At 41.1% G+C, this 72,089-nt stretch overlaps 1 protein-coding gene across 6 annotated transcripts; it reads right to left on the reverse strand.

Annotated features, from left to right (window-relative positions):
* Nucleotides 1-8,672: 8,672 nt before the first annotated feature.
* On the reverse strand, nucleotides 8,673-44,863 carry MEP1B (meprin A subunit beta). 6 transcript variants are annotated; one of them, XM_019986973.2, is made up of 15 exons: nucleotides 44,652-44,862; nucleotides 42,155-42,173; nucleotides 41,281-41,325; nucleotides 41,151-41,194; nucleotides 37,508-37,586; nucleotides 26,817-26,934; nucleotides 25,135-25,313; nucleotides 22,693-22,911; nucleotides 21,611-21,763; nucleotides 18,861-19,076; nucleotides 15,598-16,041; nucleotides 13,529-13,708; nucleotides 12,205-12,328; nucleotides 10,778-10,982; nucleotides 8,673-8,926 (listed from the first exon to the last, which is right to left on the reverse strand). In XM_019986973.2, exons 1-15 carry the CDS (start codon nucleotides 44,712-44,714, stop codon nucleotides 8,912-8,914), a joined length of 2,103 nt encoding a protein of 700 aa, XP_019842532.2. In that variant the 5' UTR covers nucleotides 44,715-44,862; the 3' UTR covers nucleotides 8,673-8,911. The 6 variants fall into 6 exon arrangements, with proteins under 6 accessions (XP_019842532.2, XP_070634869.1, XP_070634870.1 ...); XM_070778768.1 differs by lacking the exon at nucleotides 41,281-41,325 and having other exon boundaries at nucleotides 44,652-44,863; XM_070778769.1 differs by lacking the exon at nucleotides 42,155-42,173 and having other exon boundaries at nucleotides 44,652-44,829.
* Nucleotides 44,864-72,089: the final 27,226 nt, after the last annotated feature.

Genomic DNA, 72,089 nt, shown 5'->3' on the forward strand with positions numbered 1-72,089 from the left:
TTCTTGCCTGGAGAATCCCAGGGACGGGGGAGCCTGGTGGGCTGCCATCTATGGGGTCACACAGAGTCGGAGACAACTGAAGTGACTTAGCAGTAGCAGCAGTAATCCTTGGAAGGAAAGTTATGACCAACTTAGATAGCATATTCAAAAGCAGAGACATTACTTTGCCAACAAAGGTCCGTCTAGTCAAGGCTATGGTTTTTCCTGTGGTCATGTATGGATGTGAAAGTTGGACTGTGAAGAAGGCTGAGCACCAAAGAATTGATGCCTTTGAACTGTGGTGTTGGAGAAGACTGTTGAGAGTCCCTTGGACTGCAAGGAGATTCAACCAGTCCATTCTGAAGGAGATCAGCCCTGGGATTTCTTTGGAAGAAATGATGCTAAAGCTGAAACTCCAGTACTTTGGCCACCTCATGTGAAGAGTTGACTCATTGGAAAAGACTCTGATGCTGGGATGGATTGGGGGCAGGAGGAGAAGGGGCCGACAGAGGATGAGATGGCTGGATGGCATCACTGACTCGATGGACGTGAGTCTGGGTGAACTCCGGGAGTTGGTGATGGATAGGGAGGCCTGGCATGCTGCGATTCATGGGGTCGCAAAGAGTTGGACACGACTGAGCGGCTGAACTGAACTGAACTGAACTGATGTATGCTACAATATAAATGAACCTTGAAAATCTTATGCTAAATGAAAGAAGCCCAACATAAAAGGTCATATATTATGTGATTCTAGTTACACAAAATGTCCAGAATAGGCAAATCCATAAACATAGAAAGCAAATTAGTGGTTGCCAAGGACTGCAGTGGGTGTGTGGGTGCTAGAGCAAGGAGGAAGAGAAAGAGTGTTTAATGGATATGCAATGTTCTTTGGGGTGATGAAAATGGTCTACCAGTGCATAATGATGGTCATGATATAACATTAAGTGAGGTCGCTCAGTCGTGTCTCTTTGTGACCCCATGGACTGTAGCCTACCACACTCCTCCGTCCATGGGATTTTCCAGGCAAGAGTACTGGAGTGGGTTGCCATTGCCTTCTCCAGAGCATCTTCCCAATCCAGGGATCGAACCCGGGTCTCCCACGTTGTAGGCAGACACTACTGTCTGAGCCACCAGGGAAATCCTACTGATAGAACATTGGGATGTTCTAAATGTCCCTTTAAAATGGTTAAAATGGTGGATTTTGTTGTTTTAAAATTCTTATCACAATAAAAAAGTCAGAAAAAAAAAAAAAAAAGAAAGAAAGAAAGCAATGATGGATAGAATTGCTGGTGTCTTAGCACAAATCAAGGCAATGTACCAAACAGTACTAATAGTCATTGCAATCTTCACTGTGACACATTGTGTTAAATAAATCAATAAATGAGTAATTTTAAAGCCAATCTTACTCAAAAATACCCTTAATGAAGTAATAAATATGATTAACTTTACAAAATCTCAACCCTTGAGCATACGTATTTTTTCTATTCTGTCTGATAAAATGGAATGTATTAATAAAGGCACTTTTGCTTCATAATGAAGTATGGCTAAGTTAAGGAAAAGAACCTGTAAGATTTTTGAGTTGTGAGATGAATTAGCCACTTATCTCATAGAACATTGCTTTTACTTTAAAAAAAAAAAAAAAAAAACACTTGAAGGACAAACAATGGTTATTTAAACTTAGTTATTGTACAGATTTTTTTCAAAATTGAAAGAAGGCTATGATTTTATATACATATATAATGTAATATAAATGAAGTTTAATACATTATATACGACTTTTAGTGTCTATGGCTTTTATAGTGGTTGCTTTAGGTATTACATTAGGTATATAATTATAAATCTAATAATTCAAAACATTCAAGTTGGATTTAGAAAAAGCAGAGGAACCAGAGATCAAATTGCCAACATCCAGGGGATCACAGAAAAAGCAAGAGATTTCCAGAAAAATATCTACTTCTGCTTCATTGACTACACTAAAGCCTTTGACTGTGTGGAAAACAAACTGTGGAAAATCCTTAAAGAGATGGGATTACCAGACGACCTTACCTGCCTACTGAGAAATCTGTATGCAGGTCAAGAAGCAACAGTTAGGGTACTCTCTCTGTCCCCTTATGATGCCTATGTCAGAAGCTTTCTCTATCTCCTTTATACTTTCAGTTCAGTTCAGTTCAGTCACTCAGTCGTGTCCAACTCTTCGCGACCCCATGAATCGCAGCACGCCAGGCCTCCCTGTCCATCACCAACTCCCGGAGCTCACTCAAACTCACGTCCATCAAGGCGATGATGCCATCCAGCCATCTCATCCTCTGTCGGCCCCTTCTCCTCCTGCCCCCAATCCCTCCCAGCATCAGAGTCTTTTCCAATGAGTCAACTCTTCTCATGAGGTGGCCAAAGTACCGGAGTTTCAGCTTTAGCATCATTCCTTCCAAAGAAATCTCAGGGCTGATCTCCTTCAGAATGGACTGGTTGGATCTCCTTGCAGTCCAAGGGACTCTCAACAGTCTTCTCCAACACCACAGTTCAAAAGCATCAATTCTTCGGCACTCAGCTTTCTTCACAGTCCAACTTTCGCATCCATACATGACCACTGAAAAAACCATAGCCTTGACTAGACGGACCTTTGTTGGCAAAGTAATGTCTCTGCTTTTTAATATGCTATCTAGGTTGGTCATAACTTTCCTTCCAAGGAGTAAGTGTCTTTTAATTTCATGGCTGATATCACCATCTGCAGTGATTTTGGAGCCCTAAAAAATAAAGTCTGACACTGTTTCCACTGTTTCCCGATCTATTTCCCATGAAGTGATGGGACCAGATGCCATGATCTTCGTTTTCTAAATGTTGAACTTTAAGCCAACTTTTTCACTCTCCTCTTTCACTTTCATCAAGAGGCTTTTTAATTCCTCTTCACTTTCTGCCATAAGGGTGGTGTCATCTGCATATCTGAGGTTATTGATATTTCTCCTGGAAATCTTGATTCCAGCTTGTGCTTCTTCCAGCCCAGCATTTCTCATGATGTACTCTGCATAGAAGTTAAATAAGCTGGGTGAAAATATACAGCCTTGACGTATTCCTTTTCCTATTTCGAACCAGTCTGTTGTTCCATGTCCAGTTCTAACTGTTGCTTCCTGACCTGCATATAGGTTTCTCAAGAGGCAGGTCAGGTGGTCTGGTATTCCCATCTCTTTCAGAATTTTCCACAGTTTATTGTGATCCACACAGTCCAAGGCTTTGGCATAGTCAATAAAGCAGAAATAGATGTTTTTCTGGAACTCTCTCGCTTTTTCGATGATCCAGCGGATATTGGCAATTTGATCTCTGGTTCCTCTGCCTTTTCTAAAACCAGCTTGAACATCTGGAAGTTCACAGTTCACGTATTACTGAAGCCTGGCGTGGAGAATTTTGAGCATTACTTTACTAGCATGTGAGATGAGTGCAATTGTGCAGTAGACTGAGCATTCTTTGTCATTGCCTTTCTTTGGGTTTGAAATGAAAACTGACCTTTTCCAGTCCTGTGGCCACTGCTGAGTTTTCCAAATTTGCTGGCATATTGAGTGCAGCACTTTCACAGCATCATCTTCTAGGACTTGAAATAGCTCCACTGGAATTCCATCACCTCCACTAGCTTTGTTCATAGTGATGCTTTCTAAGACCCACTTGACTTCACATTCCAGGATGTCTGGCTCTAGGTCAGTGATCACACCATCGTGATTATCTTGGTTGTGAAGATCTTTTTTGTACAGTTCTTCTGTGTATTCCTGCCACCTCTTAATATCTACTGCTTCTGTTAGGTCCATACCATTTCTGTCCTTTATCGAGCCCATCTTTGCATGAAATGTTCCCTTGGTATCTCTAATTTTCTTGAAGAGATCTCTAGTCTTTCCCATTCTGTTGTTTTCCTCTATTTCTTTGCATTGATTACTGAGGAAGGCTTTCTTATCTCTTCTTGCTATTCTTTGGAACTCTGCATTCAGATGCTTATATCTTTTCTTTTCTCCTTTGCTTTTCGCTTCTCTTCTTTTCACAGCTATTTGTAAGACCTCCTCAGACAGCCATTTTGCTTTTTTGCATTTCTTTTCCTTGGGGATGGTCTTGATCCCTGTCTCCTGTACAATGTCACAAACCTCTGTCCATAGTTCATCAGGCACTCTATCTATCAGATCTAGTCCCTTAAATCTATTTCTCACTTCCACTGTATAATCATAAGGGATTTGATTTAGGTCATACCTGAATGGTCTAGTGGTTTTCCCTACTTTCTTCAATTTAAGTCTGAATTTGGCAATAAGTTGCTCATGATTTGAGCCACAGTCAGCTCCCGGTCTTGTTTTTGCTGACTGTATAGAGCTTCTCCATTTTTGGCTGCAAAGAATATAATCAATCTGATTTTGGTGTTGACCATCTGGTGATGTCCATTTATAGAGTCTTCTCTTGTGTTGTTGGAAGAGGGTGTTTGCTATGACCAGTGCTTTCTCTTGGCAAAACTCTATTAGCCTTTGCCCTGCTTCATTCCATATTCCAAGGCCAAATTTGCCTGTTACTCCAGGTATTTCTTGACTTCCTTCTTTTGCATTCCAGTCCCCTATAATGAAAAGGACATCTTTTTTGGATGTTAGTTCTAAAAGGTCTTGTAGGTCTTCATAGAACTGTTCAACTTCAGCTTCTTCAGCGTTACTGGTTGGGGCATAGGCTTGGATTACTGTGATATTGAATGGTTTGCCTTGGAAACGAACAGAGATCATTCTGTCATTTTTGAGATTGCATCCAAGTACTGCATTTTGGACTCTTCTGTTGACCATGATGGCTACTCCATTTCTTCTAAGGGATTCCTGCCCACAGTAGTAGATATAATGGTCATCTGAGTTAAATTCACCCATTCCAGTCCATTTTAGTTTGCTGATTCCTAGAATGTTGACATTCACTCTTGCCATCTCCTCTTTGACTACTTCAATTTGCCTTGATTCATGGACCTGACATTCCAGGTTCCTATGTAATATTGCTCTTTACAGCATTGGACCTTGCTTCTATCACCAGTCACATCCACAGCTGGGTATTGTTTTTGCTTTGGCTCCATCCCTTCATTCTTTCTGGAGTTATTTCTCCACTGATCTCCAGTAGCATATTGGGCACCTACTGACCTGGGGAGTTCCTCTTTCAGTATCCTATCATTTTGCTTTTCATACTGTTCATGGGGTTCTCAAGGCAAGAATACTGAAGTGGTTTGCCATTCCCTTCTCCAGTGGACCACATTCTGTCAGATCTCTCTACCATGACCCGCCCGTCTTGGGTTGCCCCACGGGCATGGCTTAGTTTCATTGAGTTAGACAAGGCTGTGGTCCTAGTGTGATTAGATTGACTAGTTTTCTGTGAGTATGGTTTCAGTGTGTCTGCCCCCTGATGCCCTCTTGCAACACCTACCGTCTTACTTGAGTTTCTCTTACCTTGGACATGGGGTATCTCTTCATGGCTGCTCCAGCAAAGCGCAGCTGCTGCTCCTTACCTTGGACGAGGGATATCTCCTCACCACCGCCCCTCCTGACCTTGAACATGGAATAGCTCCTCTAGGCCCTCCTGCGCCCGTGTAAAACTTTATTACACAAAAGCTCTGAGCTATCAAGCCTCGTCTCTGGCCCTGGATTGAATTCTTCTCCTCCGGAGGCCAAGAATCCTGGCATCTTTGGGTGGTTCAACAACAGCCTTTCATCTTGGGGGCTCATCAGGGATTCTTCAGGACAAGATGGGCCTGATAATCTATGTGAGCCTACTTCTGCTGACTCCAAAAATACTGAGTCTGCCATTTGATCCTCAAGACAATGCCATCCTGTCCTAGGCTCACTCCTATGCAGCATTTCACAATCAGTCTAACTGCTGGGTCTGTGGAGCATTCCCCTCTTCATCAGTGGAAGACTTCCTGTGGTGGACATCTCCACTTCAAGGAAAAGACTTTCTCCAAGTCTGCAAATACCTTCAACAATAATTGCATGTGATGCCTCTTCTTAAACTGATGACATCTAACAACCTTAAGATGGACTGATGTAACTATGGACATAATATGACTTTTAATTTTGATTTTAACTTGTTTTAATGACTATTTTCCCTTGCATCTGGAACTGTGTAGATTTGTTTCTAGTCGCATGAAGGCTTTTGAGTTACAAATGGTTGTCCAAGCTCCTATGAGTGCCACAGCCTCCTCCAACTATTACTTGTGGCCCCTGGATGAGAGACCCTCAATATGAGGGTTAGGAGAATATGTTGCCTCAATAATTTAGGGACCATGCCCCTAAACAGCAGGAAGTAGTTATGGAACGAAAACAATGCCCCTTCCCTTGGCAACATAATTCTCCTCAAAGTAAACGGGGGAATGAAAGAGTCATTTCCTAGGCAGGTTGATAAGAAGTCTAGGGGTCCCCAAGGAGAGAGGGGTCTGGAATTCTCAAGGAGGAAGAAAGGACAAACTTTTTTTTCCCTCTACATTCCTTAGGATTATATAACAATAATGTATCCTGCCTGAGGACAGTCTCTGGATTAAGCCTTCTGGCTAATCCTGTTATCTTAAAATGTAAATTATGGGAGTAGGTCTATTGAGGTCTTTACAACCTCCAGACATTATTTTGATTCATTGGAGAGTATATAACTCCACTGCTAACACTAGCAAGAAGGTACTCTTTCTGTCCCCTTCTGATGCCTATGTCAGAAGCTTTCTCTATCTCCTTTATACTTTAATAAAACTTTATTACGCACACAAAAAAAGAAGCTACAGTTAGAACCGGACATGGAACAACAGACTGTTTCCAAATCGGGAAAGGAGTACGTCAAGGATATATATTGTCACCCTGCTTATTTATTTAATTTATATGGAGAGTACATCAAGTGAAATGCTGGGCTGGAAGAAGCACAAGCTGGAATCAAGATTTCCAGGAGAAATATCAATAACTTCAGATACCACCTTTATGACAGAAAACGAAGAGGAACTAAAGAGCCTCTTGATAAAAGTGAAAGAGGAGAGTGAAAAAGCCAGCTTAAAACTCAACATTCAAAACACAAAGATCATAGCAAATAGATGGGGAAACAATGAAAACAGTGACAGACTTTCTTTTCTTGGGCTCCAAAATCACTGCAGATGGTGACTGCAGCCATGAAATTAAAAGACACTTGCTCCTTGGAAGAAAAGCTATGACCAACCTAGACAGTATATTAAAAAGTAGACATGATTTTGCCGACAAAGGTCTGTATAGTCAAAGCTATGGTTTTTCCATTAGTCATGCATGGATGTAAAGTTGGACCATAAAGAAAGCTGAGTGCAGAAGAATTGATGGTTTTGAACAGTGGTGTTGGAGAAGACTCTTGTGAGTCATTTGGACTGCAAGGAAATCCAACCAGTCAATCCTAAAGGAATCAGTCCTGAATATTCATTGGAAGGACTGATGCTGAAGCTGAAGCGCCAATACTCTGGCCACCTGATGAGAAGAGCTGACTCATTAGAAAAGATTCTGATGCTGGCAAAGATTGAAGGCAGGAGGAGAAGGGGACGACAGAGGATGAGATAGTTGGATGGCATCACCGACTCAACGGATGTGAGTTTGAGTAAGTTCTGGGAGTTGGTGATGGACAGGGAAGCCCAGTGTGCTGCGATTCATGGGGTTGCAAAGTCAGACACAACTGAGCAACTGAACTGAACTGAATTATAAATCAATAAGATGTAACATTATGTGTAAATTATTTATGAATATATATATATAACATGTAATACAATTCAACAGAGAAAATAATGCCAAAAAATTAACTCCAACCTAAACCTTACACCTTGTACAAAAATTAACTCAAAATGCATTACTGAGTTAAATATAAAACAAAAAATATACAAAACATTTATTAAATAGGAGAAAATATTCAGGATCTAGGAGTAGACAAAGATTTCTTAGATTTGACACCAAAACCACAATCCACTAAAAAAAAAAGATCAACTGAACTTTATCAAAATTAAAAACTTCTGCTCAAAATATTATTTTAAGTAAATAAGGCAAGTGGCAGAGTGGGAAAATATGTTTCCAAACCACATGTTTGACAATGAAATAGATAGATAAAAATATATTTAAAGTTCTCAAAACACTGTAAGAGCAAAAATCTCATTCAGAGCGTGAGTGAAAGATGTAAAGAGATAGTCCACTGAAGACGCTATAGTGACAGCAAATAAGCGCATGAAAAGAGGTTCAGTATCATGAGCCACTTGGGACCTGCAGACTAAAACCACAATGAGATATCACTTAACAGGAATGGCTAAAATAAAAAATAGTGACAAGGGGATTCCCTGGCAGTCTAGTGGTTAGGACTCCGCTCTCTCACTGCTGAGGGCCTGGGTTTGATTCCTGGCTGGGGAATTAAAATTCTACAAGCCTTAAGCGTGACTAAATAATAATAATAATAATAAAGAAAACAAGGAAGTAGCCAGTTTCAGACAGAGGGGCAGATGTCCCCAGGGAGAACGGAGCTGCCCTCTGCCCCTCGGTCCATCGGGACAGGACAACGTGGCAATGGGGAGATTCTACATGGAAGATCATTCCCATTGGGCAATTTCTAGGGAATTGCCTGTGAGGCCATGGCACTTGGCCCCCGAAGAGAAGGATCAGTCACTTGGAAAGCTATTCCCAGTTCTTGCTCTCTGACTTATAAACAGTGTTTTTCTTCCACAACAGCCTGAATTGCTTCTCCACTTTATCTATTTTTATTTTTCATTTTTTTTTACTCCCTTCCTTTAAAAACAAAAACACAGCAACATCTCACCAATTAGACTTTTACCAAAATAATGATTTATAGTGTACCCAGCTATTTACAGAGAAGATCCATTTACAGAAGGAGGAAGTGGTTGTAATATATTGTGGGTGAATCCATGATGAAGAATCTTTCATTTCATTTGCTGGCTGTACTGCAGAGTTAATCTTCAAAGTGCATATTGCTAAAGGGGGGAAGAACAATTGATGACTTAATTTCTAAATTTAAAAACTGTCATTGAAATGCATCACAATGAAACAGTCTAATGTTTCAGTGAAGTGCCCTCTGCAGTCTTCTGGCTTCCCTCCCAGCTGGCATCCTTTCCAGGCTTGGGCTACAGGAAAATGCACAGGCATCTCCTACTTTATTCAGATGTTCAAACATCAGGGTGAGCACACACTTCAGACTCAGAAAAAAAGGTCATTTCAATTTAAGAGTTAAAGAGGCAGAGGTTCTGCTATCAGTGAATAAACTGTAGAAATGCCTTGTGACCCCATGGACCATAACCTTCCAAGCTCCTCCATCCATGGAATTCTCCACGCAAGACTACTGGAGCGGGTTGCTATTTCCTTCTCCAGGGGATCTTTCCCACATAGGGATCCAATATCTCCTGCATTGCAGGCAGATTCTTTATGGTTTGAGCCATCAGGGAAGCCCCAGAAATGCCTAGACTAAGTTGATTCCTTACTCTTGGGCATGTGTTTAAATGACCAAGAGGCAAAACAGTTGTGTTGTTATATTATGGTGGTTGTGTGTGTGTATGTGTGTGTTTCCATTTAATGGCTCTAATTGCCTAATGGCCTTTATTGGATTAACTTCCTTCATTTTCTGCTCTTTGTTTTATTTTACTTCCAACTTTAGCTTGATAAAGCAACTTTTATAATAGTGCTTAGATCTTTCAGTTTCCAGAGGAATATCTTGGTAGTCTCACCCTTTAGCTAACCAGTCCTCTCCTCTCTAATCACTTCCCCCACCATAGTTACTCCAACCCCCAAGTACTTCCCTAATGGCCCCGGGTTTCCACCAGGCTGACCTACTGGATCACTGGTTGATCTGTCCCTTTTAAGTCATAAGATAAGCTGGAAATATCTGTTTTGTTTTTTTTTAAACAAACCTATTAATATATACATTTTAAGTACTTTTCTAATGAGCTTGTGAAGGAAGAGGTCCACTGCCTTATGACTAGCTTTAAACATCTTCCTGAGCTTCAGGAAACATGACAGCTGTATATGAGAATAAAACTTTTTGCTTTCTGTTCATTATCATTGTCCATCTTTTGAATAACTTCACAAAAAAAATTAGTGAAGTTAGTTTGTCTTTAGACAAAAATTTAGTTTGTCTTTAACAAACAATGGTCTTCAAACAAATAAGTCTGTCCACTTAAAAAAAATCGTAACTTTAAAATAGAGCTGCCTGGTCCAGCTTCCCTCACTCCATCACTGGTGTCCCCGGTAAACATCGTTTATGCCAACACCCATCTCAGACTCTCTGCTTCCCCAGGGTAATTTCAAGAGTCTGTTGCCATTCTGGAGACCATTTGAGGCAGGCTTTAAAATTTCTACTTGAAAACCTTGCCTTAGAGTTATCACACCTGAAGCCAGAATTAGTTGGAATCTTCTTTAATGCAAATGCCCCAAATGTGCCTAGCATCCTCTTCCTACAAGTGAGCTCAGCCTTTAGAACAAAGACACTTACATGGTTCATCTTTCCACTTAACCAGGTAGACTGAAATGTGTAGGCAAAAATCAATCGTGCCTTTCAGGAGGGTCACAGACTCCCACCCCAGAAAACTGCAGAACCATACACAATTCTGGGTACAGTTTCAGGAGGATAATAAGCCTCCCCTCCAAAAGTTTTCAAGGATTCCAATTTAAGAATCATTGATAGTGAAGATAACAAGAACTCATAGTCTCCAAGCCTTTTTCCCCAGCACAGAGAATAGAAAAAAAATTTTAAGATATTTAAAAAGTCCTAATTTTTCTTTATATAATTCCATCAGTGGGTTTTGAATAACCAAATACCAGAGTCAACTTACATTTTCCATAATAGTGTTGACTGTCCTTGAACTTGGCTCTTTCCGATACTTCTTCCTGGTACAGTAGACGCTGACGAGAGTGATGATCAGCATCAGGGCAAACACAGCGGCAGTGGAAGATGTGGCGATGACAATGGTGTCTCGTGTTGACCCTCTCTTTTCACACCTTTCTCCCATGTACCACCAGTCATCCCCCGACCGACACCTACACGTTTGAAACGTGACTGAGTCATGAGCTGACATTTAAGTCTGAAGATCTTCACCACTGAAGGTGTGGGTCAACACTCAGGTCATTGACGGATGGAACCATTGGTCACCCACTCGGACTGAAAGGATGGGTTAAACTAGCCCAGGAAGCCAGGCAGGGCCAACAGCAAGGAGCAATGAAATTATTCCTAATCTGGGATTTAAAACAGCAGCTCCCAGCTGGGGAAGAAAGGCAAGACAGGTAGTGGAGAAAATTTAGTTCTCAGTGTCCCAGTCTGGAACATCCCAGCTGTGACTACGGCCAGGTTCTTCCCAGAATCTAGGTGTCTCCATCTGCGGAATGCGGACAGTCACGCTGACCACACCAGACTGCTGTGAGGATTTATAACTCATGAGGACTGTTTCAGGCAATTAGGAAAGAATGTGCGGGCTTCCCTGGTGGCTCAGTGGCAAAGAATCAATGTGCCAAAGCAGGAAATGTGGGTTCCATCCCTGATCAGGGAGGATCCCACCTGCTTCAGAGCAACTAAAGCTGTGAGCCTGTGCTCTAGAGCCCAGGAGCCACAACTACTGAAGCCCATGCACCCCAGAGCCCGTGCGCCCTAACAAGAGAAGCCACCACAGTGAGAAGCCCAAGCACCACAACCAGAGAGAAGTGTCCACTCTCTGCAGTTACAGAAAAACCCACAGAGCAAGGAGAAGGCAATGGCAACACACTCCAGTACTCTTGCCTGGAAAATCCCATGGACAGAGGAGCCTGATCAGCTACAGTCCATGGAGTTGCAAAGAGCTGGACATTGAGTGACTTCATTTCACTCAGTTCATACTTTATCACTGGAGAAGGAAATAGCAACCCACTCCAGTATTCTTGCCTGGAGAATCCCATGGACAGAGGAGTCTGGTGGGCCATGGTCCATGGGGTCGCAGAGAGTCGGACACAGCTGAAGTGACTAAGCACGCACCCATGCCACATAGCAACAAAGACCCAGCAGAGCCATAAATAAACAAAATTTAAAAATATATAAGGTACTCACTTTACATTAATAATTTCACTGTTCTACTGGCAACCCAAACTCCCAAATGGAGAGCAAACAATAAATACCCTATGAACAGTTTTGAGATGAGAATCAACTGATTTCACTCATATGAAATATCACAGAATCGTACATTGTGAAATGAAACAAATAGCTAGCGAAAGGATGGGGAGATGGCACCCTTACCTGCACTCAGCTTTGCCATTCTGGAGAATGCAGATCCCATCATTCTCACACCTGAAACTGGTGCAGAGGTCATTGACGTTCAAGGTTGGAAGTGGGTCATTTTGTGTATTAAGGTGGGATATGTCTAAGGAGGATGGGAGGAGAGCAGGGAGGGAAGTCAGTTGGGGTTTAATGAGCATTTGATCTTTAAGTTCAAAATCAAACGCTCAGTTTGTAATACATTCAGGTAATCCTGAAGCACTGTCCAGTAACATTCACAGGAGTGAAAAAAACAAACAGGCGGGTTGAGAGCTAGCCACAAAGGGACGCTGGGCCAGCCTGTGGGGCTACAGCTGAACATGTGTTTGCCTGGGTCTGGGCTCACCTGAGCTCCAAGGGGAGCCTGTGTTCCCAACTGCAAGGGACCGACAAGGAAACGAAAGCTCGGAAATGCAAAGAAATGCAAAGAGGGCCTTGCCCAAGATCACAGGTCTCGTGCTTGGCAGAGCAAGTAGATAGATATTCAGCACAAGATACCAGGTCCCCTGACAACCAAGAATCTGTTCTTTTTGGTGTTTTCTGGTCCAAACAGGGTCCAACAGACATGATGAACATATGAATTTGTTTCTGCTACCTAAAATGTTTTCTCCCTCAATGAAAGTTATTTCTGAATAGTTTTTCCCCTGAAGTATCATCTAGGTTTACTCTAACTGACACTGAAATCAAATTTTCAGTTTTAGTCACACCACCTTTTGTCACAAAAAATAATTCTGACTTACTGAGATGCAAATGGGTCTTTAATAGTAAATGAGTTAAAATCCTATCACATAAAACAAGGAAACCACCAGTTATTCCTGGAAAATGTTATTGTTGGCTGCCACGACTAAGAAACTTTAGAAGACAAGAGATTAATGCTGTTACTGACAAGATATATGTGTGTGTGCACACATGTGTATACATATTTAAAAGAGACAACAAAGTCCATTTATACTTTCATTTTATGTTTTGTGTGACATTTTTACTTCTAGAATCCAAGAATTAAATTCTAGGGTATAATGGATATACTTTAGCTTATTTCTAAAGAAATTTTCTGGACTAAAGCTTTCCACTGTTGTTCCATGCAGTGGTAATTACTTTGTCCAGGCACTATCCCTGTTTCCATCTAAATTATTTTTATATTATTAATGATTCATACAAAAAAAAAATCCCACTCATGCCCACTTCTTCCCACATCTCTATCTAATTAATATATCTGAAAATGGAACCCAGAAGAACACAGTAAATAATCAATGACCACAAGAAAAAAAAAAGAATAGCTTAGAGAAAACTATTTTTATTGACATACCTTCCACTGTCAGTAGGATATAAACATCATCTCCTTTGATAAAATCTCTGCTTTTCAGCATTTCTTGGCTCATAAAGTTAGGGAATCCACGGCCCCTACCTCTTTGAAACTGAGTTCCATTAGGGAAAATAACTTGTGCTCCCACTTTGGAAGGCCTGTCCCAAAAATAGTTTCCATTATCTGAAAAAGCAATTTATATTAATGGATTATGTTTAGCATCATTATAGCTTTTGGTGGCAGGAAAATGCAGGCAATGTGAAGCACAATTAAGATGGAGCTCAAAATAATTAAATGATGCTATTGACCTGTGCTGCAGTCCCCGGCAAATCACTGGAGTTTTTCATTTATATTATCCTGATGGAAACGAGATGGCACAGCAGGGAGGACCACACTCAGGGTTACCGAAAGTTTCCTGGCTAGGAGGCGTGGGTAGTCAAGTTCTACACTTTTACTGACTGATGAGTGTAGAAATTCGGCTACCCATTAGAATCACTCTGTAGTGGCCTTCTGAGTTACAGACAGCCCTTTAAACCGAGTTAAATCAATGCATTACTGACAGTTATTAATTTTAGCACAGAACAATTCATCTTATTAACTAAATTATTCGCCTAACATAGCAAAGTGCTTCAGGAGTAGAAGACAGTGAGAAGCACTGTTTCTGAAAAAACAGGCGATGACCCATCCAACCTTGAGCCATTTTCAACATCATGCAGGGAAAAACATTTTGAAAAAAGGTAAAGAAATTGTGAACATCAAATTCCCACACCTCTTTGTGAATACTATTTTTTTTTCCCCATCAGATTAGATTTTTCTTCCCCAGATCACTTAGGTCCATTCTTTTCATATACAGAATTCAGATTTGAGAATAATATTGACCTTGTCATAATTCCATGTTTTACTTTGTTAGGTTCCCAGAGGGCAAAGGATTATTACAGTTAGAAATGTGATCAATGCTTTCTGGGTACTGCTTCTTTTTCTGGGCATTGCTTTCTGGGCACTGCATCTTTCAGTCTAGAAAGATGGGGAATGATGTCACCATTGGCAAATCCCCCAGAACCCTTCAGTAAGAAGTTACAATCCACTCCCACACTGTCCCCAACACTAAGAACATCTACTTAACATCTTCTTTCTGATCAAAAACCACCCTCATTTCAAAAGCTGAGCTGTTTTTGACAATATCAGTGACAAGACAAGGACAGCATGGGTTAGGAGAACTCAGCGTCTGAGACTCTCTCCCTGCCAGGCCCTTCCACAAGCTTCCCTCCTTGAACTGTAGAGACACTGTTAATAGAATTGTGGGGTTATTATTACTGTCCCGGTTTTACTGCTGAGGACACTTTGGTTTCAAGAGATTATCAGTGCAAATTCACAACGCTAATGAGAAGCAAACCTTGGATTTGAACCTAGGCTTGTCAGACTCTAAAGCCAACAACACACCTCGTCCCACGTGGTGCTAGTGGTAAAAACTAAAACCCGCCTGCCAGTGCAGGAGACATAAGGGACAGGCGCGATCTCTGGGTCGAGAAGATCCCCTAGAGGAGGAAGTGGCAACCCACTCCAGTAACTTTGCCTGGAGAATCCCATGGACAGAGGAGCCTGGCAGGCTATGGTCCATAGGATCACAAAGAATTGGTCTTGATTGAAGTGACTTAGCACGCACACACTCCTTGTGCAACATTGAGAATTTAGGCGTTGTCATCAAATTCCAAGAATACAGCCAATATCTTCTCAATTTGTTGGCATCTCTGCTGATATTCCTGACAGTTTCCTGCCTGGGAGACTCTGTCCAGAATTGCTGAAGCCCTTCCCCTACATTGAAGAAGGAAATGGCAACCCAATCCAGTATTCTTTCCTGGAGAATTCCATGGACGAAGAAGCCTGTCCATGGGGTCGCAAAGAGTCAGACAGTACTGAGAGACTATCAGACTTCCCCCACATATCTTCTGATCCTAAGATTTGGGGCTCAAAAATCCCCTGGGTGTCTGGTTGTGCATTCTCTCATTCCCAAATCATCCATCCCTCCTAAAGCAATGATTGTGTATTAACAATAAAGAAGATGAGCCACGAACCAATGGTCAGAAATGGGTCTGTCGTTAGACTCTGCTGTTTGGACATACGCTGTCGAATGTCAGGAGTTTGATCCAAGATTGTTATGGTGACTTGTTGCCAAGGACACGGCCACTCTAAATGATCATCATTGGCTCCAGAGATCAGGTGGAAATACATTCCTATTTTAGGCAAACTATCTAGATTCAAGTAAATCTGAAAGGCATATCCCTTAGAAGAATAAAATGGAGGGCTGTAGAAAGACCCATTGGGGCTGCCAATGAGCTGTGTGAAATTCCTTATATGCCAGACATGATGAGGGCACCGTGTTTCTGAGAGATTGATGTCATCAATAGACAGGCCACCCAATGAGGCACCAGCGCCTCTGACCCCTTCAAACACCACTCGAAATTTATTGGTCGCATTCAGTGTTACGTGGTAAAGTTGCCAGCTCCCAGAGGGTATATCTGCAAAAGAGGTATTATTATTTCAGAGAGGATAAAGGACTATACAAATTGACATTAGAGTCCTAATGTTCATGGCCAAAGGATCTTTCTAGAGCTGCTGCCTCCTGCAGGTATAAGGTATGGCTTTCTTTTTCCTCCAGCTCAGGTCCAGTTACTCCAAGGCACTTTTGTAGGGCCGAGTGGCTCTCTGGAATATTTGAATGCTTATCTAGCTCATTTTTATTCTTACATAGATCACCATTTTCCAGACACAGGTGAGCAAACAATAGCATCTAACTCATGAGTACTCCATACCCAACTTATAAGTCACCTCCCCTCAGTCGGTTAAACAGATAAGCAAGCCCAAGACTTTACATTTGTACCCCAGATTCCTGTGGTCCTCAGCCAAAGCCTCCTTTAATCTATGTAAACTTTGATTGGAATATTTCCTTCACGTGTAAAACTTTCAATCAGTTTTTGGCAGTATTAGACAGGAATTCATCAGACCCTAGAAGGCCCACAACCTACAATTGGCTCCTTACATCATTTACCAGGGACTCAGTGATATAAGCTTCCCAGGTGCCACAGTGGGAAAGAATCCACCTGTCAATGCAGGAGACACAGATTTGATCCCTGGGTTGGGAAGATCCCCTGGCGTGGGAAATGGCAAACCACTCCAGTATCCTTGCCTGGAGAATTCTATGGACAGGGGAGTCTGGCCTGGTGGGCTACAGTCTATGAGGTTACAAAGAGTCAGACACGACTGAGCGACTGAGCACACAAAGTCGTAAGTATTTATCTGATACCTGGTACCGTCTCCTTTCTTCCCAAACTGCACATCCCCCTCCACTATTACTCCCTACCCTGGAGAATAGTGCACCATAGGATATCTTGTGTTATTTTCTTATATCATACACTCAAATAAGAAGCAGTACATTAAACAGTTTTCAGGAGCTCCCCCCACCCAGGGAAAGAATAGCTCAGGAATTCATGTCAAAGAGTAGTTAACACAGTGCCTTAAAATTTACATGTATTAGCACTTAATGAGAAACACGTTGCTCGAAAATCAGTTAGAAAGGTCCAAATTACAGGAAACGCTGTTGTCCATGGAAAGACCCTGGATTGAATAAAAATCTTTCATGAGAGCTTCCCCTTGATTTTTATCAGTACCTTCAGCTTAAATTCTGGACTTCTAGGCAGGTTTCTTTAAGTACACTTTGTGCTATTATCTATCAGTAATAACACCCACAGAGTGCTAATACAAAGGACTATATATGCATAGCCATGTTGCTGCTGCTGCTAAGTCACTCAGTCGTGTCCGACTCTGTGCGACCCCATAGACGGCAGCCCACCAGGCTCCCCCATCCCTGGGATTCTCCAGGCAAGAACACTGGAGTGGGTTGCCATTTCCTTCTCCAATGCATGAAAGTGAAAAGTGAAAGTGAAGTCACTCAGTCGTGTCCGACCCTCAGCGACCCCATGGACTGCAGCCCACCAGGCTCCTCCGTCCACAGGATTTTCCAGGCAAGAGTACTGGAGTGGGGTACCACTGCCTTCTCCAGCATAGTCATGTATGCATGCAATAATTTTATTTATAACCTTTTACATATGCATTAGATACATATTATATACATGTATAATGTATGGTATATATACATGTATATATAATATGAGATTAAGAACCTCAGTTTAAAGTGGTCTTGAAGGGAAATATCATCTATGTTTCAGATTGTTTCTCCTTGTTAAACAGGGGGGAAATGGCATGATATATGGCATAACATGGATCAATTTTTATAATAGGTTTTAGTCAATTCATTCAAAACAAGAAGACAATATGTGAAGCAAACAGTAATATAGTCACCAGCCTACAAGCCCTCCCTCCCTCCCTCAGGGAACCTTCTAAACCATCTAATAGGTAGTCAACGTGACCCACCTCCCAGACACACGATTGGAAGGAAGGGTGGCCACCCCATCGTTGTCACCCTCTCTCCACTCCAAATTGCTCCAGAAGATACATTTAACCCAAATCATAACAATTAGAATCCTGCATTGGAATTTATTTTTTTTAGGCTACAAATTAGAGGAAGAGATCCTTCTCTAGTCTGATGGCACATTTTTAATGTAAATGTAAAATATAAAAATGCAAACTGGGAAGTGCAACAGCCAAAGCACCAGTTTTCTGGACAAAGCCCCTCTGAGATAACAGGAAAGGTCCCCAGCCGTGTTCAGGGACAGGTTTCATCCTGCCTGCAGCTGCTTTCTCTCTTCTCCATCCTATAATTTAGTTATGTTGAGCCGGTAACTCTTCCCGTTTTGCCTAAGCTAGTTTCCATTCTATTTTATTATTTGCCAAGAACTAACTTCGCCAACACCAGAGACCAATCTACAGTTTCTTAAGTGAGTGTCACATATTCTATAGCACAGAAAGCACTTTCATTTTAGCTTCCTAACCACAGCATAAAACAAGGAGGATCAGGTTCTAGGTTCTAGGTTCATAACCCCTTCTCTGTTGTAAGTGGTTGCATTAAATAAAACGTTAAGATTGTCTGGCTCTGTTTGGGTTGGACTTGTACACACTGCTATATTTAAAATGGATAACCAACAAGGACCTACTGTATAGCACAGGGAGCTCTGCTCAATGTTATGTGGCAGCCTGGATGGGAGGGGAGTTTGGGGAAGAATGGCTACATACATATGTATGACTGAGTCCCTTCGCTGTTCACCTGAAACTATACTATTACAACATTGATAATCAGCTATAACCCAATACAAGATAAAAAATTAAAAAATAAAAAGGTTGCATCACTTTGAATGTAAGAATAAAAATGTTGATACTGTACCTTTTATTTGTTCCACAAGGGTTAGAGTCCTGCTCAGATGAGCCGTAGAATACTCCCTGATATAGATGTTCAGTTGGTCATCTTCACTTCCACTGTTGTACAAAAAAAATTGCAAGCACTGAAATCCTCGTTTAGGGTAAAGTATTCTACTTTCCAGTATTGCTGTGGCCCCCTCGTTTACAGAGCTACTGTTGAAATGCATGAAGAAGCCAGAACCTGTTAAGAGGATAAGAGTAGAACTGAGAAAACAGGTACTGGATACAGGGATGCATATCTTATGGGCACTCTGTGACCACTTAGTTCCCGCTGTATGCAGGGCACTGTTTGAGCACTGAAATGCAGATCTTGGAGCAGGCAGACTATGAAAATGGCAACATTAGATCGCTTTTTTTTTTTTTTTTTTACTACAGTCGTTAGTTTTCAGAAATGAAAAAAGGGGGGACTTCCCTGGGTCCAATGGTTGAGACTTCACCTTCCAATGCAGGAGGTGCAGGTCCAAAATCTGTTCAGGGAGTTAAGATCCCATATGTCTCGGGCCAAAAAACTAAAACATAAAACAGAAGCAGTATTGTAACAAATTCAACAGAGACTTTTAAAATGGTCCACATCAAAAAAATCTTTTAAAAAATGGAAAAAAGTGTTTCCTGCTTAGTCTAGCCTCTCTCTCTCTTTCTCCATCCCTCCCTCCCTCCTACAGTAGTATCTATGGAGGGCCACTATCCACTATTCAAATCTACATTTTAAAATATTTTTTATTGAAAATATGTGACAAGCAGATGGTGATTGCAGCCATGAAATTAAAAGACGCTTACTCCTTGGAAGGAAAGTTATGACCAACCTAGATAGCACATTAAAAAGCAGAGACATTACTTTGTCAACACAGGTCTGTCTAGTCAAGGCTATGGTTTTTCCAGTGGTCATGTATGGATGTGAGAGTCGGACTATAAAGAAAGCTGAGCGCCAAAGAATTGATGCTTTTGAACTGTGGTATTAGAGAAGACTCTCGAGAGTCCTTGGACTGCAAGGAGATCCAACGAGTCCATCCTAAAGGAAATCAGTTCTGGGTGTTCATTGGAAGGACTGATGTTGAAGCTGAAATTCCAATATTTCGGCTACCTGATGCGAAGAGCTGACTCATTTGAAAAGACCCTGATGCTGGGAAAGATTGAGGGCAGGAGGAGAAGGGGACAACAGAGGATGAGATGATTGGATGGCATCACCGACTCAATGGACATGGGTTCGGGTGGACTCCGAGAGTTGGTGATGGACAGGGAGGCTTGGCGTGCTGCAGTGTATGGGGTCACAAAGAGTCGGACATGACTGAGAGACTGAACTGAACCATTGTGTAAATTTAAGGTATGCATGTTCATTCGACACATTTATATATTGGCTTCTGATTGCCATCATAGCAATAATTTAGTACTTCTATTTGATACATAGTCATTTTTTTGGTGCTGGGAATAGTCAAGTCTAGTCTCTTAACAGATTTGATGATTATAATACAATATAGTTGCCTATATTCATGATGCTGTACATTCCATCTCTAGGGCTAATTTACTATTTGTTACAAGTTTGTACCTTTAAACAATATCTGTTCTGTCCTCACCAACCCCCATAAAAGAACAAAGAAAAGCACCTTCATGCTCTTAGAGACGCCAAGCGTTGCCCAGACCATCTGAGTTGTCAAGCAACAGTCCTGGGTTCTGAAGTCTAGTTTTACCTATCTGCTGCCAGAAATTAGCAAATAAATAAAAATGTGGTACCTGTAGCTAAAAAATGATTATTTGATTCAAAACAAAATTTCAGTAGAAATTTTTTACTCATCTTAGTAAAATTAAATACATTGTACTTTCTACCTTCATTTTAAGTATGTTTGCAGCAGGAATGAGTAACCTCAACCAGCTGAAGTTCTAAAATGGATTAATTCCCAGTCTGGTGCTGTTCACTGGAAGATCTCTTGGAATCTGAAAGCTTCGAGGAAACAAAACCCCACTGCTCCAGAGGTAAGAGTCCTTCCGGAGAGTGGCAGCCCCACCTTGCAGTGGGCATACACTGTGGGTAGAGGCTTCACAGAGCCCAGGGCTGACCCATGGGGAAAAAAGCAAACTCAGGCAGTAAAAGCAAAGAAATTAACCATATCCTTATAACATACAGAGCCAGTTCTTGAGTAGCACTAGTGGGCTATCATTAGTAATTCTAATACAAATAAGAATTCAAAGCGCAGTATTTCACAGCAAAGAAAAGGCTACCTAGAGCCTGTTATACAGAGTGAAGCAAGTCAGAGAAAAAGAAATACTGTATATTAATGCACATCTATGAAATCTAGACAAATGTAACTAATGAACTTATTTGCAGGGCGGCAATGGAGACACAGACATAGAGAACAGACTTTGCACACAGCAGGGGAGGAAAAGGGTGGACAAATTGGGAGAGCAGTATGGAGACATGTACATTACCGTATGTAAAATAGGGAGCTAGTGGGAAGCTGCAAGTTGCAGGATAAAACAGAGAGCTCAGCCCTGTGCCAAGTGATGACCTAGAGGAGTGGGAAAGGGTGGCAGGCGGGAGGGGGGTTCAAGAGGGAGGGGACATGTGTGTACCTATAGCTGATTCATGTTGATGTATGGCAGAAACTAGCAAAGTATTGTAAAGCCATTATCCTCCAATTAAAACTAAATTTAAAAAGAAGAAAGGAAGAAAAGGGCTAAAAGCACTGAGAATAAAACCCAGAAGAATCTCACTCCTGTTACCTCTGCACCGGCCCATGTTGGAGTGATCGCTCTCCAGCCCCTCAGAGACCTCGGAGAGCCGCTGCCAGTCAGCACTGTCTGCTGAACTCTGAATCATCCCACACACATTTCCCAGCTCAAAATCGCACGACTCCATAAAGCTCAAGGAGGAGGCTACCAAAGCAACAGAAACAATTACTGACATGCAGATCTAACACAATAAGCTAAGTAGTAAAAACAGCTCATCCAGAAGAACTAGGAATTCTAGGGTGATATTAAAGGGGACTCGTCGCTGAGTCAGGGTGATGGTGGCTTGAAGATCTCTTGATATCTGCAAAACCAAGACAATCAACCAACTGTGAGTTCTGTATAAGCTGTCTCCCTGAGTCTTATTTATCAGATTAACTAACTGTTCAAAACCTGAATCGAGCCACTTCCCTGGTGGTCCAGTGGCTAAGACTCTGTGCCCTCAATGCAGAGAGCCCAGGTTCCGTCCTTAGCCAAAGGACCAGATCTCACATGCCGCAACTGAGTTTGCATGCCGCAACTAAGAGCTTACATGCTGCAACTAAAGCGTTTTTTTGCATGCCACAACTAAAAAGATCCTGCATGCTGCAATGAAGATCAAAGATTTCAAGTGCTACAACTAAAACCTGGAGCAACCAAATTAATATTTTAAAAAGAAAGAAATATGAGTCTACACTCCTCTAGTTATTCAGATGAATAAACCTCAACTCAAGTTATTTGAACTCATTTATATTATGACTGTATACTTCATTTGGACTGAAAAGAGTTTTGAATATAGTTGGTCTATACATGTGAGTTAGCAACAGCTTCAGAAACTTGAAGGGGGCATGCTGAGACAGGACTCAGTTGGTTTTTAAACTGAAGCCCAGAACACATGAGAAGAAAAATGCTACTTCCATGTTGTCATTTGGGATCTGGGTGCTAATCTTTTTGTTTTTTTTTCCTTTCTGAACATCAAACTTCAACTATCAACCTATAACTAACTAACTATAATTTCAGAAAACCCAGCACAGAGTAAAATGTTTTCCTACAGAGCAGAGAGGAAGAGAGATCATGTCAAAGAATCTGTCACATACAGCAGTTATACAGTTGATTCAACTTTAAGACATCAGAGTCACTGAAATCCATTCGCTGGCCAATCACATCCATGAAGTCCGGGACCCTTGTTACAATTGTAGGTTCTGATCCATTTCCGAATGCAGTTTTACCGTAGTGCATCACTGAGCTGTAATCATAGGGAACGTTCATGGAGTCTATTACTTGATCATCATAGAAGTCAAAATTTCTCTCTTTGCCTAAATGATAAATAAAAATTTTAATTACAAAATTTAGTTTATCTTACTCCAAAGACTGTTAACTCAGAAATAAAGACTATAATAAACATTGTGCAACCTTGGTTACTACTAACACTTGATGGTATTTCAAGAGTGCTTCAAATATTCCTGTATTGGAATAGACTATTCAAACTTAGAATTCTGATACCACCTGTCATGCTGAACTTGTCTAAGGTTTCACTGCGGCCCAAAGTTGGACTTGAGCATTTGGCCTAAGGTTCTAAGAACTGCTAATGGAAACCTATGGCTTTTCCAGTAGTTACGAGTGGATGTGAGAATTGGACCATAAAAAAGGCTGAACGCTGAAGAACTGATGCTTTCGAACTGTGGTACTGGAGAAGACCCTTGAGAGTCCCTTGGACTGCAAGGAGATCAAACCAGTCAAAGGAAATCAAGACAGAGAAGCCTGGCATGCTGCAGTCCATAGGGTCGCAAAGAGTCAGACACGGCTTAGCAACTAAATAACAACAACAATGGGTAGAAAGGGTCTAAAAGGTATTATTGAGACACTCAGTGTCATTGAGTGCAATGACGAGATGTAGGTATTTTCACTGGACAGAGATGAAAACAAGAGGACATTGGGAGGTGTGGAGGGATGGGATGGGGATGATAATGCAGGAAGGATTGATATCATCAGTGATTTCTCAGTTACTGGAATATGTATAGTGAAGTGAAGTCGCTCAGTCGTATCCGACTCTTCGTGACCCCATGGATTGCAGCCTACCAGGTTCTTCGGTCCATAGGATTTTCTAGGCAAGAGTATTGGAGTGGGGTGCCATTGCCGTATAGATGTATGTAAATAAATACATTTAGAGAAGATTCCTGACCACTTAGCATCACTACAAATGGGTCTGATTGTCAATGTATAAAGATGCATTATCAAATCAAGGCAGAAGTTTCTAACAAAAATAAAACATTGGAAACCCAGAAGAACGAGGCCATGGGTTGAAGCTAAGCACTTCTCTTGCTCTAGAAATCTTTTAGACTTGGCTCTAATGTCTCCCCCCAGACTATGGGTGGGGGCAAAGGCAGGGGCAGCTAATGTGATGTTGGGATTGTGGTGCCAGGGGCCCTCAGCACAGAGCAGCCCTCACTGGCCTCGTTTGATAGCCATGTCTTCCCTCCCCTCTCACTTCTCTGCCTCCCCATCCCCCTCACCATACCCTCTGGAGGCAAGACAGAAGGGGAAACAAAATGTCACTGCAGAAAACATGAGTTCTAGTCAGACATGGCTATTAAAACCTTTCTGGAGATTTCCCTGGAGATCCAGTGGCTAAGACTCCATGTTCCCAATGCAAGAGGCCCAGGTGTGATCCCTGGTCTGGGAAATAGATCCCACATACTGCAACAAAGACCCGGGTGGCACAACTAAGACCCAATGCAGCCAAATAAATACGTTTTTGGGGGAAAAACTCTTTCTGACTTTGAGCACAAAGTCACAAAAAGTTCCAGCTGTTCAACTACTGCAGCGTTTCCCAATATGGGCTCCAAAGGATTATACAATCAAATACTCCAAAAAAAAAAAACAAAATCATAATCAAGTCACTTTGGAAAACGCTCCTGCTGGAGATTTGCAATTCATGTTAGTCGAGCAAAGACTGAACAGTACAATAGTGTAAATAGCTAAGTTTAATTTCTTTTAACCTAGGATTTCCCAAATTAATTTGACCACAGATTCCTTTCTACAAAACACTTGCGAAAAAATTGTGGAACAGTGCTCCATAAAATACTCTTTAGGAAACACTGGTTCCTAACATCACATCCAGCTCAAACTGGGGTTCTGGAAAACTGTTTCCCAATTGCCTTCAGGCACTTCATCTCTTACTGAATTAGAGCCAAATGTGCTCAGCCATGTCCAACTCTTGGCGACCCTATGGACTATAGCCCACCAGGCTCCTTGTCCATGGGATTCTCCAGGCAAGAATACTAGAGTGAGTAGCCATTCCCTTCTCCAGGGGATCTTTCCAACCCAGGGATCAAATCTGTGTCTCTTGCATCTCCTGCATTGGCAGGCAGATTCTTTACCACTACCGCCACTTGGGAAGCCCAGAGCCAAATGAAGTTAAGATCAAAGCATCAGCGTTTTCCCATTATTAATAGACAACACCAATGGCAGAAGAAAGCACGTGTTTAGAAATTCAGCATTTAAGTTTAAAACAACGTAAAACAACAAGATAAACGTACCTGAAATAATTCTGTTCCAAATTATGCTGACATAGTCATTTCGATCGGACCGTGACTGTTCATGCCAGAACCCAAGGGCATGGAGAAACTCATGTTGAACCGTTGCTATTTTGTCGCAGCCCTCTCCGATGGACAGTTCTTGAATCCCAGTAAGTTGCTTCCCCACTGAAGACCAGCAGCTGACAGGGTAGTTTACAGTACAAGGAGGAGAGGCTTTTATATTGATGCAGGTTAAGGTCTTAGCGCTAAATCCCTAATGCCTAATCTACCTGGTTACCTAAGATACTAGAATCTTTCACTTGTGTCTAAACACCGTGCATTTCTCCCAAAACCCAGTGAGGTATGAAAAGCCTTCCAGACTAGATGATCTTTGGAGAACTTGGGCTGACACCAAATGTTAAGGAGTAATTCACCCTCCACTCAGCCTGGCCTGAGTTTTTCTGAATATCCCCAAAATTTTCAGATGGTCCTCGAATAAGGGTTTTATACAGGTAGAGCAACCACTCAGAACTGCTGATCTTGAGCCAAATAACTATCATCTTCTTAAGCAAAGTAGTAAGAGTTCTCGGACAGCAAGGAGATCAAACCAGTCAATCCTAAAGGAAATCAACCCTGAATATTAATTGAAAGAACTGATGCTCAAACTGAAGTTCCAGCTTTGGCCACCTTAGGCAAAGAGCTGACTCACTGGAAAAGACCCTAATGCTGGGAAAGATTGGAGACAGGAGAAGAGGGCGACAGAGGATGGTTGGATGGTATCACAAATTCAATGGACATGAACTTGGGCAAACTCTGGGAGATGGTGAGGGACAGGGAGGCCCAGTGTGCTGCAGTCCATGGGGTCACAAAGAGTCGGACATGACCGAGAGACTGAACAACAACAATGAGAGTTCTTGGGTTAAAATAAATTTAAATACACATGCTCGCATGCGTACAGATGGGTTTTAATTGAAGGCATATTGGAACTTCCCTGGTGATCTAGTGGCTAAGATTCCAAGCTTCCAATGCAAGGGGCCTGAATTCAATCCCTGGTCAGGGAACTAGATCCCACATGCCCCAGCTAAGACCTGTTGTAGCTAAATAAGTAAATACTAAAAAAAAAAAAAAAAGGGCGGGGGGGCTTCCTTGGTGTCTTAGTGGTAAAGAATCTGCCTGCCAGTGCAGAAGACACGGGTTTGATCCCTGGACTGGGAAGACCCCACAATACCACGGAGCAACTAGGCGCGTGCACCGCAGCGATTGAGCCTGTGCTCTAGAGCCCATGAGCCATATTACCAATGCCTGAGTGCCCGAGAGCCCAAGCTCTGCAACAAGAGAAGCCACCGCAATGAGAAACCCACACACCAAAACTAGAGAGTAGCCCCCGCTCACCACAACTAAAGAAAAGCCCATGCAGCAACAAAGACCCAACACTGCTAAACCAAAAGAAATAAGGAGTGCAGAAACTACAAACAGGCTGAAGGTCAGCGTCTCAGGGTGGATGGCATGTGACTCCACCCTCCTTGTCTTTACAAGGCTGAGACAGTGCAGTCTGGTTTTACGGCCAGAGGGAAACTACATCCAGCAAATAGCAGTGGAAGCCCCAGCCTCCCTCAAGGTTAGGGTCCAGGGCAATCACTGTGATGCAATGTCCCCGCCACAACAGTCCTCAGAACACTTGGAAGACAAACTCTTCAATTTACCCATTGCCCTTGAACACTGATATATAGTTGGGTTCTCCAGACCAAGGCTTGAAGTCAATGCACGATTTTAGGCGATAGCGTTCAAATGCCTTGAGGATAACCCCCCTGGCATTCATCTCTGAAGGAAGAAAACAAACAAAAATAAACGTATTAAAATTATCACCATTGAAAAATTCACCATGGAAACAGGGCCTGCAATATATTGTTTATCATGAATTAGTCCCTCTATGAAAATTTAGCATTTTATTTTTACAAAGCTTAGTATACAGTATCAATTAAGCATCACATGTAAGTATTTGGTTGTTCTTCAGATTATCTAATTTTGCCCCATGTATATTTCTCTGGAGCCAGTATAGTGCAGATAGCAAAAAAAAAAAAAAAGGGAGGGGGTGTTTCCTTACCTTTGAGAACACATACACTCGTTCACAGGCAACCAAAATGAACCATCACTGTCACAGGCTTCATCTAAGAAGCTATAATATATATTTAAAGCCTCACAGCAGAGTTTTTAATCTGAGGACCTTGAGATGAGAGGGACCATGAATATGTTGAGATAGTGTTCAAAGAATTATGTCTAGACCTCTACTCATATCTATCTCAGCAAAGTGCAGTTTCTGGGGAAAACGTTCATAAGATTCTCAAATGAGTTCAGAGTCTAAAATACGAATAAGAACCATTGCTTCCAAGTTGACTGATGCTAACAGTTTAGATAGAAGAGTGCTCAAAGAAGCCAGGGGCAAGAAACCAGCCAAGGTATGCAGGAAAAGAAGCTCAGAGGGCAATCTGGGGGAAGGGGCCGTATCAGGTGCATATGAAGAGATAGTCACAAATCAGAGCAACTACTGGTGAAGTGAAGCGTGGTGGCTGCCAGCGGTGGGTGACCGGATGGCAGAGAAGATGGTGCATTGACTGGTTCCAACCAGACACACCTAGGTTCTCTCCTATCCTCACTACTTACTTTTTTTCTAAACCAGAGTCAGACGTGACTGAGCAGCTAACTTTATGCTTTTTATACAATTAAAACAATGAACAACTGTTAAGTTAGAAATTTAACAATTATAAAAACAATTAACCATTCAAAAGTGAACATTGCAGGGGCAATTTCGTACATGCGTAATGTTCTTCAACACCTTGTCTGTCTAGTTCCAAAACACCTTCATCACCCCAAGAGGACACTTTGTACACATTAAATCATTGCATTCTCTCTGTATGGATTTTCCTATTCTGTGAAAAGTGAAAAGTGTTAGTCGCTTAATCGTGCCTGACTCTTTGCAACCCCATGGACTGTACCCTACCAAGTTCCTCTGTCCGTGGAATTCTCAAGGCAAGACTACTGGAGTGGGTTGCCATTCCCTTCTCCAGGGGATCTTCCCAACCCAGGGACTGAACCCGGGTCTCCCGAATAGCAGGCAGATTCTTTACAGTCTGAACCACCAGGGAAGCCCCATTCCTATTCTAGTCCTTCCTGTTTTTTTAAATTGTATATTGCTTTACAATATCGTGTTGGTTCCTGCCATACAACAACGTGAATCAGCCATCAGTATACCTATGTCCCCTCCATCTAGAGCCTCCTTCTCACCACCCCTCATCCCACCCCTCTAGGTCATCACACCACGAGGATGAGCCCCTTGTGTTATATAACAACTTCCCACTAGCTTTCTATCCATTTACTTTTGATGCATAATCTTTGCCAATTTAATTCACCTTTGGAGTTTGGGTATTATCACAAGACCAGCTAAGTGGGGAAATAAAATCGACTTTGCAGGAATATTGCAAGATTAGCACAGAAAAAAGAGGTGAAGTTCCAAGCACAATAGTCCCCATGGATCTGTGGTTTCACTTTCTGTGGCTTTGGTTACCTGCCATCAACCAAAGTCCAAAAATATTAAATGGAAAACTGCAGACATAAGAGTTGATGATCATGAAACTGCATGCCGCTCTGAGCAGCCTGAGGGAATCTTGGGCCAGGCTGCTCCATCCCACCAGGGATTCCCCAATCTTGGATGTCCATCATCTGCTCTCAATATCCACTCATCGACCGCGTCAAGGCTCAATGACCCAGCATCACCCAAAGCAGATAGTCCTCCTTCTGATGTGTCATCAGAACGTCAATAGTAGCCTAACGGTAGATCACAACACCTACGCCATTCACCTCATTCCATTTCATGAAGTAGGCATTTCATCACCTCCCATCATCGGAAGAAGGATAACACAGTTCAATAAAATATCAGGAGAGACCACATTCACAAAACTCTTATTATAGGTTATTATAATTGTTCTATTTTCTTATTAGTTACTATCTCTTATTGTGCCTAGTTTATCATATGTACATACATTAGGAAAAAACCTATAGGGTTTGGTACTACCCACAGTTTCAGTCATTCACTGGAAGTCTTGGAACATATCCCCCAAGGATAAGGGGGCACTACTATAAAATGAGAGTGTATCAAATGTTTGTTTTCTGCTACCTTCTTACACGTCCGTTTCACAGACAATTTAAAGACATTCTTCAGAATGCCTCAGTCTAGGTGAAGGTAAAGAACAGGACAGACATAGGACCTAAAATCCATGAATCTCTAACAGGCACTCAGAATTCAACCATTTACAATACCACACAAATGATACATGCTCAGGGACGTCCCTCGTGGTCCAGTGGCTGAGAATTCACCTTCCAATGCAGAGGATTTGGGTTCAGTCCCCGCTGGGGACTAAGATCCCACACACCAACAGGCAGCTAAGCTCACACTCTGCAGCTAAGACCCAATGCAGCTAAATATTTAAAAATAATAATTTTTTTTAAATAATAAGTTTTGTAAAAGTAGCTATGAAAAAATAATACATGGTTATTATAAATAAGTTAGAAATTATAAACAAAAAGAAAGAAATGATAAAATCTTACACAGATATAACCAAGCACGTTAATCATACTTTTCTTATGAATACATACATGTGTGATATTCATATTTTTTATAAACAATAAAGTTACAGCCTTCATAATATTTTATAAACTATTTTTTCACTAAATGCTTAGTCACAAAGTCATATCTGATTCTTTGCAACCCCATGGACTGTAACCTGCCTGGCTTCTCTGTCCATGGAATTTCTCAGGCAAGAGTACTGGAGTGGGTAGCCATTTCCTCCTCCATTTCACTAAGTAATACATCTTAAGCCTTGCTTCTTCATGAAATACTATTTTTATCATTTTAATAGCCACCTTATATGACTATAAAATATAAGTAATTTCATGTTATCAAATATTTAAACTGTTTCTACATTTTCTGTATTGTAAATATCACATTTGTATCATTATTTCATATCTAACACATCCTTAAAATAAGGGATGATGACACCGACCACCACATGACTATTTCTGAATTGAAGGTCTAAGGAGCTTGCTTGTCTGGGCCTTTTATCAAAGCTTAATAAGGATAGTGTCTATCCTGCAAATTGTTTGGAGACTCAAATACGGGAATAAATGTGGAAGTTTTGTAAAAAGTAAAGCTTTCTACCAAGACCCTTATGTACCCCGTACCTTTATTTACCACAGCTTTAATTAACTTTGCATCACAGATTCAGAAAAGCTCCACCAGAGATCCTGCTATCTAAACCCTAGGAGCTAAGTAAACAGTTTCTTAGAATTATTTTCCCCTTGTTAAGCCCCCTCCTGCTCCTGGACCTTGATCTTCATTTCTAGCCCCAACTTTAACCCTTTTATCCACTTCTTACTTCCTAAAACTCACCTCAAATCTGGCACTCGGGCTTGCAACTGTAACTCACTCATGGGAAGCTACACACGGTTGCTTTGTTATCCCATTCAGGTAAGTTGCCACTAAGCCAGATGATACCCAAGGCTTAAGCTAAAAGACTAAAGCCCTACTAGAAGAATTTCATATGGAAAAAAGTATGGCGCTTTCTCAAAAAAACAAAATAGAACTGCCATATGATCACTCTTGTGTATATACCTGAAAAAAACAAAAACATACCACCATCTGAAAAGACACAGCCCCCCCAAATGTTTATAGCAGCACTATTAACAATTGCCAGGATATGAAAGCAACCTAATTGTCCATCAAGAGAAGAATGGAGGGACCTCCCTGGTGGTCCAGTAGCTAAGACTCCATGCTCCAAATGCAGGAGGCCCAGGTTCAATCCTTGGTCAGGGAACTAGACCCCACATGCCACAGCTAAGAGTTTGCATCCTGTAACTAAAGATCTAGGACACTGCAGCCGAGACCCAGGAAGGCCAAATAAATAAATAAATATTTCTTTTTAAAAAAGAACCTTTGTAAAATAAAAAAAGAACACAGATAAATGGATTAAGAAGATTAAGTACATGATAGAGTATTACTCAGTCATGAAAAAGAACAAATTTTTGCCTTTGCAGAAACATGAATGGAATTGGAGGCAATTACACAAGTGAAATAAGTCAGAGAAAGGTAAATACCATGCTGCTGCTGCTGCTAAGTCGATTCAGTCGTGTCCGACTCTGTGCGACCGCATAGATGTCAGCCCACCAGGCTCCCCCGTCCCTGGGATTCTCCAGGCAAGAATACTGCAGTGGGTTGCCATTGCCTTCTCCAATGCATGAAAGTGAAAAGTGAAAGTGAAGTCGCTCAGTCATGTCCAACTCTTAGCGACCCCATGGACTGCAGCCTACCAGGCTCCTCCGTCCTTGGGATTTTCCAGGCAAGAGTACTGGAGTGGGTTGCTATTGCCTTCTCCAATAAATACTGTAGATATCACTTATATGTGGAATTTTTAAAGTACAACAAACTAGTTAATATAACAAAAAAGAAGCAGACTCACAGATGTAGAGAACAAACTGGAGGTTACCAGTGGAGAGATGGAAGGGCCTGGGGTAATATAAGGGTAGGGGATTAAGAGGTACAACTTATTAGGTATAAAATAAGCTATAAGGATATACTGTACAAATGGGGAATATAGCCAATATTTTATAATGAGCAAAAATGTAGTATAACCTGTAAAAATTTTAAATCACTATATTGTATACTTGTAACTTCAGTTCCATTCACTTCGGTTCAGTCGCTCAGTCGTGCCCGACTCTTTGTGACCCCATGAATCGCAGCACGCCAGGCCTCCCTGTCCATCACCAACTCCCCGAGTTCACTCAAACTAATGTCCATCGAGTCAGTGATGCCATCCAGCCATCTCATCCTCTGTCGTCCCCTTCTCCTCCTGTCCCCAATCCCTCCCAGCATCAGAGTCTTTTCCAATGAGTCAACTCTTCTCATGAGGTGGCCAAAGTACTGGAGTTTCAGCTTTAGCATCATTCCTTCCAAAGAACACCCAGGACTGATCTCCTTTAGAATGGACTGGTTGGATCTCCTTGCAGTCCAAGGGACTCAACAGTCTTCTCCAACGCCACAGTTCAAAAGCATCAGTTCTTTGACACTCAGCTTTCTTCACAGTCCAACTCTCACATCCATACATGACTACTGGAAAAACCATAACTTTGACTAGACGGACCTTTGTTGGCAAAGTAATGTCTCTGCTTTTGAATATGCTGTCTAGGTTGGTCATAACTTTCCTTCCAAGGAGTAAGCGTCTTTTACTTTCATGGCTGCAATCACCATCTGCAGTGATTTTGGAGCCCCAGAAAATAAAGTCTGACACTGTTTCCACGGTTTCCCCATCTATTTCCCATGAACTGATGGGACCAGATGCCATGATCTTCGTTTTCTGAATGTTGAGCTTTAAGCCAACTTTTTCACTCTCCTCTTTCACTTTCATCAAGAGGCTTTTGAGTTCCTCTTCACTTTCTGCCATAAGGGTGGTGTCATCTGCATATCTGAGGTGATTGATATTTCTCCTGGAAATCTTGATTCCAGCTTGTGCTTCTTCCAGCCCAGCATTTCTCATGATGTACTCTGCATATAAATTAAATAAGCAGGGTGACAATATACAGCCTTGACGTACTCCTTTTCCTATTTGGAACCAGTCTGTTGTTCCGTGTCCAGTTCTAACTGTTGCTTCCTGACCTGCATATAGGTTTCTCAAGAGGCAGGTCAGGTGGTCTGGAATTCCCATCTCTTTCAGAATTTTCCACAGTTTATTGTGATCCACACAGTCAAAGGCTTTGGCATAGTCAGTAAAGCAGAAATAGATGTTTTTCTGGAACTCTCTCGCTTTTTTGATGATCCAGCTGATGTTGGCAATTTGATCTCTGGTTCCTCTGCCTTTTCTAAAACCATCTGGAAGTTCACAGTTCATGTATTGCTGAAGCCTGGCTTGGAGAATTTTGAGCATTACTTTAATAGCGTGTGAGATGAGTACAATTGTGCGGTAGTTTGAGCATTCTTTGGCATTGCCTTTCTTTGGGATTGGAGTGAAAACTGACCTTTTCCAGTCCTGTGGCCACTGCGGAGTTTTCCAAATTTGCTGGCATATTGAGTGCAGCACTTTAACAGCATCATCTTTCAGGATTTGAAATAACTCAACTGGAATGCCATCACCTCCACTAGCTTTGTTCGTAGTGATGCTTTCTAAGGCCCACTTGACTTCACATTTCAGGATGTCTGGCTCTAGGTCATTGATCACACCATCATGATTATCTTGGTCATGAAGATCTTTTTTGTACAGTTCTTCTGTGTATTCTTGCCACCTCTTCTTAGTATCTTCTGCTTCTGTTAGGTCCATACCATTTCTGTCCTTTATCGAGCCCATCTTTGCATGAAATGTTCCCTTGATATCTCTAATTTTCTTGAAGAGATCTTTGGTCTTTCCCATTCTGTTGTTGTCCTCTATTTCTTTGCATTGGTCACTGAGGAAGGCTTTCTTATCTCTTCTTGCTATTCTTTGGAACTCTGCATTCAGATGCTTATATCTTTCCTTTTCTCCTTTGCTTTTCGCTTCTCTTCTTTTCACAGCTATTTGTAAGGCCTCCTCAGACAGCCATTTTGCTTTTGTGCATTTCTTTTCCATGGGGATGATCTTGATCCCTGTGTCCTGTACAACTTACGTAATATTAAACATCAACTGCACTTCAATTAAAAAGCAAAAATTAAAAAGAAAAGAAAAGAAACAGGTATGTAAAGCTTATAAGATTAGGATAGCCTTAGGTAAAATGCATGGCAAAAATAACCTAAGAGGTATAGTCAGATTAAAGCTCACTGGGGACTTCCCTGGTGGTTCAGTGGCTAAGACTCCATGCTACCAATGCAGGAGGCTCAGGTTCAATCTTTGGTCAGGGAACTAGACCCCACATGCCACAACTAAGAATTTGCATGCTGCAACTTAAAAAAAGATCCCACATGCCCCTGTGAAGACAGAAGATCCCATGTGCTGAAACTGAGACCTGGTGCAGCCAAATTAAAAAAGAAAAAAAAAAAGCTCACTGGTCTTTCATGGAACACAGGAGAATACAGTTTTATATATATAGTTTTAATCATGCATATGTATATATATATATATGATTTTGAAACAAAAATATTTTTAAACTTTTAATCAAAAGGTTAAAACCAAAAATAAATATTTAAATAAGGAGAGGTTAGTAAAAGTACAAACTTTCAGCTATCAGATAAATAAGGCCCAAGGATCAAATGTAAAATGTGGTGTTATAGTTGATAGCACTGTATTGCACAATTGAAATTTGCCAAGAGAGTAGAACATAAATGTTTTCACACACAAGAAAAATATGTGAGGTGATGGATGTGTCAGCTAACTTAATGGGGGAATCCTTTCACAGTGTATACACATGTCAAATCACCACAATATATACCAAGTATCTAACAATTTCATGTCAATTATACCTCAATAAAGCTGAAAAAAATTGTATTTTAATAAAGTATTTCAGATCCCCCTCATTCCGAAAGTCAATGGACATCATTTTCTCCTCATGTTACACAACTCTTTAGTTTCTAATTCTATGAATTACTGTTGCTTTGGCTTTTTCTACCCTACTCTTGGTTTTTCATTTGTTTATGGCCAATCTTGCCTTCTCAAAAACTTTTATCAGATCTTCCATCTATATCAATTCCAAAAAGTTGCTCTCCCAGGCTGAATTCCACTCTGTGCCATCGTCCTCAATCCAATCTTCCTGGGTCATCCAGAAAGATCCATTATCTATGGCATATGTGTGATATACAAGGTACCTATGAAAAACTCATCCATACCCATGGCTTCAACCATCTCCCATACCCTTAGTAATTCCCTGTTAGATTTCTCTATCTTGAATGACCAGACCAGACACCAAGACATCATATGATCCACCACAGTGAGCCTGAAGCATTTCAAATGCTGCATGCCAAAAAGCAATTTCCACCACACTTCTCCATCTCACCCTCTTCAAGACATATTCCCTATTCTTGTTAAAGTCATTGCCATCCACCCAGTTACCTAAGAATGAATCCTGGGCACTAGCCCTTCTTTCCCTAGACCCACCTTCTTCTTGATCTCTCACAGTCAATCACCGAATCTCATTGCTTCCTAAGCCTCTCTTAGAATGATTCACTCTTGTCTATCATGGCTGAGAGAGTCTTGGTTTAGAAACGCTTTAATCCTTCTCTGAATTTCTTCAACAATCTAACTGATCTCCCTACTCTCTTTCTGCCCCACTGATAATACATCTTCTGGATTGCAACCAGAGTGATAACCATCTCATTTCTGCACTAAAACCTTTGGTGGTTCCACATGACCCTTGGTATACATACCAAGTTCTTTAACACAGGAAAGACTCAGGCTGGATTCTGCCTCCCTGTTCAATTTCATTATCTCCCCACTCTCAACCTAATTCTAACCAGTGGTTTCCTCCTTTCCCCATGCCTTTGCACATAGTGATCCGTCTGTTTAGAGCATCCTTCCCTTGCTGTCAGAGGCTGCACTAGCCCACACAGTCCCTTAGAAAGAAGCACCTTGCTGTACACCAGAAATCAACACAATATTATAAATCAAACATACTTTAATTAAGAAAGGAAGGAAGGGAGAATGGAAAGAGGGAAGGAAGAAACGGGCACCAAATCTGAGCAGATACTGCCAGTACTGTCTTGGTAGGTGGATGAATAGTACTTCATTCAAGAGATGAATGCCTTTTGATGAATATGATGCAAACTTAATTTCAGTCCCATTTTCCCCCCTCCCCAGGCACCTTTGTGTGGAGTACAACTTGCACAAGCTTCACAGCAGCCCTACTGCACAGGGTCACTTGCCCCCTATTATATATGCCTTTATATCTAGTTTGAGTTAAATGTCCTCCAATGGGCTCCCATAGCTCTTTGAACATATCATCAATCATAATATTTATTCCACTCTATATAATTAGCTTTTGATTTATAATTATCTCTACTGAAATGAGGCCTCCTAAGTTGTGTTAGTGAAAAAGAATCTGCCTGCCAATGCAAGAGACACAAAAGACATGAGTTCAGTCTCTGGGTCAGAAAGATTCCCTGGAGTGGGAAAGAGCAACCCACTCCAGTATCTTGCCTTGAGAATTCCATGGACAGAGGAGCCTGTGGGATACAGTCCTTGGGGTCCCAAAGAGTTGGACATGACTGAGCACACACACTGAAATATATGATGTTAGTCGCTCAGTCAATGTCCAACTCATTGTGACCCCATGGACTGTATAGCCCACCAGGCTCCTCTGTCCATAGGATTTTCCCAGCAAGAATACTGGAGTGGGTTGCCATTTCTTCCTCCAGGGGATCTTCTAGACCCAAGGATCCAACCCATGTCTCTGGCATCTCCTGTATACAGGTACATTCTTTACTGCTAAGCCACTGGAGAAGCCCAAATAAATGATACTTAAGCGAAAATTTCCCAAATGGCAGTTCCTAAACTGATGCTGGTCAGTGATATCATTTTTACTAATCCATGGGTAAAATGAGAATTTTGTTTAGTGTTTTCCATGACAATAAATTTCCAATACAGAAAACTTGCCCTTTCTTTTGGATTAGATTCTTCTGACTTTTTAGTATTAAAACATTATTTATTTTATAAAAAGAGGATGATAAAAAGAAAGTGGGTTCTTGTTAAATTCCTGACTTGGCAAAATAAAATGTTAGTAAAATAATGACAGTTCCTAGAGTTTTGTTTGTTTGGTGCTTGTTTTTCAGTCATGTGTTAAGTCTAAACATAGATGAAGCCTCTGCTTTAAAATAAAGACTAGCTTCTCAATCTTTATGTTCCAACTGTCCAATACAGAGTAGGCTTTCTGTAAATCTTGGCTGAATTAATCCCTTTACTGGTCAAATTAATCCCTTTACTTTATTAGTCAAAGACTAATCACTGCTCAGTCACATCTGACTCTTTGTGACCCTATGGATTATACAGTCCATGGAATTCTCCAGGCCAGAATACTTTCTCCAGGGGATCTTCCCAACCCAGGGATCAAACCGAGGTCTCCCGCATTGAAGGCTGATTCTTTACCAGCTAAGCCACAAGGGAAGTCCTTTACTGGTCAAAACTCAGCAAATATTTCATACAAAATCATTTGGTTCTGTTCATTCTTCATTTTGCTTATTTTTTTTAACATAAGTATATTTAGGCAGGCTACAATCCATGGGGTCACAAAGAGACACAACTGATAATGCACACACACACACACACACACACTTAGCCACACAAAGCAACAAACAAAACCCTTAATGGCCATGTGAATCTTCCCTTGAAAATACCGTCATCCTATTCTGTTAGGAACACACGTTATTTGTGGACACTCCAAATTTCATACTAACCCAAGCTATCATCTAGAACATATGGAATAGTATGAGGCCACCTATATCTTTCTCCAATGATGGCATTTCTTTCTTGTATCTGTCAAAAATAAGTGGGAAAGGTATCAGTCAAAAATTATGAAACAAGCAATAGTTAACCCAGAAATAAAAGAAGTTTTAAGCTTTCCCAAGCAACCTAAGGGCTTCCTTGTAGCTCAGTGGCAAAGAATCCACCTGTCAATGCAGGAGACTCAGGTTCAATCCCTGAGTCGGGAAGATGTCCTAGAGAAGGGAATGGCTACCCACTCCAGTATTCTTGCCTGGAGAATTCCATGGACAGAGGAGGCTGGCGGGCTACAGTCATGAGGTTGCAAAAGAATCTTGACAGGACTTAGGAACTAAATAACATCAAGGCAACCTAAACAAATTTTCTGTGTGAAGCGACTTAGCAGCAGCAGCAGCAGCATGCACATATATGTGTGTATGTACATCTACTCTTATCACAACAAAAGTTTTAGGAGGAAATCATTAGCTTCTCTTTTTTAATAAGGAGAATGGCAAGCATTAATATTTCCTTTAATCTTATTTCACTTCAATTATTCATATTTTTACATATCCTTTTAAGTGTTAGTGCAACTTTATATGCCCAAAACCTCAGAGTTTGGAGCAGAGAAAGGTTTATTGCAGGGCCATGCAAGGAGATGGGTGGCTCCGGCCCCTCAAAACCCCTAACTCCCTGAAGGGTTTTGGCAAAGCATTTGTAAAGGCCAGATGAGTAAGAGGGAGGCACAAGATATGTGATCAGTTCATATACAATTCTGATTGTCTGATGGAAAATCATTAATTACTATCATTAACTTTGTTAATAAAGTTGAAGACGGAACCATGCAAAATCATGTAAATAATGATTTGTAAAACTGGACTATAAATATGGTAGATTCATAGACTAGTTTCCTATATTAAGATTTAAAAACATACAAGAAGAAAGTGATAGCAAAACTTCAATCATCTTGATCTTGCAATATGAAAAAAAGTTCCACATGAGCTATGCCAAAGTTTTCAAAAAGTTTTAAAATATTGAAATTTTTGGAGTAGAAAACATAATATTTCATTAACGTATTCATCCAGCCAATGAAATGAACACTGTTCAAGAGAAAAGAGATCCATTGGTAACAAAAGTACCAATGCCTCTACATTTCTCAGGCTTTAGTGAAGGAGACAAACAGCATGTAAGAAAAAAGTTTAAACAGGATCTATTTAATAGTAGCAGAGGAAATAAAAAGGGATATGTGAACAAGAATAAAGGAATTGGGGGGAGTGCATTAGATAAAGTGGTCAGGACAGAACTCTTTGAAAGGATGACATTGAAGGTGAAATGAGAGTGACAAGAAAGAGCCAGGCTTGAAAGGTTCCTTGGACATCACCTGAAGAACTATGGAGAGAGGTTAGTGACATTGTACAGGAGGCAGGGATCAAGACCATCCCCAAGAAAGAGAAATGCAAGAAGGCAAAATGGTTATCTGAGGAGGCCTTACAAACAGCTTTGAAAAGAAGAGAAGTGAAAGGCAAAGGAGAAAAGGAAAGATATACCCATTTGAATGTAGAGTTCCAAAGAATGCGAGGAGAGATAAGAAAGCCTTCCTCAGTGATCAGTGCAAAGAAATAGAGGAAAACAATAGAATGGGAAAGACCAAAGATCTCTTCAAGAAAATTAGAGATACCAAGGGAACTTTTCATGCAAAGATGGGCATAATAAAGGACAGAAATGGTATGGACCTAACAGAAGCAGAAGATACTAAGAAGAAGTGGCAAGAACACACAGAAGAACTCTACAAAAAATATCTTCACGATGCAGATAATCATGATGGTGTGATCACTCACCTAGAGCCAGACATCCTGGAATGTGAAGTCAAGTGAGCCTTAGGAGCATCATGACAAACAAAGCTCATGGAGGTGATGGAATTCCAGCTGAGCTATTTCAAGTCCTAAAAGATGATGCTGTGAAAATACTGTACTCAATATGCCAGCAAATTTGGAAAACTCAGCAGTGGCCACAGGACTGGAAAAGGTCAGTCTTCATTCCAATCCCAAAGAAAGGCAATGCCTAAGAATGCTCAAACTACGGCACAATTGCACCCATCTCACACGCTAGCAGTAGAGTTAAATCATGCAAGGCTGTGGGCCAATCTGGATATTATTCTAAATACAAGAGGAAGCCATTGAAGAGTTTCAAGGCGGGAAGTAAAAAGGTGGCATTGCTCATTTAAAAGATCACTTTGCTGTGGATGACAGGTGACAGGGACAGAGTGCAAAAGATTCTAGGGGATCAGCATTTGAAGTAGATAAAAAGAAGAGTGCATTCTTAGGAGTATAGACGCACTGTGGAGGTAGAAATGTTAGAACTTACTGATGGAGAGGACGGCAAGGTGAAGAAAAGGGAAGAAGCAAAGGTGACTCCTGGATTTTGTACTTATTATTCAGTGGAGTGGGGAGAGGGAGTGGTGATGAATTTACTAAGAGGGAAAGCTGGAGAGGGACAGCATGTGCGGGAAATCAGAGTTGAACTGAGGACTCATTATGCTTGAGGTATCTCATAAATATTCCAGAGGAACTGATGGATTAGCATCAGGATAGACCACTAGGGAACTTGGGGGAAGGAATGAACCAGAGTTATATATTTGGAGTCATCAGCATAGAGGTGACATTTAAACCCCTGATACAGGATTGGATCAAGAAGGGGAGAAGAGCAGACCAAGGACTAAACCTCAGATACTCTGTAGCTCTGATTCTTGAGTTGAAGTTCACATGGGGGTTGAGGGATGTTTAAACATGATACCTGTGTTCATCCGTGTGCTGTGATGGCGAGGTAAGAACCAGTACTCTTTATGAATATCTTAGGAGGATCTTTATGTGGCAACACTATTCTCAGCTATCAGAGTACAAGTCACAAAATCTCTCTCTTATGATAAAAAGCCAGATTCATTAAATTTACCAATTCAACTTAATTTTGCTTCAACTAGCTTTAATCAGTGAAGTTCTATTTAAAAACAAATATCTCATGTGTCCTTAGTCACTCAGTCATGTCCGACTCTTTGTGATTCCATGGACTATAGCCCACTAGGCTCCTCTGTCCATGGGATTTCCCAGGCAAGAATACTGCAGTGGGTTGCCATGCCCTCTTCCAGGGTGTCTTCCCAACCCAGGGATCGAATCCAGGTCTCCCACATTGTGGGCAGTTTCTTTACCATCTGAGCCACCAGGGAAGTTCATGAATACTGGAGTGGGTAGCCTATTCCTTCTCTAGGGGATCTTCCTGACCCATGAATCGAACCAGGGTCTCCCACATTGCAGGTGGACTCTTTACCAGCTGAGCTACCAGGGAAGCATTGCAATAATGAAAATCAATTAGATCAGTAAGAGCAAAGCATGCAAGATGAGTGACAGTCTTTAACCACAAAGAAATGTGAGTAATGAATGATGAAGATACCATTATGTGAATCCCTTAGCATATAATGTATTCATTGACTAAATGTGTCAACTATGATCCTACGTGCTTAGAGACAGTTGGGTTTAACAAAGCCCACACTGTCCCGTCATTGTGAGGTACTTGATTTCAGCTTGCAGTGATTAATTGAAAGTTCTTCCTTGCATTATTTCAACTCACCTCATCAAGTATGATGTCTCCCTCAAAAAGATCCAGTCCCAGATCTAAGAAGGAAGATAACAATTTTTGTTAGCAAATTGGATTCAAACTCCCCACTTAATAAAGAATGTAAAATTAAAAATCCACAAACCTTCATTGATATCAAATATATCCCGGTCAAGTCCATTATCTACATCTTTAACAAAAATAATAAAACACATTGAATGTTGTGTTTATGAAAGAAGAAAATCTTTATCAACCACTGATTAGAAGTGAGCAAGTTTCTTTTGTCTCATATAAGAGAGTACCATGCTCTGACTCAATATACATTGATTGATTGATCGATTGATTGAGAACCTCCCTTGAGTCAGGCTTGGGGCTATGGTGTTTTGCATACATATCCTCTTGTTTTACCCATGTCCCTTGAATGACAAATAACTTCAGGAATAAGGAATTTGTCACTCCATATAATATTAATTTGAAAGACTAGATTAGATGACTAGATAGGAAGCAAATGTTTACACAAGGTAAAATCAGTTCAAGCAACCCATATATGTATATTCCTTGCTAATAATGTACCTTGGAACTCTCAAGCAAAATTCCTAATCTGCATTTGAATTATTCTTAAGTTTCAAAAGGTAGATAATATGGCCAAACCTCTAAGTGTACAACTGAATAGGAAGAACATCAGGTCCATCTGATTTGGCACAAAGACAGCAAAAATAACAATAGTAGACATTTATGGGATGCCAATATGTCAGTCACTGTGTTTGGACTTTCTTATACCATCATCTTTTTTTTTTTTTTTGCTGAGTATGTGGAACCCCTGAGCAGAAACAATAAAACGTTCTTCAGTAAATCAAAAGAAGCCAGTGCTTGATCAAAGTTCAGTGCCAGTATGCATTGTGCTTATCATTAAATGTGTCCTAGTTCTCCTGTGCTGTTGCTCTATTCTTCACACGACCTTTTGCTGTGTGTGCTGTGCCATGCTCAGTTACATAGGGCAAAACTCAAAGTAGACTCACCAAAGATTTCTGGAGTTGGCTGGGAAACAAACACATAAGAAAATGATATTATTATGATGTCTGTGACATAGTCTTATTGATTCCAATTTCCATCTAGCCATCTGTGGGGTTTTGTTTTTTCCTTAATATTATGGATTAGTTTCTGGCATGTATTGAAGAGAACTAAATCAGAATCTAAGATAACTTTTGACCCAAGGGTCTTCTCATTTCATATAAAAAATGAGTCTGTTGTATGAATTTGAAGGGCTGAAGCAAGAAGCCAAGTTCTCAAATTCAAAAGAAGGCAGAACATGAGTCCTGCCCTCCAATAAGTGTTCACATTAAACAGGGTTTTCTAAAGAATTCATGGAGCTTCACTTGAAAAATCTAATAACTTATTCTTGGCATTAAAATATTATAATTTATAATGACGCTTTAAACAGAAAATTTTATTGAAGATCTCATTAACCGTGGTTTAATTTCACATTTTACTCAAGACTCTGTCTTCAAAGTCAATACCAAATACTTCAGAAAAAAAAAAAATCTATGGCTATACTTTGCAAATGAAATAAACAAACTGAAAATAGATTCTCTACAGGTGACCAAATGAAGGGCTCCTCAGTGGCTCAATGGTAAAGAATTCACCTACAAAGGCAGGAGACACAGGAGACGCGAGTTTGATGCCTGGGTCGGGAAGATTCCTGGAGAAGGAAATGACAACCCACTCCAGTATTCTTGCCTGGAGAATTCCATGGACAGAGGAGCCTGGTGGGCTACAGTCCATGGGGTCACAAAGAGTCAGACACAACTGAAGCAAGTAGGCAGCAGCAGACCAAATGAAACCCAGACCACATACCCAGCAGAAAAAACTAAGTAAATCTGAGATTTCTTAATGAAGTCTAGTTTTAAAAGCTCATGGACTTGTAGACAGTAGGTCTGGGTTTTATTCCTGCTTCTACCAATTACCAGCAAGTCAGTTCACCTTCCTGGTACTCGGATACTCGGAGTATCTGTACAATGTGGTCAGTGCTGGCTTTCTGGGTATTCTGACAGTTACACGATATAATGTGAAAGAATGTGGCAAACTATAATAAAATGTCATACAAATGTAAGGGACAATTTTATTTAAATACAGATTACCTGTAGGTTCTAGAATCTCCATGCTAGAATCAACTGGGGTATCTGGGAAGCAGTGAGGATAAATTGGTTGGATGGTGACCATCCTTTTTTATATTAACTAGTGTCTTGATTCGGAGAAGGCAATGGCACCCCACTCCAGTACTCTTGCCTGGAAAATCCCATGGATGGAGGAGCCTGGTAGGCTGCAGTCCATGGGGTCGCTAGGAGTCAAACACAACTGAGCGACTTCACTTTCACTTTTCACTTTCATGCATTGGAGGAGGAAATGGCAACCCACTCCAATGTTCTTGCCTGGAGAATCCCAGGGACGGGGAAGCCTCATGGGCTGCCGTCTATGGGGTCGCACAGAATCGGACACGACTGAGCGAGTTAGCAGCAGCAGCAGCAGTGTCTTGATTGTCTCACACCTTGGCCACACACAGGCACACCTCACAGAGGAATGCCAACACACCTCCCGAAAACCATTATCAAGCATTCATTCATAATTTCAGTTTTAATGAGTCTCCCACGGTATCTCTTGTTCTCACTGCTATAGTTCTGTTCACAGAATATTAGTTCAACATAATAATTGTTATTTAAAAATCACAACTAAAGATTCTCCCCAGGCATTTGAAACTTCATTTAAAACCTCAGTTATGGTTACCAGGGGATGTTGGAGGGAGAGATAAGTTGGGAGAGTGGGATTGACATATACAAACCACTTACATAAAATAGGTAACTAATAAGGACCTACTGTATAGCACAGGGAACTCTACTCAGTACTTTGTAATGGCCTACATGGAAAAAGAATCTTTAAAAAAAAGAAAGAAAGAGTGGATTATATGTATAACTGATTAACTTTGCTGCATACCTGAAACTAACACAACATTGTAAATCAACTACACTCCAAGAAAAATAATAAATAAAACCTCAAGTTGGTTTGTGGTACCAGCTACCTGTCATTGTAGAAAGATTGGTCTAGCCTGATGAAGAAGAGAGATTCCATGCTACAAGACTTAAGCACTGGCTGTGCCCATGACATTCATTATTCACTCTGTCATGTCTCACATTCCTATAACAGCAATACATATCACATTCCTTAGTAAAAACGGAATGATTTTCAAGTTTCCATCTTATCGTAAGAAAACTTGTTACACAACAATGAAACTGCAGAGAAAACAATTTTATCTCATGTCCCTGACTTTTCCTCTGGTGTGTCTTCTTCTCACTCCCAGTACTCTGCCTGCCCCTGCTCACCAAAAAAAAAAAAAAAAAAAAATTGAATTTCATTAACATTTTGAAATTCCTTTAAAAGCAAAAAACAAACAGGTTGTTCTTTAGTAATCACTATCAACTATCCCCAATTTTTCTAATTTTTTCCCCTACATTGTTTCCTTACCATGCCAGAAACCAAGAGGAGGGCAGCAGAGCACAGAAACCAAGGCAGATACCAAGAAGTCATGCTGTCACTTCCAGCTGAAAGCTGTGAACTCTGAAATTCAGAGCAGCATTTACTTCTTAAAAGGCAAACATCATAACGTATAGCCTTTGATCTTAATGATACCTCTGGCAGGTCAGCGGACTGCAGTAGTAATACCTCCAATCAAAAAGTTAAAGTCCAATATCCTTAGCACAGCTCTGCAGAGCTCATTGGTTGTTTTTTGTAGGTTTTTATTTCCCCTGTGTCAACATTCAATAGCCAAGCTCCTGACTGAGAACTGTTAACAAAATAAGTTCTCTAATGTGTAATACTGGGCCCCAAGATTATTAAGTGCCACTTGAGAACAATAATATCAAGTTAATTTCTAATCTCAATCTTTCAAATGTAAACATTTGTGAAGTTCTTTCTGCTCTTCTAGCCCTGAGCTGCTTTAACATATCTAGTTACGGCCATCACTGTTTGTTGTTCATTCATTTAATAAAAATGTATTGATTTATAATACAAAATCCATTAATGTCCTAGAAATTGGGCATACTTGACATTCACAAGTAAAGTAGCAAAACAAGAACACATGTCCCTCCTGAGTATTCCCATCAAGCAAAGTCAAGAGAATACTAAAAAACCAATGTTCCCAACCCATCTCTCAGTTCTTGCTCACTTCTTCTTCTTGGGGTAATTTCTCTTTAGAGACAATCTGCTTTCTTATTTCCCAGAGTTTCACTCTCAACTTAAGTGTGATGTAGGATAATACTTTTGAAAAGTGAATTTTTTTTTCCCTCAGTATTTCCTTCAGTCAAGACCAGTCTTTGCTCATTCTGCACTAATAAAAAAAGATCAGAGGACTTCCCTGGTGGCTTAGTGGTAAAGAATCCACCTACCAATGCAGGAGACATGGGTTCAATCCCTAGTCCAGGAAGATTCCATGTGCCACTGGGCAACTAAGCCCATGTACCACAACTAGAGTCCCAGGCCCTAGAGCCTGTGCTCTGCAACAAGAGAGGCTACCACATGAGAAGTCCTTGCATCGCAACTAGAGAGAAGCCTCCCTCGCTGCAACTAGAGAAAAGCCCATCAGCAGCGAAGACCTAGCACAGCCATAAATAAATAAAGGATCTGAAAAGACATGATGCACAGACAAAAGACCTACTTTGGGAAGGGAGGATTCTTTGCGAATATAAGCAACTCAGCCCACCCTCTGAGAATAGGAAAAGAGTTAAAAGGGAAAGTTAAAGATGGTAGGGATGATCAATTTCTCACTTGTTCCTGGCGAACATGCAGATAGTTTGTGGGATCCAAAATCAAACACACCTATTTACTGCTAAGAGATCCAAGGGAACAACATGCTCTACAAAAGAAGTCATGTCTTCAGTGTGTGTGTCTGTTAGTCTCTCAGTTGTGTCCGGCTCTTTACAACCCCATGGACCATAGCCTGCCAGGCTCCTCTGTCCTTGAAATTCTCCAGGCAAGAATACTGGAGGGGTTGCCATTCCCTTCTCCAGGAGATCTTCTCGACCCAGGGATAGACTTCGGGCCTCCTGCATTGTGGGCAGACTCCATACTGTCTGAGCCACCAGTGGAGGAGAATAAATCCTCCGAGGCTGAGAGTGCCCAGAAGTAACAAAGAAAAGGACCAGGCCTGACGGGCCATGTGGATAGGAATGTCTCCACAGCAGACTGCACAGAATGACAGCCAGCCCAGACAGAGGGATGGAAGTTTTGGAGGATGCTTGTGAAGACAGATGACATCAGGAGCAGATGGGGCCTCGGCTGTTAAGTTTAGGCACAAGCCTAGGGGTAAAAGAAATCTTGAATTTGCTACAATTAAATGTCTCCACTTGTGTGGATAGGGACCCAAAATGATAATGTTGGTTACAAAACGCTAAAGGTATTTATTACACGTGTCTGTTTTGTGAGCTGAGATGTGAAGCTGAGACTCCTGACTGCATTCCGTATGTGTCAGGACAAGCAGTTCACATTTGAAGTTGGGGAACTGGAAGCAGGAAGAGAGGAGGCAGCATCCTAGGACTGATGGAGTCTGTTTTGAACCCTAATTATTAATACAACAAACGGGCACAGCCTCGCTACGAATCTCAGAGTCGTGGAGGCACAGCTGAAATCCAACTATAATGTGTTTTGACAACAATTAATGGATGGCTTTTACATTTCCTTCTTTCTGGGGTTGTCAGTGACACTCTTTAACGCAGAAATTATACTTGAGCTGGTCTAACACACCTCTGGTTTTATCCCGCCCCCTAGGAAAATTTTTCAAGCTCATCTCGGAACCTGAAGTTGGATCCCGGGAAAACATCTCTATCTCTGGTTCTTGGTCCTCCCCTGGTCTTCCTTTCTCCCAGGTAGTATGAAAGGAACAGGGATTCATAAACAGAAAACCCAGGGCTTGAGATTCTTTGCCTTATGAATTGTTCTGAAAGCATCTTAAACCATCGGGAAATCATATTTCCCTTAGGAATGTAGTTCTATGGATCCTCAGGGAATATGAGTTCATTCTAGACCTGAGAGTAGCAGGCCATGAGTAAAGAACTTTCTAACAAGAAATAGCAGAGAGATTGCAACAGAGATCCAAAAGCCTTTGTATCTTTCTTCTTGTAATACCTGTTTCCTTCACTTGATTCTCTTTCCAGAAATAAAAAATATTTTTTTCAAAACAGACTCATAGATACAGAGAATAAACACATGGTTACCAGAGGAGACAGGGTGAGGGGAGTAAAGAGACAGAGGAAAGAGATTAAGAGACACAGACTTCCACTTGCAAAACAAATGAGTCATTTGTATGAAGTGTGCAGTTCAGGGAATACAGTCAGTAAACATGGCGTATCTTCGTCTGGTGACAGATGGTGACTAGACATGTAGTGGTGAACATTTCGAAATGCATAGAAATACTGAGTCAGTATGTTGTACAACAGGAACTAACACAGTGTTGCAGGTCACGTACGCTTCAAAAACAAACACATTCATAGAAAACAAGATCAGATGTTCAGTTCCTAGAGATAGGAGTGGGGGAGGGGAATTGGATGAATACGGGAACAAGCCTCAGACTTCTAGTCATAAGATAAATAAGATCCACTCACTTTCTGAGACGGTCCACATCCTGTCCATGAAATACGTATCTCTCTAGATAAACTTTCACTTAAAAAGAGATAATAAGTACTACGGATATAACGTACAAATGGTAAATATAATTAACACTGCTGTATGTTATATATGAAAGTATATATATGAGTAAATTCTAAGAGTTCTCATCACAAGGAAACTACTTTTTTTCTACTTCTTTAATTTTGTATTTACATGAGATGATGGATGCTCAGTAAACTTATTGTGATCATCGTTTCATGATGTAGGTAAGTCAAATTATTATATATGTCATCAAGTCACCTTAACTTTACACAGTCCTGTATGTCAATTATATCTCAATAAAACTGGGTGAAAAAAAGTTTTGTAAGTTATTTTATTAGTTTCCCAATATTAGACTTATGAAATCTTATAAACACTTGTATAATGTATTGGGAAAGTACACAAATTTAAATTTAACTAAATGGATCTATGAAAAAGTAAACGAATGGGGAGTGTGGTGATTGTAGAAGTCCCTGGGCAGCTAGCGGGACACAAATTCAATAGTGTCCCAGCCAAGTGAAGGGCAGAAGAGCTCCTAAGACATCTGCATCCCCATGTGTCGAGCAGACAAAATAACATTCTTCACACAGATCTTCTAAGCCCCTCCCCAAAATCACCATCTCTTATTCCATTTTCTAAAATCATGGTATGTTTCTGTATTATTCAGGATTTTCCAGAGAAGCAGAACTGATAGGATATATATATAGATAGAGAAATTTATTTTAAGGAATTGGCTCATGTCATTGCAGAGGCTTGCCAGTCCAAAATCTGCAGAGTGAGCCAGCATGTTGGAGACCTAGAGAAAAGTTGATGTTGCAGACTTAAAAAAGGAAAAAAAAGTTCAAAGGCAGTCTGCAGGCAGAATTTCCTCTTCTTCTGGGGACCTCTGTCTCTCATTGCTTTAATCCTTCAATGGATTAGATGAGGCCCACCCACAGGAGGAGCAAGTCATCTGCTACTCAAAGTCTACTAATTTAAATGTTAGTATCACCTAAAATACTTTCACAGGGACATTTATATCTGTGTTTGACAAATATCTGGACACTGTGGCCTAGCCAGGTTGACACATGAAATGAACCATCACAGTTTTGCTGCTCTTCTTTTATTTCCTGGACTCTTGATGATCACCTGTTTATGGATGGCTACTTGTCACACTAGAGGTGACTACTGTTGCCACTTAATACAAGTGTCTCGACTGTCAGCTATAACCCTGGCTGAAGACACAGATGTTATTTATTACAGTTCATGAGGAGCACCAAGGACAATACAGTCACACCTTTGATGCTAGAGAAATATCAAAGGACAAAGAGTAATCTTTCAGATTTCAAGAAGCCAGTAGGCTGAGACCCTGAGGAACAATTCTGTTCTTATACCAAATGATCCTACTTCAAATCTCTGTGCTTGTTTCATACTAAGAGGCAGCCCATAAAGAAAGAGTGGGTGGGGAGGGTGGAAATTGCTGTGGCACAGTGAGATAAACAGCTTCCTCCCACCACTACAAGAGGGCCGCCAGGTGGCTTGCAAAGTTCTCCAACCCTAGTCTAGTTCAGTTGGCTTGGTGTCATTAAGAATTCACCCCAAGCTCGAACAAGTCCACAGGAGGCATCCATTGCCTCTGTGATGGAAATGGTCCCAGCTGAGAGGGCTCCTAAGCTAATACCTGTACATCTACTTTCTGGGACTGTTCAAGAGGTTTAATGACCTCAGGGATTTCCCTGGATATCCAGTGGTTAAGAACTCTGCCTACCAGGGAGAAGGGCAGGGGGAAAGGATAATTAGGGAGTTTGAGATGGACATGTACACACTGCTATATTTACAGTAGATAACCAACAAGGACCTGCAAGTTCCCAACAGGGAACTCTGCTCAATGTTATGTGGCAACCTGGATGGGAAGGGAGTTTGGGGAAGAATGGATACACATATATTATGACTGAGTTGCTCTGCTCTGAACCCGAGACTATCACGTTGGTAATCAGCTATACTCCAATATTAAATAAAAAGCTAAAAAAAAAATGTTTAAAAAAAACACTCAGCCTTCCAATGCAGGGGGCACAGATTCAGTCTCTGGATGGGGAAGTAAGATCTCACAAGTCACATGGTACAGCCCAAAAAAAGAGTTTTTATGTCCTCAAACTCCAATCCAGTTTTCTACTCCTGTATCTCAGGCCTGCAAAGACTTGGAAGAAGGAATTAATCACTCTTCTTTCTGGCTGCACTTATGTATGACAGTCATTACCCAAAGTTATAGTTATTATATATATTATATAGTCAAGGCTGTATATTGTCACCCTACTTATTTAACTTATATGCAGAGTACATCATGAGAAACGCTGGGCTGGAAGAAGCACAAGCTGGAATGAAGATTGCCAGGAGAAATATCAATAACCTCAGATATGCAGATGACACCACCCTATGGCAGAAAGAGAAGAAGAACTAAAAAGCCTCTTGATGAAAGCGAAAGAGGAGGGTGAAAAAGTTGGCTTAAAGCTCAACATTCAGAAAACTAAGATCGTGGTACCTGGTCCCATCACTTCATGGCAGATAGGTGGGGAAACAGTGGAAACAGTGGCTGACTTTATTTTTCTGGGCTCCAAAATCACTGCAGATGGTGATTGCAGCTATGAAATTAAAAGATGCTTAGTCCTTGGAAGGAAAGTTATGACCAACCTAGACAGCATATTAAAAAGCAGAGACATTACTTTGTCAACAAAGGTCTGTCTAGTCAAGGGTATGGTTTTTCCAGTGGTCATGTATGGTTATGAGAGTTGGACTGTGAAGAAAGCTGAGCGCCAAAGAATTGATGCTTTTGAACTGTGGTGTTGGAGAAGACTGTTGAGAGTCCCTTGGACTGCAAGGAGATCCAACCAGTCCATCCTAAAGAAGATCAGTCCTGGGTGTTCATTGGTAGGACTGATGATGAAGCTGAAACTCCAATACTTTGGCCACCTGATGCGAAGAGCTGACTCATTGGAAAAGACCCTGATGCTGGGAAAGATTGAGGTCAGGAGGAGAAGGGGATGACAGAGGATGAGATGGTTTGATGGCATCACCGACTCAATGGACATGGGTTTGGGTGGACTCCAGGAGTTGGTGATGGACAGGGAGGCCTGGCGTGCTGCGGTTCATGGGGTCACAAAGACTTGGACACAACTGAGTGACTGAACTGAGATTTATATATACTATATATAAACCACTCACTGAAATTTGTAACTGCCAGTGCTTGGCACTTAATAGGTGTTTGGTAAACACTTATTGGAAGAAATGAGAATGAACTATTGAAAAATCAGTATCTGGGAATTTCTCTTGTTATAGATCTACCCCAGTGGCACTAGGCATGTGACATGTTTTTCATGGGCACAGAAGCCAATAAAACCACATGCTTTTGTCCTGTATGTTTTTGTCCAATAAGAATTAACATTTCCCACTGGGAAGAAAAGTAAGCTTTGTTATGACCTATTGTTCTGGGTTGCCTGTGCACAGATCAAGTTTTCACAGTTTCCTTGGGCCAAATCAGACTTACGTGCAAAGTGACGTAAGAGTCCTTCCCAGGGGTGGGGTTGTGTGTGTCCAACACGAACATGGTGTAAAAAGCTATTCATCAATATGGCAGTATTCAGTGTAAGCTCACTCCATTTATTTTTGAGGAAATTTCTGCCAAATACCCAATTACCATAGTTTGTCAGTTGTTCTTTAAGTAAATATGGGTTTTTTATGTAATGAGAAAAGCAGCTAGTTTAGTTCATATCTCAAAAAACATATAAGTATTTTTCCTCAAAACCATGTATCTTGAGCGCATGGCTCATTGGCTATTTGGCTCAGCTAAGGTGACACTCTTAAGCCCTTAGATACAATCACTAAAGTGCAATTTATCTGATTTAACAATGAGCAGGTGACACCTTCCATGTGCCCATGCGTCATCCAGCTTGTTTTTCCCTGAACTGGCTTTTTGTTTCATTTTGTTTCACAGTGTCCTGCGAAGGTAAGCCACCCAGACATGTGCTAAAATGACAACTACTTTGCAAAGAATACATACATGACACTGTCTGCCAAGGGACAACAGAAAGAGAGCAGGAGGTAAACAGGGTCCCATGCAGCGCGCAAGCCTGGACTGGTGCCGTCGGGGAGGAACTGGACTCGGCTGCATTGGGTCTCAGCATCAGTGGCACTGCTCAGGCCTTCACTCCCTCTGGAGGGAGAAAACTTGCTGGACAGAAGCAAAGGAAATTTGAGAGGTTAGTTCTCTTTCTTCCTTCTGTTTTCTGGGCTCCAGCTTTGAACACGCAGTAAGATTCAGCCTGAGCCACTTAAACCACAAAAACTACTGAGAAAGAAAAGCTTGATTGTATGATTCACTTCATTGTCGTCAGCTGTGAATAGAAGAGATCCCTGAAGCACTCAGCCATGTGTCTGTCTCCTGGTCCTTCTTATCATGTGTGCAGTCCTCTACAGCTGTCCACCAACCTTTTCTCTTTTTTTTCATTAATTAATTTTTATTGCAGTGTGGTTGCTTTACACTGTCGTGTCAGCTTCTACTGCACAGCAAAGTGAATAAGCCATCTAGCCCCTCTTTTGGACTTTCTTCCCATTTAGGACACTACAGTGCATTAAGTAGGGTTCTCTGTGCTACACAGGATGTTCACATCAATTGTCCATTTTATACGTGTTATCAATAGTGTATAAGGTGTCAGTCCCAATCTCCCAATTCCTCCCACCCCATCTCTTCCCCTTTGGTATCCATCCCCAACATTTTCTCTTGAAACCCATTTTCATTCTGAAAAATGAGGAAATCCCAAAGAAATTTTATTGTTCTGAGTTATCACACAGTACCGACCTTAATAAAAATTAAAAACTGAGAAAAATTTTAAATGAGCATAATTTATTTTAAAATAACAATTTAAGGGGCTTCCCTTATGGCTCAGTGGTAAAGAAATCTGCCTGCCAAAGCAGGCGACATGAGTTCAATATCTGGTCCGGGAAGATCCCACATGCCATGGAGCAACTAAGCCTGTGGAGCACCTAACCACAACCACTGAAGCTGGGCACTGGAGACTCCAGGGCGTGTGGGATCTAGTTCCCTGACCAGGGATGGAACTCAGGCCCCTGCATTGGGAGCTCAGAGTCTTAACCACCGGGTCACCAGAAAAATCCCAGGTCAAAAGTTCAGTATTTTACAAAAGTAGTTTGGCCTGTGGAGCCCTAATAGGGTCTCAGGGACATTCAGGGGTCTGTGGACCATATTTTGAGAGCTGTTGCCTTATAGCGAGGGGAAAATAGAACCAGACTCAAAATGACTGGGGTTTAAGCCTTTAGCTAAGAGCTTCACCTATTTATTAGCCACCTGAGCATGGGAAAGAAACTCTCTGAGTCTCAACATTTTTTATGTATGAAATAGAAATAATAAAACAAATGGGCATGTTCAGTATGCTTTTAAAGTTATACACATAAAGTTAGTGCCTGGAATCCCAGTGGGTGCTAGTGGTAAAGAACTCACCTGCCAACACAGGAGACATAAGAGATGTAGGTTTGATCCCTGAGTTGGGAAGATCCCCTGGAGGAGGGCATGGCAACCTACTCTGGTATTCTTGGCTGCAGAATCCCACAGACAGAGGAACCTGGTGGGCTACAGCCCATAGAGTCACAAAGAGTCAGACATGACTGAAGCATGCACACACGCAGTGCCTGGAATATAGATCAAACTAGGATATGAACCTGGAGAAGGCAATGGCACCCGACTCCAGTACTCTTGCCTGGCAAATCCCACGGATGGAGGAGCCTGGTGGGCTGCAGTTCATGGGGTCGCTAAGAGTCAGACATGACTGAGCGACTTCAATTTCACTTTTCACTTTCATGCATTGGAGAAGGAAATGGCAACCCACTCCAGTGTTCTTGCCTGGAGAATCCCAGGGACAGGGGAGCCTGATGGGCTGCCATCTATGGGGTCGCACAGAGTCGGACATGACTGAAGTGACTTAGCAGCAGCAGCAGCAGGATACGAACCAGAGATTCATAAAACTCTGGTAAAGGAGTTCATAAAAAGGAACTCTTGTAAATGAGCTCATGAACAAAGGAAATAACCAGAAACTAATCTGTATCTTTAGGGATTTTTCTGGTGACCCAGTGGTTAAGACTCTGAGCTCCCAATGCAGGGGGCCTGAGTTCCATCCCTGGTCAGGGAACTAGATCCCACATGATGCAACCAAGAGTCTGCATGCCACAACTAAAGACCTCGAATGCTGCTACAAAGATCGGAGATCCCACGTGCTGCAACTAAGACCTGGCACAGCCAGATAAATTATTTTTTTTAAAAACTAAACTATTCTTTAATTAATATATTCATGCATTCGTTACTGAAGGAAGTCAGACAGAGAAGGAGAAGTATCATAAGACATCCCTTATACATAGAATTTGAAAAGAAATGCTACAAATGAATTTATAAAACAGAAAAAGACTCACAGACTTAGAGAACAAACTTATGGTTGCCAGGGGGAAGGATGAGGGGAAGGGATAGTTAGGGAGTTTGGGATGGACATATACACACTGCTGTATTTAAAGTGGACACCAAGCTCATGGAACTCTGCTCAATGTTATGCAGCAGCCTGGAGGGGAGCAGGTTTCAGGGGAGAATTGATCCATGTATATGAATGGCTGAGTCCCTTGGCTGTTCACCTGAAACGATCACAGCAATGTCAATCAGCTATACCCCAATACAAATATAAAGTTCAAAAAACATTCATGCATTTGTTCCAAAATATTTATAGAGAGCCACAGCCAGACACTGTGCTAGATGATGGAGATGTAGAAACAAATGACACGAGCCCTGCTCTGAAACAGTTTACAGGGACATTTAAATCAGCTGTAAGAACTCAATCTGATGAGTGTCATTTAAAACAAAAAACAGCAGGTATGCTCCAAGTGCCAAGGTCAAGCAGTGAAATACTTGCTTGGAGTCTATATCTGGATTTAGAAAATCAGTTTAAAAGGAGAGATGGGCTCCTGAGCCAATACTAGGGGAGAAGAATACAGACAGCCTGACTTTGACGAGGTTTACAGGTCACCAAAGTGCCCAGTAAGCTAAGAAGGAGAGCGGGAGCCCCATCATCCTGAACTACAAATTCTGCCCTCAGATGGGGAAGAGAGTCACTTTTGTTGTGACTTTCAGGCCCCCACCACGGCAGTGAGAAGCAGAAGCAGTTGATCCTCATACACACATCATGGGAACCTGCAGCCACAAATAATGCTCAGCTGTTCTATGACCAGGGCTTCCCAGGTCTCAGTGGTAAAGAATCCACCTGCCAATGCAAGAGACGTGAGTTTGATCCCTGTGTCAGGAAGATCCCCTGGAGAAGGAAACAGCAACCGACTCCAGTACGCTTGCCTGGGAAATCCCATGAACAGAGAAGCCTGGAAGGCTACAATCCATGGAGTTGCAAAAGATTCAGACATGACTTAGTGACCTAAACGACAACACCACTGTGGGTTCTGGGTCCTCGAGTTTTGGACTTTGTGTGGCCAGAAGGGAAAGGTGTGCATGGAGGAGGCAAGATGTGATTCACTGCAGGTTTGGGTAAGAATAGAAGGGAAAGAAAAACATTTGCTTCAAGTGTCCTAAGTTAAGCCACTGGTCAGTGTTTCCATGGAGCTGAGTCCCAGATGAGAGTTCTGAAGGGTTATGAATGGGCCTGGGACACGAAAGAATGATACCTCACAGATACAGCTGACTAAGTCATCATTGTTTTCAGACAAAGCGGGCAGGACATACAGGCTACTGTTTCATCTTCATCTGAGAAAGGATAGAGGATAGAGATAATGAGCTAATGTGGAAATAAGTGTCATCTTACAAGTGGGCTTAGGGAATTTACTACCAGCACTACACATTTCAGGTCTGAGGACCAGGAGCCAACAATAACCTTCCTATCTCAGCAACTGGCCCTCAAACCACTCCTGTAGAGACTTTAGAAACTTCTGAGAATGATTCTATCATAGATTATCTTTTGACTTACATAGGTATTTTCCAGTATGAGTTTATGAACAAGGAAGAATTTGGAAAGACAGATAAGTTCTCATTTGTACCTTTATATCATGGTATCCTTATGAAATGTATGGTTAAATGTTTGGATGGATGGGTAGGTGGGTTCGGGGTGGTTTGGTGTGAAATGTGAACTTGAGAGCTAAAGATGAAATACATTTTGGAGGAAATTAAAATCTTCTAAGGAAGGGTACATCAGGAGAGCTGTCTGAGGGTCGTTTGCCCAGAGAATGGAGAGCACAACTCCAAGTCAGAGTGCTAGCCTTGATCTGGAGACTGAAAATCACTGTGAACATCTCAAATACTCCAGGACACTTACTTTCTAACTGATACGGTATCAGAAAATTTAGGGAACTTAGAGATAAGAGGGGCCTTTCCAGGTAGCTTGGCTGGTAAAGAATCTGCCTGAAATGCAGGAGACTCCAGTTCGATTCCTGGGTCTGGAAGTTCCCCTGGTGAAAGGATAGGCTAACCACTGCAGTATTCTTGGGCTTCTCTAATGGCTCAGACAGTAAAGAATCTGCCTGCAGTGTAGGAGACCTGGGTTCGATCCCTAGGTTAGGAAGATCCCCTGGAGGAGGGCATGGCAACCCACTCCCAATATTCTTGCCTGGAGAATCCCCATGGACAGAGGAGCCTGGCGGGCTACCGTCCATGGGGTTACAAAGAGCTGGACATGTCTGGGCCACTAAAGACAGCACAGTACAGAGATCAGAGACAGTCTCAGAATCTCTCAGGTTTGAGAGTTATTTGGTGTCTATAATCCTCCCACATAATAATTCATGACGGGAGGGTATCCCTCACCATCCATTGAGCTTAACTTGAGATCCATAGCCACCAAGAGAATTCAGGGGTTCTAATTGAATTAAACAGAGGAAATAATTACATCTTAATATCATTCACTTCTAGTTAAAATGTAACATTTCCCTCCATCACAAACATAGGCTACAAATCCTAGTGGTAACTGTAACTTTGTCATCAATAAAAATAACAAATATTTTCAAAGAGGTATGGGGCAGGAGTAAAGTGGATGTGGCTATAAAAGGGTGATACATGCTAATAGTAATGTCTGCATTTCCATTATATCAATGTCAATATTCTGATTGTCATACTGTTCTTTAGTTTTGCAAGGCATTACCAGCGAGGACACTGGATAAAGAGTATGTGGACTATCTCTGTATTATTTCTTACATTTCATATGACTCTAGTTATCCCAAAATAAAGTTTAATTTTAAAGACAAAAAAAACCCAATATTTTCATATCAGATCAGTGTGTTGATATCTCAAAATATTCTTTATACTCATTGCTGATGTGAATTATGGTAGTTACGAGGACTGCAGCTAGATCTTGACATTTAATACATTAATAAACATTAGTATTATTGTCACAAATGTATTTGTTTTGATAACTGTATCTTAATATAATTGATTTTCTTTGTAATTCTACATATTTTATTTCATGCATTTGAAACTTTATTCTGAGACGGGATCTGGCTTTATCAGACTAACAAAGGGGTTTGTGGCCCAAAAATGTTAGGATGGAAGCTGCTTCCTTCCACAGTGGCCCATCTCCCCCGATGGACACCACACTGAATTCTCTTGAAAGAATAGGCAGTTTTTTCATGACAGTTCCAGGCAGCGGCCCAAACCATCAACTCAGAGGACTGTAAGCAAGCTGTTTTACCCACTAGGCACCATAGAAACAGGGCCTAGAGCCAATGAGCTTGAACAATGAGCTGTCCACACAAACGCTTGAGACAGATCTAGGGTGAAAAAATTTCCTCTCAGCTAACAACAAAGCTATAGATGTGAAATTAATAAATGTCAGGTTAAATGTTGTACCAAATCTCCTGTGTCAAACTCATTTGTCATCTCGTTTAATATTCATAACTATTTTTGCATTTGAAAAAAATTTACAGACAAGACTTTCTCACTTTGTAAAGACTCAAAAAAAAATGATTATTAAGAAAGGCAATGGGTTGCAAGGTATAATTAGGGAGTTTGGGATTAACATACACACAATACTATATTTAAAATAGATAACCAATAAAGACCTACTGAATAGCACAGCAAACGCTGCTCAAGCTCAATATTCTTTAATAACCTAAATGGGAAAAGAATTTGAAAAGGAATGATTATATGTATAAATGAATCATTTTGCTGTATACCTGAAACTGATACAACATTGTAAATCATCTATCATTTCAGTTCAGTTGCTCAGTCGTGTCCGACTCTTTGCGACCCCATGAAATACAGCACGCCAGGCCTCCCTGTCCATCACCAACTCCCGGAGTTCACCCAAATTCATGTCTGTCGAGTCGGTGATGCCATCCAGCCATCTCGTCCTCTGTCGTCCCCTTCTCCTACTGCCCCCAATCCCTCCCAGCATCAGAGTCTTTTCCAATGAGTCAACTCTTCGCATGAGGTAGCCAAAGTATTGGAGTTTCAGCTTTAGCATCATTCCTTCCAAAGAACACCCAGGATTGATCTCCTTTAGAACGGACTGGTTGGATCTCCTTGCAGTCTAAGGGACTCTCAGGAGTCTCCTCCAACACCACAGTTCAAAAGCATCAATTCTTTGGTGCTCAGCTTTCTTCACAGTCCAACTTTCACATCCATACATGACCACTGGAAAAACCATAGCCTTGACTAGACGAACCTTTGTTGGCAAAGTAATGTCTCTGCTTTTGAATATGCTCTCTAGGTTGGTCATAACTTTCCTTCCAAGGAGTACACGTCTTTTAATTTCATGGCTGATATCACCATCTGCAGTGATTTTGGAGCCCCAAAAACTAAAGTCTAACACTGTTTCCACTGTTTCCCCATCTATTTCTCATGAACTGATGGGACCAGATGCCATGATCTTAGTTTTCTGAATGTAGAGCTTTAAGCCAACTTTTTCACTCTCCTCTTTCACTTTCATCAAGAGGCTTTTTAGTTCCTCTTCACTTTCTGCCAGAAGAGTGGTGTCATCTGCATATCTGAGGTTATTGATATTTCTCCTGGAAATCTTGATTCCAGCTTGTGCTTCTTCCAGCCCAGCGTTTCTCATGATGTACTCTGCATAGAAGTTAAATAAGCAGGGTGACAATATACAGCCTTGACGTACTCCTTTTCCTATTTGGAACCAGTCTGTTGTTCCAGGTCCAATTCTAACTGTTGCTTCCTGACTTGCATATAGGTTTCTCAAGAGGCAGGTCAGGTGGTCTGGTATTCCCATCTCTTGAAGAATTTTCCACAGTTTATTGTGATCCACACAGTCAAGGGCTTTGACATAGTCAATAAAGCAGAAATAGATGTTTTTCTGGGACTCTCTTGCTTTTTCCATGATCCAGCAGATGTTTGGAATTTGATCTCTGGTTCCTCTACCTTTTCTAAAACCAGATTGAATATCTGGAAGTTCACGGTTCATGTATTGCTGAAGCCTGGCTTGAAGAATTTTGAGCATTACTTTACTAGTGTGTGAGATGAGTGTAATTGTGTGGTATTTTGAACATTCTTTGGCATTACCTTTCTTTGGGATTGGAATGAAAACTGACCGTTTCCAGTCCTGTGACCACTGCTGAGTTTTCCAAATGTGCTGGCATATTGAGTGCAGTACTTTCACAGCATCATCTTCCATAATCCAATATAAAATTAAAAAAATTTTAAGGTGATAAAAAATTAAAGGTTATGAACAAATATGTTCAAAAACAGAGCTACACCCAATATTTTATGGGGAAACTATATTTGCATAATGTGGAATGTTAGTACTTTTTAGGATCTTTTAGTATGTTTGAAGAGACATAAAGTGGGACCTCAATTAAGGGAGAAGACACAGGCCTTCAGAAGTCTTAAAACTGCACTGACCTGAAGTTGTAGCTTGTCCTCTTGAATTCTAGAAAGTTCAGAGTTTATGCTCTGGGAAGATTCCCAATCATGGCATCCCCCCCTCTCTCTCACCAGCTTCTCAATCCCCTCACCACCCTCCCTCAGCCCTCACTTTCAGCCTCACTTCCCTGCCCCTAGCACTTCACTTTCTGAGTCTCAGAATTAATGTTCCTTCGGTGATGAAGGTGGACTTGTCTGAAGGTCTTTGAGGAAACCAGACACAGCATTCCTGGTATAGAGAAGAAAAGCCAAGCAAGAGCATGATAGAATTCTGACACTAGAGGGCCAGGCACCCTCCCTTAGAGGCCTACAGATGTGGACAGAGGAAAACACAGTTAGCATCCCACCCAAGCCAAACACAGATTCTTTTCCATTGCACTCCAGGATAGATCACATAGTAGTCCACAAAACAAACCTCAGCAAGACTGAAATCATAGCATGTATCTTTAATAACCACAACAGGTCAGTTCAGTTCAGTTCAGTTCAGTCGCTCAGTCGTGTCCAACTCTTTCGGACCCCATGAATCACAGCATGCCAGGCCTCCCTGTCCATCACCAACTCCCGGAGTTCACTCAAATTCATGTACATCGAGCCGGTGATGCCATCCAGCCATCTCATCCTCCGTCGTCCCCTTCTCCTCCTGCCCCCAATCCCTCCCAGCATCAAAGTCTTTTCCAATGAGTCAACTCTTCGCATGAGGTAGCCAAAGTATTGGAGTTTCAGCTTTAGCATCATTTCTTCCAAAGAACACTAAGGGCTAATGTCCTTTAGAATGGACTGGTTGGATCTCCTTGCAGTCTAAGGGACTCTCAGGACTCTTTTCCAACACCACAGTTCAAAAGCAACAATTCTTCAGTGCTCAGCTTTCTTCACAGTCCAACTCTCACATCCATACATGACCACTGAAAAAACCATAGCCTTAACTAGACGGACCTTTGTTGGCAAAGTAATGTCTCTGCTTTTGAATATGCTATCTAGGTTGGTCATAAATTTTCTTCCAAGGAGTAAGCGTCTTTTAATTTCATGGCTGCAATCACCATCTGCAGTGATTTTGGAGCCCTAAAAAATAAAGTCTGACACTGTTTCCACTGTTTCCCCATCTATTTCCCAGGAAGTGATGTATGAGGCTACAAATCAACAACAAGGAAAAAGCTGCAAAAAGTACAAATACATAGGGATAAGTGGCTTCCCTTGTAGCTCAGTTGGTAAAGAATCTGCCTATGATGCAGGAGACCCAGGTTTGATTCCTGGGTTGGGAAGATCCCCTGTAAAAGGAAATGGCAACCCACCCTAGTATTCTTGCCTGGAGAATCCCATGGACAGAGGAAACTGGAGAACTATAGTCCATGGGGTCTCAACAGTCAGACATGACTTAGCGACTAAACCACCACCATGGGAATAAACAGTATGATATTAAACAACCAAGGAGTCGCTGAGTAAATCAAAGATGAAATTTAAAAAATACCTGGAGATGAGTGAAAATTACACAATGAACCAAAATCTATGGGACACAGCAAAAGCAGTTATGAGGGGGTGTATAGCAATAAAATCCTATCTTAGGAAACAAGAAAAATCTTGAATAGACCATTTAACCTTACACCCAAAGGAACTAGGAAGAGAAGAACAAACAAAACCCAAAGTTATTAGAAGGAAGGAAAGAAATAATAAAGATCAGAGTGTAAACAAATGAAACAGAAACCGAAAAAAAAAAAAGGAAAAAAATCAATGAAGTTAAGAGCTGGTTCTTTGAAAAGATAAACAAAACTGTTAATGAAATAAAGTCTAGTCCCTAGCTAGAGTCCTCAACCATAAAAAGGAAAAGGAAAAAAAAAGAAAGAGCCAAATAAATGAAATCAGAAATGAAAGAGAAATTACTACTGACACCACAGAAATCCAAAGGATCATAAAAGATTACTACCAACAATTATACACTAATAAAACAGACAACCTAGAAGAAATGGATAAATTCCTAGAAATGACAATCTCCTAAGATTAAAACAGGAAGAAACAGAAAACATGAACAAACCATCTGTTCATATTTTTTAAAAATCAAATTAGTAAAAAAAATAAGATTCCCAGGCCATTCTTAATGGCCCAGTAGTGAAGACTCCATATTTCCAATACAGGGACATGGGTTGGATCCCTGATAGGGGGACTAAGATCCTGGTAGGGGGACTAAGATCCTACATGTTGCCACAGTGAAGCCAAAGGAAAAAAAAAACCTTCCAACAATAAAATTCAGGACCACATGGCTTCAAGGGTGAATTCTACCAAGTACTTAAAGATGAATTAACATCTATTCTCCTCAAATTATTCCAAAAATTGAAGAAAGATGAATGCTTCTGAACTTATTCTACAAGGCCAGAAATGACCTGGATATCAAAACCAAAAACATCACACACACAAAAAGAAAACTAAAGGCCACTATCACTGATGATAATACAAAATACAAAAATCCTCAAAAAAAATTGTTGTTGTTTAATCACTAAGTCATGCTTGACTCTTTGAAACTCCATGCACTGCAGCATGCCAGGCTCCGTCCTACACTAAAATATTAACAAAACCAAATTCAACAATGCATTAAAACTATAATTCACTATGTTCAAATCTGCAAATCAATCAATGTGATACACCACATTAACAAATTGAAGAATAAAAATCATATGACCATCTCAAGAGACACAGAAAAACATTTTCGACAAAATTAGTGATTTTAAAAATTTCTTAACAAAGTGAGTGTAAGGGAACATTTCTCAACATAATAAAGGATTTATATGGCAAGCCTATAGCTAATATCATAATCAACAGTCAAAAGCTAAAAGCGTTCCTTTTTAGATCAAGAACAAGACAAGGATGCCCACTCCTACCACTTTTATTCAACATAGTTTAAGAAGTCATAGCTGTGAAAATCAGACAAGAAAAATAAAGAAATCTAAATTGGGAAGAGGAAGTAAAACTGACACTGGTTTACAGATAACATCAAACTATATATAGAAAATCCTAAAAATGCCACCAAAAAACTATTAGAACCAATTAATGAATTCAGTAAAGTTTGAGGAAATACAATTAATATTCTGAAATCTGTTGTGTTTCTATGCACTAATAATGAACTATCAGAAAAAGAAATTAAGAAAACAATCCCATTTATAATTGCATCAAAAGAATAAAATACCTAGGAATAAATCTATCCAAGGAGGTGAAAAATCTTTTCTTGGAAAACTATAGAAGAAACTGAAGATGACACAAACAAGTAGAAAGATACACTATACTCCAAATTGGAAGAATTAATATTGTAAAAATGGCCATACTACCCAAGGCAATCTACAGATTCAAAGCAATCCATTTCAAAATACCTATGGTGGACTTCCCTGGAGGTCCAGTGGTGAAGAATCCACCTGCTGGGCTTCCCTGGTAGCTAGGTGGTAAAAAGTCCATCTGCCAATGCAGGAGACATGGGTTTGATCCCTGGTTTGGGAAGACCCCACATGCTGTGGGGACACTAAGTAATTGCACCTCAACTACTGAGTCTGTGTTCTAGAGCCCACATGTCCCAACTGCTGAAGACCACACACCCTAGCGCCCATGTTCGAAAACAAGAGAAACCAGCACAATGAGAGGCCCACAGTCCCTACAAGTAAAGAGTGTCCCCAACTCGCCACAACTAGAGAAAGCCCATGTGTAGCAACAAAGACTTAGCACAGCCATAAATAAATTAAAAAACAAAATTAAAAAAAATACCTATGGCATTTTTCACAGAACTAGAAAAAATAATCCTGAAATTTATATGAAAACACAAAGACCCCCAAATACCAAAAGCGATTTCAAGAAAGAATGAAGCTAGAGGTAGTATCATCCCTGCTTTCAAACTATACTATAAACTATACTACAATAAACATAACAGTATGGTACTGTCACACAAACAGATATACAGATCAATGGGCAGAATAGAGAGCCCAGAAATGAACCCACACATATACTGTCAATTAATCTATGGCAAAGGAGGCAAGAATATACAATGGGGAAGAAGACAGCCTCTTCAACAAATGGTGTTGGGAAAACTAGACAACTACATGGAAAAGAAACAAACTGGACTACTTTCTCACACCATATACAAAAATAAACTCAAAACAGATTAAAGACTTAAATGTAAGACCTAAACCATAAAAATTCTAGAATAAAACATAGTGTGCTCTTTGACACTGGCCTTAGCAATGTATTTTTTGGACATGTTACCTCAGACAAGGGAAACAAAAGCAAAAATAAACAAATGGGACTACATAAACTAAAAAGCTTTGCACAGCAAAGGGAACCATCAATGAAGCAAAAACGCAGCCTACTGAATGGGAGATGATATTTGCAAATGATATATCTGATAAGAGGTTAACATTCAAAATATACAAAGAACTTATACAAATCAACATCAAAACAGACAATTCGACTAAAAAATGGGCAGAAGACCGACAGATGGCCAAACAGGCACATGAAAAGATGCTCAACATCACTAATCATCAGTGAAATACAAATCAAAACCACAATGAGCTATCACCTCACACCTGTCAGGATGGCAACTGTCAAAAAGACAAGAAATAACAAGTGTTCACAAGCATGTGGAGAAAAAAGGACCCTAGTACACTGTTGGTAGAAATGTACACTGGTGCAGCCACTATGGAAAACAGTATGGAGATTCCTCAAAAATTAAAAATAGAACTACCACATGATCCAGCAACTCCATTCTTGGGTATTTTTTTTTTTTATAATTTTATTTTATCTTTAAACTTTACATAATTGTATTAGTTTTGCCAAATATCAAAATGAATCCACCACAGGTATACATGTGTTCCCCATCCTGAACCCTCCTCCCTCCTCCCCCACCATACCAACCCTCTGGGTCATCCCAGTGCACTAGCCCCAAGCATCCAGTATCGTGCATCGAACCTGGATTGGCAACTCGTTTCTTACATGATATTTTACATGTTTCAATGTCATTCTCCCAAATCTTTCCACCCTCTCCCTCTCCCACAGAGTCCATAAGACTGTTCTATTCATCAGTGTCTCTTTTGCTGTCTCGTACACTGGGTTATTGTTACCATCTTTCTAAATTCCATATATATGCGTTAGTATACTGTATTGGTGTTTTTCCTTCTGGCTTACTTCACTCTGTATAATAGGCTCCAGTTTCATCCACCTCATTAGAACTGATTCAAATGTATTCTTTTTAATGGCTGAGTAATACTCCATTGTGTATATGTACCATAGCTTTCTTATCCATTCATCTGCTGATGGACATCTAGGTTGCTTCCATGTCCTGGCTATTATAAACAGTGCTGCGATGAACAGCGGGGTACACGTGTCTCTTTCCCTTCTGGTTTCCTCAGTGTGTATGCCCAGCAGTGGGATTGCTGGATCATAAGGCAGTTCTTGAAGAAAACAAAAACACTAATTCAAAAAGATATACACACCCCTATGTTCACTGCAACATAATATACAATAGTCAAGATATGGAAACAGCCTGTGTCCATCAGCAGAGGAACAAATAAAGAAGATGTGGTATACATACTTACAATGAGGTATTACTCGGCCATAAAGAATGAGATTTTGCCATCTGGGACAACATGGATGGACCTGGAGAGTATTATCCAAAGTGAACATACTTATATACAAAGTGAACATACAGAGAAAGACAAGTACAATATGATTTTGCTTATATGTGGACTCTAAAACACAAAACAAATGAGCAAACATAAAACCACCACAGACTCAAAGACACTGAGAAAGAATATGTGTTTGCCAGAGGGGAGGAGTGTGGGGAAATAGGCGAAATATGGGAGGGAAATAGAGGTGTAAAATTCCAGCTCCATAATAGATGAGTCATGGGGATGAAATGTACAGAGTTGGGAAATATAGTCAATAATACTGTAATAACTTTGTATAGTGACAGGTGGTAACTCCAGCTTATGGTGATCATTTGGTCATATACAGAAAGACTGAATTACTATGTTGTATACCTGGAACTAGCATAGTCTTATAGGTAAACACTTCAATAAAAAAGATATTTGTCAATATTTTTATATATTTTTAAAAATCTCTACTGAGAATAAACCTTTAAATTAGCTTCTATAAGGCCTTTCTCTTGGTTGTGAGAATGTCATAAAACTTTGATATCTGCTCATGACTAAACTGTCTGAAAGCTTTCTTTAACATTACTATTGTTTCTATTTGAAAGTAAAGGTGTTGGGTGCCATGATCTTTCCAGGGTTAAAGATCTCTAATTCTGCTGGCTTCTGTACAACTGAATTACTTTACAAGCATATATTACTTGTATAGGTTGTAGGCAAAGGAATTTTGCTTTAATAACATTTCCCACATAGTCTGTTAAGGCACCATACTGGTAAAGTAATATTTTCAAAAAAGTAGAATTATGACTTTCATGAAAACTTTAAATTTACACATACCAAAGCTTTTATTTAATTAGTTGACAACAACAACAACAAAATGAGATGTAAGAACCAGTTTCAAGAAGAATTTAAAGGACACTCATATTTAGGCAATCAGGAATATTGAAATAAATGTGCTAATAGTTGCAAAACTGACTAATAGTATACAGGAAAATGGAATGTCATAATGAGGTTATCTTTTTACAGGGCAACAATCATTGTAAAATATCTCTACTGGACAACAGCATTTGCATGTCTGTTGATAAAGGTCATTTGCATGACTACCAGTGTTCTGCAACTTCGATTTTGCCCTAGTCAATAGGGAACAATTGAAATCAGTGTTGGGACTTTCCTGGCAACCTGGTGGTTAAGGCTCTGCCCTTCCAATGCAGGGGCTATGGATTTGAGCCCTGATAGGGGAACTAAGATCCCACATACCATGTGGTATGTCCAAAAAAACCCCCCAAAACAGACACTGTCCTCTTGGCAATGCATAGCACTCCACTGAAAGACAACCCAATAATCTCCTTAGCCAGCTTCTAGTTTTGGACAATTTTCCTGACAATAAACCATTTTATCAACAATTGTGAAAGTGAAAGTGTTAGTCGCTCTGCTGCTGTTGCTAAGTCGCTTCAGTCGTGTCCAACTCTGTGTGACCGCATAGATGGCAGCCCACCAGGCTCCCCTGTCCCTGGGATTCTCCAGGCAAGAACACTGGAGTGGGTTGCCATTTCCTTCTCCAATTCATGAAAGTGAAAAGTGAAAGTGAAGTCACTCAGTCATGTCTGACTCTTAGCGACCCCATGTACTGCAGCCTACCAGGCTCCTCTGTCCATGGGATTTTCCAGGTGAGAGTACTGGAGTGGGGTGCCATTGACTTCTCCAGGGGGTCTTCCCAACTCAGGGATCAAACCCCAGTCTCCTGCATTACAGGCAGATGCTTTACCATCTGAGCCACCAGAGTAGATCAACAAACATACTGTATGAAAAACAAAAGCATACAATAAATTAATGGTGAATAGGGATCATGAAAATTACAGTTGAACAATTGCTGGCTCCTCTACTGGCATCACTGACTCGATGGACGTGAGTCTGAGTGAACTCCGGGAGTTGGTGATGGACAGGGAGGCCTGGCCTGCTGCAATTCATGGGGTCGCAAAGAGTCGGACACGACTGAGCGACTGATCTGATCTGATCTACTGTCTTATTTCTGACCTTATAGTAACAAAGTATTATAATAGTTTCTAAAATTCTTTATAAACTATACAATTTCAATCCAAATTCTTTCTTCTGAAGAGGGATAAACCTGGGTGGGGAGGGGCAAGATTCCAGAGCTCACCTGAAAAAATAAACATTTAAAATAATCAAGAAAATTTTGAGAAAATTGAGAGAAGGAGTGGGCATAAGTGTTTATGTAAGAAGAAAAGTACAGAGATTTGTCTGGCCTATTGCTAGGTATTAGAAGGCATTTGGAATTCATAACAATAAAAACAGTAACAACCAGAAATAGATTAATAAAATGACATAAAGCCCCAAACCAGAGCCAACATAAAGATCTATTATATGCTAGAGCTGATATTCAGAGAAGACAATGGTAACCCACTCCAGTACTCTTGCCTGGAAAATCCCATGGACAGAGGAGCCTGGTGGGCTGCAGTCCATGGGGTTGTGAAGAGTTGGACACAACTGAGCGACTTCACTTTCACTTTTCACTTTCATGCATTGGAGAAGGAAATGGCAACCCACTCCAGTGTTCTTGCCTGGAGAATCCCAGGGACTGGGGAGCCTGGTAGGCTGCCGTCTATGGGGTCGCACAGAGTTGGACATGACTGAAGCAACCTAGCAGCAGCAGCAGCAGCAGTAGAGCTGATATTTAAAAACAGTAGACAAATGATGGGTTATAATTAATGATGTTGAGAAAACTAGATACATAGTTGTTTTTTAAAAATTTGAGGACTAAAAGTATCAGGTGGAATTAGCTGAATGGGGGTGGGGAAGAAGCTGGGACATTTTAGACAGAAGGTAGACAGACCAAAGCCATCACAGAGAAGAAAGGAATATAGTGCAAGCAAGGATAAAACAGAGGTTCTAAATGGAAAGCCAAATACCTGTCAGAAAATGGTAAGAGCTGACTGAGGAAGAGAAGTCAGGAACCCAGCCACATTGGCCCTGGGATGCTATGCTAAGCAGCCTTGAACTTGATCCTAAAAGCAATGGGAAGACAAGGAAGTTTTCAAGCAGGAAGTTGTCATGATCAGATTTTCATTTTAGGTAGATTACTCTGCTGATTAAAGGATAGATTCAAGAAGATTAAGAAAGACCATTTAGGATTTAGGTGCATAAAAAGAAGGTTGCAGAAATGCTTAGGAATATGAGCCAGATTCTAAAAAAGGAACAGATGAGATGAGCAAGAGACAGGTATTGTCAACACTGTCCTTGGCTTGAGAATCACATCTGGGCGGTGAGAGAGAGAAGAAAGGCAGGATGATAGTAACTTAAGGAAGGTTCTAACAGGTTCTAATAGAGATAGGAAGAGGCTTGGCGTGTTGGCATCAAAGCCAGAGTCAGGAAAGATTGGGGGTGGGGATGGGGGGTGGGGTGGAGGAAGGTCACAGGGGAAGTCCTGGCAGAGGACCGTGGAGGAGCCACCTCCCCATTTCTATAGAAAAAGAGGAGGCAGATGGTGTGGACCACGCAGTTTTATTATCAGCCCCCATGATCCCACCTTTATCAGTTTCTGAAAACTTTCTGAAAAGAAAATGTGCTTCTTGCAACTAGTACATAAATAAGTCCTGGAGAGCTAAACCACTATATAGAGATTGTAGACAACAAAAACCATACTAGAAACCTCAAACTTGCTAAGAGACTGGATCTTAATTATTCCCCCCATCACAAGGAAAAAAAAAAAAAGAAATAGTATGGAACTTGATAGAGGTGTTAGATAATCACATTGCAATATATAAAATCACATTGTATCAGGTCAACACACTGTACACCTGAATCTTACAAAATATCACATGCCAATTATGCATCAGTTTTCTTTTTGGCCATCCAGTTATGTATCATTTTTCTTTTTGGCCATGCAGGGTGGCTTGTGGGATCTTAGTTCCCCAACCAGGAATTGTACCTGGTTCCACAGCAGTGAAAGCCCCAAGTCTTAACCACAGGACCACCAGGGAATTCCCTATGCATCACTTTGTTTTTAAAAGACAAATCCACATATTGCTCTAAAAGACTCATAACCATTCAGTCAACAGATTTCCATCCTATTCTATGCTGATCTTATTCTCAGTGTTTGGAATAAGGCAGTGAACCAAACAGATGAAATCCTGCCCTCATGGAGCTTATGTTCTCATGGAATAGAAGACAACTCTCAAATCTGTTACTTAAAACAGCACTTGTGGAAGTGATACGTGCTCTGAAGGAATGCAATTCTAGCTAAGGAGGTCCAGAGTAACTGAGGGCACTATTTACAGGAGGCAGTTGGCAGCCGGTGGCGAGGGTGGGTAGATCTCGCATCAGATGACATTTTCTTAGACCAGAAGGACAGAATTTAGTGAATGGTAGGTATGAAGTTTCAGGCTTGGGAATTCTGCAAAATAACACCTTTTAAGAAAATGAATAAACAAAAGTAACCTGGGGACTTCCCTGGCAGTCCAGCGGTTAGGACTCTGCACTTTCACTGATGAGGGTGCCAGTTCAATCCCTGGTGGGGGAAGTAAGATCCAGTAAGCTTCACCGCACAGTCAGAAAAAACCAGTGGCCTCACCAGTTACTATTATACAAACAGTGGCATTTCCCAATAAAAACTTGGGCTGCAGATCAACTCTCTATTAATCCCAAATGGGATCTAAAATGCTATTTAATACTTATTTTTGATCCACCAAACAGGGTTAACTTTTGGAGAACTGAAGGATAAAATTAGTATTATAATAATCCAATTTCTCTTAAGTTAGCATGGAAAATGCTAAGAGAAAATGACACTTAGAAAAGCCTGAGACAAACAGCTGAGATGTCTAAAATATTTTAAAATCTCCTTGTAATTTAATTATTCATCAAACATGTGCTCTACACCCACAAATGCTAAACACTGGCCTGAGCACCACGGGTCAAGATTTTGAGCCACAGCCCTGTCCTCTGAGATTCCACTGCAAACTACTTATAACTAGTCACATTGCATGGCTACAAAAGAATGTGGCCAAGGCGCTTTGGGAATATAACACCCAGAGAAAGAAGAAACCAAGAGCTTCTCAGAGAAAGCCCTGTACCTTTCCTTATGGGGTTCTCTGGTGGCTCAGATGGTAAAGAATCTGCCTGCAGTGTAGGAGACCTGGGTTTGATCCCTGAGTCAGGAAGATTCCCTGAAGAAGTGAATGGCAACCCACTCCAGTATTCTTGCTCCTCCCCTGGACAGAGGAGCCTGGTGGGCTGCAGTCCATGGGGTCACAGAGTCAGACATGACTGAGTGACTAGCACTTTCCTTATTGTCTTACCATATCTTATTCTTTTCATGTGCCCCAGCAGCTAGAATACTATCTGGCAGACAAGAGGTACTCCACAAATATTTGCCAAATTGAACCAAACCAGGTGACACTTTGGTAAACTCTCATTCAGGTTCTTCCTCTGCCACACCCAGAGTTGTATTTCTGTCTTGCCCCAGCCCTCCTCCTCCACTATATTCCTTCATTCAATAAACACATATGTGACAGCTCTAAGTGCCAGGACCTGTTCTGACAACCAGTGACATGGCAGGGAATAAAACAAGCAAAAATCCCTGCCCTGGTTAGGGTTAACATCCCAAGACAGGAGACATGACTAAAATCTGTAGCATCATACAAGATACTTAGAGCTATGGAAAAAAACTGGTCTGTTAGGGTACAGTCAGAGAAGCAAGACCTCTAAAGGATACTCCCAGTGATGTGCAGGAGTTGGTAAGTATTGGCCTGAGAGATCAAATTGTTAACATCTCTCTCCCACCACTTCTCCATTTGTGATGTCACATGAGCGTGCACACTAAGTCTCTTCAGTCGTGTCCAACTCTTTGCCACCCCATGGACTGTAGCCTGCCAGTTTTCTGTCCCTGGTATTCTCCAAGCAAGAATATTGGAGTAGGTTGCCTTGCCCTCTTCCAGGGGATCTTCTCGACCCAGGGAATGAACCTACGTCTCTTAGGTCTCCTGCTTTGGCAGGCGAGTTCTTTACCACTAGTGCAACCTGGAAATCCCAGTGATGTCACATTAGTTTAAAATTGCCTTGGAGCGGCTAAAGCCCATGTGCCATAACTTCTGAAGCCCGCATGCTCTAGGGCTGGTGAGCCACAACTACTGAGCCTGTTTGCTGCAAGCCCAAGAGTTGCAACAACTAAAGCCCAAGTGCCTAGAGCCTGGGCTCCGCAGCAAGAGAAGCCACCAGAATAAGAAGTCCTTGCACCGCAACTAGAGAGGAGCCCCCCTGCTTGCTGCAATGAGAGAAAGTCCACGCAAAGCAACGAAGACCCAGCACAGCCAAAATACATAAATAAATACATAATAAAATTGCCAAGGTAGGAATGTTCTATCAGGGAAATTGGCAAGTGCTATGTATGAATCAGGACTTCTCTTTTTCTGGAAAGCTAGTTGTTCAACATTTCCCAGAAAAACACACACACGCCCACAGATTTATTGAGATTTGACTTTATACAACATGAGGGCTGGTTGAACAGTCAATATGGGGCTATTTCTTCTGTGTCTGGGGCTGGTGCCTGAGGGGCAGGTAGCCAGGAAGGGGAGATAGATATGAGGTAATCCAAACAAGGTGGAACCTGCACAGCTGAGCTAGAAACCAGGAGGACAGACTAGAACTCTCATTGCTCTCCCATCATCTCTAAGCCTCAAACTTCAGTGATGGGGAGAGTAGGTTAGGGAGGTTTTACAGAAGAAGCTGGTGCCCATCTTC

Source organism: Bos indicus, chromosome 24 (assembly GCF_029378745.1).
Source record: "Bos indicus isolate NIAB-ARS_2022 breed Sahiwal x Tharparkar chromosome 24, NIAB-ARS_B.indTharparkar_mat_pri_1.0, whole genome shotgun sequence".
NCBI classification, from domain to species: domain Eukaryota; kingdom Metazoa; phylum Chordata; class Mammalia; order Artiodactyla; family Bovidae; genus Bos; species Bos indicus.

Coding starts and splice junctions, on each gene's coding strand:
- MEP1B (XM_019986973.2), bottom strand. CDS start 44,714: ATGACTTCTTGGTATCTGCCTTGGTTTCTGTGCTCTGCTGCCCTCCTC. Junction 26,935..37,507: donor TGTTCTAGATGATAGCTTGG/GTTAGTATGAAA, acceptor TTCTTCCTTCAG/AGATGAATGCCAGGGGGGTT. Junction 12,329..13,528: donor TATCCTACTGACAGTGGAAG/GTATGTCAATAA, acceptor CATCCTCCTTAG/ACATATCCCACCTTAATACA.